We start from the raw sequence: 69,937 nt of genomic DNA on the forward strand, positions 1-69,937 counted from the left end.
AACAGTTCTCCATTTATACAGACAGAATACATTAAAATTCATCCCAAATACAGAAGTAAAATTTGTGAGTTAAAATCACTTTTTGGTGATGCATTTCAGTATTAGGTCTTGCATTCCTGTGCCCATTTTCCCTTGGATTCTTGAATTCTTAGAGGGGTTTTCCTAGAAGGAGTAATCATATTGATGGATTGCTTTTGTCCCAACCTGCCCTAATCTCCCTCTCTGTGTTTATGCCCTATGGCCCTGAACAGATGGTCAAGCACTGAAAGACCTTTAAATGTAAAGGGTTTATGATCTTACTTCAATTAGGTGTGTAGGAACATTTTCTTACACGAGTTGGTGGTTGGAGACAAGGTGACCTCAGAGCACAGTTTATAGTCTTAAAATCTTCATTTTATGCTGACATTTTCTACAACTGACAAAATTTGTTTGTCACAGCTTTGCAAGGAAAAGACTTCAGCAGCTCAAATCACTGTTCTCACTTAATTAAAATAATTGCATCATTTTTTTCCAGATGAGCCCAAGAGAACTAAAACCATGGCAGGAGGCAGAGTAATTGTCATTAAATTAGTGCTGTTGTTGCTAATGGGTCCCCATTCCACAAACACTCCTTGAAGTGAATGAAGTAATTTAAGGGATTTCACAACTGGTTCATTTTAATAATGGGACTTTCCAAACAGTTTTGGGGAGTTCATGGTTGTGGTTGCCTAAAGCAGCTGTGCCAGGGTTTGCCCACTGTGAACTCCAGCATGGAAAGGAGCACCAGGAAAATGTGATTTACAGCCTCTCCCAGTGGATGGATGCTGAAGAGAGGTGGATTTCAGACAAGCTAAATAACTTGCTGAATATGCAGTGCACAAATATTACACATGGAGGCCTGGTGGGTGAGGCACAGGGGCCATGGAATAACCTGAATTCCACTTGATCTGGGCAAGATGTGCAGTGTTAATCTCGAGGGGGGATTACTGTGCTTAGAGGTGCTGTCCAGATGGTCGGGCAGGCTCTGCCCGTGCCCATGGCAGAGGGTGGAGCTGGAACAGAATTAGGGAAAAGGCAGCTTATGCACAGTTGGGATAAGGTTGTGGCCCCAGAGCAGGTGCTCTGGCCTTTCTGAGCCAAAACCATCTGAAAGTGATTGATTCGGTCAATTCTTGATAGAACTAATACAGAAGTTTTTAGCTGAAAGACAAAAATAGAAAATGTAACCGTGAATGTCTTTTTTTCCATCAGCATCTGCTCCCCAAATCCCTCTTCTTGGGAAGAGCCCACACTAAAAGCAGTGGGCAGCTGTTGCATGCAGACACAGCTGTGAAAATGCAGAGTGCATTGGAAACACAAAGGCAAATGACTGCAGCTGAGAGAAGAGAAGCTGCAGCAGAGCTGGCTGGCCTGGCTGCCCAGTTCATGCTGCTTTAGCCCTCTGGAAAGCAGCATTTCTGGGGGAAAGGGAAGGAACATAAATCACGTGTTTAAGAGTAGTGAATGGGCATCATTCACCTTTGGTTTCTCAAGTCCAGTCATCTCCTGCTGCTTGTGTTTGTGCCCATGTATGTGGGGTTTTGACCCTTTACCATAACTGAGAGTGTTCCTGATTTGTATTTAGTGATGTTCACTTCAATGAGATGTTTTTGCTTTTGGCATTTCACAAACATCTTGGCATTTCGTGCTTCACAAGGTGGTAACAGGCTGGCTAACTCCTATGAAGATCTTGGCTGGGGTAGCTAAGATGTAGCTGTAAATGGAGTTTCTGCAGTTTTTATAGGGTATTTTGACTGGTGAAAGTGCAACAGGAAGGGTAAAAGTGAGAGAGAGGTGTGCCAGAAGGCACTGATATCTTCTGTTTCCTCCTTGTATTTTATGACTGTCTTGCTGTTAATAATTCTCTTGTGATTCCACAGCCATTAGGAGCGTGATTTCCCTGGGTGGGAAGTGGGGAATGGGAGCAGCTGCATCAAAGTTTTTGTGTGTATCACTAAAGCTGCCCATGAACAGCTCAGTGTTTCAGAATCAGCCTCCTGTGACCAGGTCAGTTTGTCAATCTGGTGAACTGGGTCTGTAGTGTGTCCATGCAAAGGCAAAGGGAGTGCAGGGCTGGGAAGGCACAGGTCTGCTCCTGGTGGATTTGCAGGTCAAACACACTGCCAGCTCTGTAACATTTCACGTATTTGGCAGTCAGGATATTGAAATTTCTAGGCTTGGCTTTTCTACTTTGAGGTCTGCAGCTGTTTCCTTTTGTATTACATAACTGTTCACACTTTTCCCACCCCTCAGCAGTCAAGTGAATCCCTCCATCCTGAAGGATTGCATTTGTGATAAACCCATTTGCCTCAGGAGGATCTCCATCCTGTTCCCTTTTCTCCCTCTCCCAAACCATATGTGTGTTGTGCTCCTGTGTCTTCCTCAAGATGTTCTTTCTGTGGGCTGGAGTCTGGCTCCTCTGGCACTCTCCAAGAGACTTTCTTCCTCTGCAAGACTCTGACATTCCAGCATTGTTCAAGTGCTCTGAGTTCCAATTTTAGCCTGGAGACTCAGACAATGTTGGTTTTAAAATCCATTTCGTGGCGTGAAGAGCCTTTGTTACACTCAGACAATAATAAGTTCCTGAAGTGCTGTGGAAAGAAGTCTTTAATCTCCCCGTTGGGTCAGGTGAGCAAGATTGCTCTGAGGATGTCAAGAGAGGCAAGAATAGAAACCCATTTCAGTAGGCTTAGATCCTAAGTCCTCAGCTCAGTGTGCTTAAGAGTTGGGAGAGGGATTGTGTCCAATTTAACCCTTCATTATTCCCTGTTGCTTTTCCAGTGTTATCCAGTATAACAAATGGAGGAGCCTTCTAAAAGATTTTATTTTCCGCAAGGATTTTCTTAGGAGGCCTGAAGGGGTGTATGGATAGTGAACTGAAATAATTTAAATTAACCTTCTCTGTGTGCTCTTAGGATTAAAAATCTAACTTTAACTTGAATATTGTAATAGTTCTTTTCCAGTGCTATAAATCACTGGCATTTCTCTCTACTCAAATAAAACCAAATCCATATTTGAAGCCCTGCATTTGCAGAATTCTAATTATGAACCATGAAACCAATATCTTGAGCAATGCTGCAATGGGAGTTACATTTCCCTCTTCTCCTCCCTTCCCCTTGTCCCCAGGTTGATAACACATAAATGGTGAATGCAGACTCTGGGATGTCCTGGCAGAGCTGATATTTGAATTTTGAAGGGAGAACCTTTAGCATTCTGTGCCTGCCACTGATTTTGTTGCATGCACAGCCTGGAAAACTGCAAGGAAACCTGATTAGTAGTGCAAGAGGGGGAAAAAAGGAGCTGAACAGCTGCAATACTTTTGGTTTATGCAGAAATTTGCCTTAACTCTGTCTCCTTGTAACTGAGAGCCTCTAAATTCTCTCTCCTTTCCTAGGAGGAAAGTGACATTCTCACCATTTAAAGTGGTGTTTCTAAAGCATGGACATTACACAAAGATGTTTATGGGTTTATTTGGGGAATTCAGAGAAGACAATGAAACTCACAGATCCCAGCTCTCATCCTGGCCCAGGCTTCACGTGAAGGAAGGATTAGGATCTCTAGAACAAAGTTCCCTTTGTTCTTCCCTTCAGGGCAGAGTTTTCTGTGGGATGCATACATCCTTCTGAGCATTTTGCAGGAGAAGTTGCTCTTTCCCTGATGACAGTTTGCAGTCATCTCACTAAATTGCTCCTGAAAGATGCCTTAGGAGGGTGGAAGGCTGTGGTTGAAATGTTTAAATAAATAGTGGCAAGAGTGTACATAGCAGCACTGCCTCCCGTGGTGCAGACCCAGTTTTATTCTAGTTTGGAATTAATCTGTGGTTAAACTCTGAGTCAAGCCCAGTATAAGAACTCTGGGCATTGGAGGTGAAATAAACAACTTGTAATTGAGAGTGAATCATCTCCAGAATTAACTACTCCAAAGCTTTTTTCAAACTGTGAAAGGAAGAGTAGGAAGCGCTTAATGAATGTGTTTTTAAATGGGCAATTTGTGTTTAGCTCATCAGGGTAGAAGCATATGAGGCTCCTTGTACAGATCACAGATGGCAAGAGAGATTGTCTATTGTACTTAAAACTTAATGTAGCTTAAGTGCTAACCTATGTGACAGATTTCTGTATTTGCAGCTCAATGGGTGCATTTCACATGGAATGAGGTAGTGACTTAGTGCTCTTTAAAAATTCATCCTCACCTGCTTTTATCTGTCAGTTCTGGAGCCCCCTCAGTGCTCCTGGTTCTGTTCCAGCAGCTCTGGGCACAGGAACTGCCTGGTTGTGCCCTGAGCAAGATCCTCTGTGGCTGTAAAGACATCCCTAAATAGAGGGTGACATGGAAAGATACTGGGGAGGAAGGAGAAGAAGGAAGAGGAGGAGAAGATGAAGAAGAGAAGCAGAAAAAGAATGCAATTATTTGAAACTTTTTTTTTTTTTCCAGTTGTAACATGTCACCTAAATCCCTTGACTGGATAGGGCAGGAGCACAGCTTTAGGATTAGTGCCTGTGATGGATTTAGGATTTGAAGCAAACATGTGTTGCTGTGTTTCCATCGTATCTAGTTTTTGCCGCCTAGAGAGAAATATTCTTTCTTTTATCAGAAATGCCCATTAAAATAGTGAGGAGAACCTTCAGAGAAGAGAAGAAGATTGGCACAATGATATTTTGAGGAGCTGTATGAGAAGAAAATGTGATTATTCTTTTTTTTTCCAGCCCTGGAAAGAGACTGAAGAGCTTATGCACCTGGGCAGATCCACAGTGAGAGGCAAGGGTGGCTCAGGAGGGCAGAGAGGGGAATGGATTGTGCTGTTAACTGTGCATTATTTACTGCAGGGGATGTTGTTGGCTGGTTTTGAAGAGCAGGTAGAGCCCCAGAAAGAGTGGAAACTGCAAATCTGTTTGTGACCAAAGAAAGGAAAGGGTTTTCTCCTTGTGGGAATCACTGTCAGGAGGAGGAAGTGGTGGAGGAGCCAACAACTATAAATTGCTGTAATGTCTTGATGATGCCAAGCAGTTGGGAAAGTACCAAAGGAAAAAGAAAATCAGCAGGAGGAAAAGAATATCATCAGGAGGCCTTGCTGTCCAGAAATGGTTTCATCTACATGCCAAATTGCCTCATGCTCCATCATGTGTCTTCTTTAAAATCTTGAACTGAAGCCCACTCAGGCCTCCAAAGTAGTCACAGGTAGATCACAATAAAAAGGATTTTATTGGGATTTTAATGTTCTAAATCTGGATTGTGAAAGAGGCTTAATTTAGCTAAGAAACTTTTCTGAAACAACCTGGAAAATACCTGAAAAACACCACTGGATTTTGGAAATCAATGGCTATTTTCTATTTTTCTGATAACATTTTTATTCTGCTACATGGAGAATGTGTACTATAAAATTTTGATACCTCCCAAGGCCATCAGTGCTTGTTTCCAGTCCAGCTCAGAGATGGATATCTCCAAATCTCCCTTGCTTCAGAATAAGTTCTCAGTGGCTCGTCTGGCTGAAGACTTTTTCTGGGTTGGTGGCAGCATCGTCGCCTCTCCGAGATGGAAAATTGGCCATTTTGGTAAGATGCTGAACCCCTGCATTCCCTGAAATGGTGACACCTTTAAATCTTTCATGCTGAAATCTTAGTTAGTGGCACCTTTGTGTAGCAGCAGCGTGGGGAGCAGAAAAGAAGGAAGGAGGAGGCAGCCCTGGTCTGATGTGAGTGCAGTTCTTTTTGTCTTCAGCAAGCCCCCACTTATAATTTCATTATTGATTTATGTTCCTCAGGACAAGCTAGAGAAAGTTGTACATTTTGAAACTTGCTGACCCTTTTAAATATTCTGTTGCATAGACTCTGTCTCCTTCTCCTTACCCACAGCACAACAGTTTTGCTATCTGCCAAGTACTGTACACCTCTTAACTCTTTCATTTTATTTGTAGTTAAGAGCTTTAAAAATGAGCATTTGGCAGTATCTGTGCTGTCTTGATCCACACCTCCTGCACTGTTTAGAAGCTGTTTTCTGAATACAGACACACAAAACTCTCAAGCTTCACTGGCTCTGTGAGAAGGATCCCCTTTGGGCGCTCACAGCAGCCTTTCATTTAAATAGCTAATAAACCCAGCAAACCTAATTAGAGATGGCCAGAGAAAACAGCTGTTCTAGTAAAAGCACTTTAATAACAATCTTCTTGGGCCACTTCTGCATGGCCAGTGAGGAAATCTGCAGCCTGACCAGAGCCACCCATTCCTTGGAGCACTTTTTTGTCCTGTTTGTCTGCCAGCTTCATCGATCAAAGATTTTGTTTTAGCAAGAAAGTTGGACACATAGATAGCTCAGCAAGCACTGGGAATTTTTGCAGAGGAGAAGCACCATCCTACTCTGCTTCTGCATTTCCCTGGGTGCTGGTGGCTGATGGAGGGATGGAGAGCTGACAGCCTGACCTCAAATCAAGCCCCTAATTTCCACAGGATTAAGAACATCTCCCATTAACACCTCATTTATTAGTGGTGTGTTTTAAAGATGGGTTCAGTCTTACATCATCTCTTGACATAGTAAACATTGTCCCAACCATTGCTGGCAGAATCATAGAGAAATGTTCTTTTCCAAAGACACTTCCAGATTTTTTGGCCAATGAGCAGAACAGGAAAAGTCCTGGACTTCAGTGAAGCTTGAGCCACTGAGCCAACAAGGGGGACAAAGCTGTGCTGGGAATGAGATGGTTGGTTTAAAAGGTGAGAGGGACCTGTTCATTAGGCTGGAGGGATGTAAAATGAAACAAATGAAGATTAATGAGTTTGGATGTGATGTGGTTTTTAACTGGATCCAATGTAGTGATGTGAGTGAGCCTGGTGTGCCTGGGCCAGGAGCTCCACAACCAGTTCTTAGGCAGGACTGGCAAAATATCTTCTGGACAGAATTCCCAACACACTCTGCTGGATATGTACTTGGGTACATTACATATTTTATATCATTATATTGATATATTGATTTTTAAAAAGATTTTATGCCTCCTGTCTGGAAAGCAAGTGATATTCCTGGCAGGAATAGCTGGAGCCAGCTCTTTGGTTTACATATCGATGAGCCACTTATAGCTGTGCAACCATTTCCAGTGAGACTTTAAAAAAATGGGGCAGTCATTATGTCTTCAATGGATTGGCAGTGCTGAATGTGTGACAAGTGTGGGAGTCCTCTGGCTGTGTGTGGGAAGGCTGTTTTGGTTTGGTGGTGATATTTTAAGGGGATATTTTCTTGCCCTTCTGGTGCACGTGTACTGGGGGGTTTCTCTGGGCTCACAAACATCTCCTGGACAGAAATGAGCTGCTGGCATCTGCTCTCCTCTCCTGATGTTGTTGAGGTGAGGCACACAATTGGGATTCACCCCTCCAGGATCTGTTCTGGGGCAGAGGGGTTTGATGCTCCCTGCTCCCTGTCCCTAAGCCTGCCTGGGGCAAAGGTGTGACACAACCTGGGGCTGCCTCGAGCCCAGGGATGGGAATATTTGACAAAGCTGGTCCATGTACAAAAATAATCAATGACTCAATCTCCTGACTTCTTTTCATCCCCACATGCTAAAATACTCCCACTCCTTCACATATTTATATCAAACTCAGAGACTCCTAAAAGACAATAATGCTACTGAACCATAAATAATTAATTTGCAGACACTAGAACATCTTGCTAACAATAGGAGTGATATCAGTCTCCTTTTCCCCCCTTGTTTCAGGACAAATTGTAGGGTTTGTAGTTTGTTTAGTTTTGCTATTTATTGTTACTTTAACACTTTGTGTAGTAAATATAAATGTTATTAAGAAGCATGAGAAATCACTGGGAGTCTTTTTGCTGCATCAGTCCCGTGTGGAACTGGGTGTTCCACGTTTCTATTCCCTGCTCCTCTCTGCTCTGGCAGTGCTCTGTGCTGCAGTATACAGAGATCCATCTTCTCTCCACAATTTTTTTTGTTCTGATGCAAATTGAGGCAACTCATTAGATCAGAAGAGAGCTGAACATAAGCTGAATTCTGAAAAAAAAAAAAGGAACTAATGAAGTGAAAAACAGAAAAGCGGTAATTCAGCCTTAATTGAAGATAGTTAAGAGCCATTTCTTCAAAAACCTGATTCATTGCAAGACTGGGGGATTTTTATCTGAAGTATAGGAATGAATCCTTAAAGAAGGAATGTGAACAATGGCAAGGAGAAGCAGTTCTACTTCTCAGCAGTGTGCCCTTTTCACTTACATGCTGCGAAAGACTTCAGGGAAAAAACCATATCATTTTCTGTTTGATAGAAGTACCACTAGGATTTCTTTTTTCTTTTTTTATTTTTTTCTTTCTCCCAGTCTCTGTAGTGCTCTAAACTTTCAGTCCCCAGAAGGGACAGGTGTGGAAATGTCCCTGCTCCATCTCCTGGCCCTTGCAAACACCTCTGCATTCCCTTTGGGGTTTTCCTTCCACAAAATCTGCTCTCACACAGAAGGGAGGGATTTCGTGTGCCCTCCTTTCCCTGTGTCACCATCCCCAAAAACTGAACAACCCTGAAATATTGGGGCTGGCCATGGATCACCCAAGCTCAGTCCAGATGAGCTGGAAACGCAGCAGGCAGCTGTGAGGTGCTCAGGGTGGTTTGGGGGAGAAATCCTGCAGCAAAATAAACAGCACCATGGAAAAAGCACTCTAAGGATGCTTATTAAAATTTTAACAGCAGAGAACATGTTCCTGCTTCATGCAAAAACAAAGTAAATGGGTGTTGCAGAAAGTGGTTTTATTTTGTTGCTTCTTCATTATCTTCTGCTTTGTAACAGGTGTGATCTTTGATACTTTTCCCATTTCTACTCTTCTGGTTTCTTCCAATAAGATTATTTACTGCCATAATTCCCAAAGAGAAAGTTGGAAATTTAATGTGATTTGAAGTGTGTGTGATTACTGTTCAGAGAAATTCTTTTATTAGCTATTTTGACTGATTTTTTTTTTTCAAAAACCCTATGAGCCTTGTGAAATAAAAATAAGTTCAAGCTTCCCATAATTATTATTTCAGTAAATCTGAGAAACATTTCTCTTCTTCTGAATCAGAATGAAAGCAGATATTGAAAAGATTGAGTGTCGGGAGAGGGTTGGGCTGAGTTTGGATCTGATGTTGCAGTGGATGTTTCTGGCACAGCTCTTGCCTTTATGGTGATACCTGCTGAACATTGATTTTCTCTAAAGGTATCTGTGCCTGAAGACAAGGGTCCAGCTTTAAGAAGTAAAATGTTACACCAGGGATTATCTTGCTCTCAATTCCACACCTTCCCTCCATGAATATTTTATTAACATGGACAATGAACTCTACAGAATTGTGCCTGCAAATTAAAATTTTCTTGTACCATAGAGGTCTGCTTTCAAATGAGTCTATTTTGCTGAACCTTTTCCAGAGTGAATTAATTGACTTTATCTGAACATGAGCTCTAAAGCACAGGGACATCAAAGCCTTTTCCCATTTCTTTTTACCTACCTTGCTTTTGCCTTTGCCTGAGAGGTGGACTTGAATCACCCAAGTTGTTGTGTTGGTGTTCATGCATTTTGGAACACGTGAAATCAGTGTTTTCATCTGGACACTGTTTCATCTTTTATCTTGATGGCAGAAGATTGATAAAAGAAAGCTGACCTCAGAATCTTCTTGCATTTATTTCTGAATTAGAATGTGTACTGCATGTATTAATTTTCATTCTTCGATCCAGGATCTCAGCAGTAATTTTCACTTCTCATCTCTAGGGCTGAAAAAAAAAAAAGAATGTTGAACACAGTAATAGTTTTAATTTTACTTAAACGGATCAGGCAGAAAGTCAGAGGAAAATCAGGTCACAGGCTCTGCTCTGTCATCAGGGGAAATAAATGGGAGACTTGGCAGAAAATGTGAGTCTGCATTTATTGCTGGGACAGAGCCAGCCACTCACAGTTGGATGGAAGTTGTTGAGCTCAGTCCTTGCAGCAGCTGGATTCCAGAAAGGCCCAGCCTGGCTCCCAGGAAAGGGCAGGGTCCCTGCAGGGGCAGAGCAGACCCTTGCAGGGAGCTTCTCCCAACACTCGTGGCTTTTAAGGCTGCACTGTCTGGGATTCTGCCAAACCCTCAGGAATGGAACGGGTCCTGAGGCCCAGAGGCAAAGTACAGCACAGGTGAGAAACCTCCTGCTTGGAAAATGGGGGTTTGGGGGATTTGGGAGATGAAAAGTTTGTGAGGTTCTTGCTAAGCAAATCTAGATGATCAGTGACTTAATCCATAGAAGCAGTGGGACCTTGCTGGCCAAGGATTCCAGTTTCCAGGTGAAATTTCACCCTGTGTCCAGCACAAGGTTTACATGTTGTAGGAGCTCAGATTTGAGATGGTCTTGAGAAAGGCACATACCTTTTGCTGGTCCCAACATATGATCATTTCCTATAAATCATTATGGGAATGAAAACTTTCACACTTACAGGTAAGTCCACAGCCACCAAGAATCTTTCTGGCTTTTTGATCTTAACACCTGACCTCTTACTACAGGAACCCTTCTCCTTTGACTTGAGCTGTTCGCTTGGCAGCTGCTTGATGTGTTTTCATCCTGTAAAGGCAATTCCAGAGGAGCAAGGTCTGGCTCACTGCTCTCTCTTCATTCCCCTCTCAGTGGAAAGATGTATGAGCTCCATGCAGGCGGGCACCCAGATGATCAAACTCCGAGGAGGCTCCAAGGGGCTCGTCCGCTTCTACTACTTGGATGACCACAGGTCCTGCATTCGCTGGAGACCCTCTCGGAAGAATGAGAAAGCCAAAAGTGAGTGTCAGCCACAGAAACCCCCCTCTGACCCCTCCTGGGGCCTTGTAAACAAAGGAGAATGAAGGGTCTGGCTCCGTGAGAGGTGTTGTGTGGCAGTGTGGGGTTTTGATGGTGGATGGTGTTGCCTATTTCACAATGAGCATCTCCTGTGGAAAACCTTAGTGGGAAATAGGTAACACCATCCACTATCTTGGGTAAGCATTCAGGGAAAGCAGTCAAGTCCACCCACCACGCTCACCATAACTAGCTCAGCAAAGAGAAGCAGAAGAGTCCTTTGAATGATAAATTCCAGTGAAGGTTCGCTCCACCCTGCTGAAGGGAAATCAGGGACAAAAGACAGGAGCATGTGCTGTGCACAGACTTAAGTATGGGGTCAGTGGCCAATGACCTGAGGGAAAAGGGGCTGGGCAAAGGGCAGCAACCTGTAGGGGCATTGAGGGATGAATAATTGGGGTGGGCAGGGTCATCTGGCCAATGGGGGAAGCAATCTACATTAGATTGGCAATAGTGCTGCAGAGCACCATGGGCTGAGTCCTCTCTTTCAGCCTAGGTGGGGAAAACTCCATCTATGGTACCTTCTTCCAAGGCAAGGCCCTGGGGGTTTGCCTGAAGGGTTCAAAGGATTCCACAGTGTTGTAGTTGACTTTAGAGGGCAGTAAATGATTTAATGATGGGTTGTTTATGAAGCTGAAGGTGCTGGGGTTGGCTGTGCAGGTTCCAGGGGTGTAGGGTGCTGTAAATGAGTCAGAGCCAACCCCTGTATGAACTGGGGCCTTGCAGGGTGGGGTTTGGGCTCTCCCTCCCTGGGATGTCTCTGGGCCTGCTCCCAGCCACTGCTGTCCCTGCAGTTTCCATCGACTCCATCCAGGAGGTGTGTGAGGGGAAGCAGTCGGAGATCTTCCAGCGCTACGCCGACGGCAGCTTCGACCCCAACTGCTGCTTCAGCATCTACTACGGGGACCACATGGAGTCCCTGGACCTGGTGTCCTCCAGCGCCGAGGAGGCACGCACCTGGATCACAGGGCTGAAGTACCTGATGGCAGGCATCAGTGACGAGGACAGCCTCTCCAAACGCCAAAGGACCAGAGACCAATATCCTTCCTGTGCTGCCTGGGACAAGCTCAGGATTCCTTACAGTGTTTGCTTTGCTACAAGTAAGCACTAGGCTCAGAGCTTCAGAGCAGTTCCCACTGTATTCCCTGGTTCCAGAGACAGAGTTCCTGAAGAGGATTGCTCTGGAGATGGAGATGACTGAGTGCAGTGGACTGAAAAAGACACAGCTACATTCTTCAGTCTCATTCCCAGTGTAAAACCATCCATTTAATTTGGTGATGTAGTGTAGCCATGATATTTTCTGAAAAATTCTTTCCTTAAGATTTTTTTCTCCTGAGAAGCCTCAGGAACAACATGCAAACAATGGTTATCTGCTGCTGTGGAATGCAACAGGTGGATCTGTGATTGGTCTTATGTGGTTGTTTCCAATTAATGGCCAATCACAGTCAGCTGGCACAGACAGAGAGTTCGAGCCACAAGCTTTTGTTATCATTCCATTTTTTTTTCTATTCTTAGCTAGCCTTCTGATGAAATCCTTTCTTCTATTCTTTTAGTATAGTTTTACTATAATATATATCATAAAATAATAAATCAGCCTTCTGAAACATAGAATCAAATCCTCATCTCTTCCCTCATCCTGAGACCCCTGCAAACACCATCACAATGTAACGCTGAGATTCACTCAGAAATTTTTCTTCTGTGTTGTCAAATAGGCACAGAGCACATGTGGCATGTTGAGCACAGCAAGCCTAGAAGCTCTTACTGAACTAACATGAGGAGAGTTAGATATTAGCTTGACCTTTCATTCCCAGTCTCATTTGCAGGGTTTCCTAATGTGAAAAAGAATCATATATCCATGATGTTCAGTAATATCCTTCAATATATCCATGATGTTCAGTAATATCCTTCAATATTCCATGCTGTTCCTTAACTCCTGTTCAATGTGGTTGAAGCAGACATTTGATGAGGCAGATAAAAATGGGGATGGCAGTCTGAGTATTAGTGAAGTGCTCCAACTCATGCACAAACTGAATGTGAACCTACCCCGACAGAAAGTCAAGCAAATGTTTAAGGTAAGAATTATGTTTTTTCCTGAAAAAGTAAGGATTTAACACGAAATCCAGTAGGAGAGATAGCAAATACTTCAGCAGCTGGTTTGTTTCCACTCTACTGAGAGATACTACACAGTCCATTTGGTAAATTGGAAAGAGGTCCAGAAACACGTCACAGATAAATTGTTATGCACAGAAAAAGGCAACACACCAGGTACCTTCTGGTGTTACATAACGTGAAGCACACAGTTCCAAGATTGCCCTTTTGCTAGACTTTTTAGGTCAGAAACCCAGTCATGTTTCCTCCTCCAATAATGTTCTCTCTAAAATTATTATCAAATAAAGCATCCAATATCCTCTGGTAGCTGGTACTAATAAAATACCCAGCATGCAAACTTCTGTATCAGTCAGATTTTTGCACTGCTGAGAGCTGTTTGTTTGACATTGCGTTCTGCTGACCTTGGCCCAATTTAGTGAGCAACAATGGAGATGTGTAGCTTTTGTTATCACAAAGTCCCTGCAGGGACCAGCAAGCCTTTATGTGAAATCCCTGATGATTTTTTTCTTTGCTTGCAAAATTAGTATTCTTCCAGATCTTACTAGTTTATGGCCATGGATTTTACAGATATCCTCTCAAATCCTGGATATAAAATTAATTTCAAGATGACTTGGGCTCCAATGATATTCTGAAGATGTGAGTGGGTAATTCTGCCAGACACACACATATTGTTGGAGGGGAACTTGCCTTCACTTAATTGCCATAGACAGAAGAAATCCTTCAGCAGTTCCCTGTGGAACAATTAAAACCTTCAATGTTGTTTTTGGCATGGATGTGTCCATGGGAGAGGTTCAAAGCTGTGCAGGGGATTCCTGTGACAAGGTTTATAGATCAGTCAGTCCCAGCAGCCACATCGTGCAGCTTCAACCTGCATTTAATTCCAGTGCTTCACTCGCATGCAGGGGTTTGTTTATTTATCTAAAATTGGTGCGGGCAGTTGGGCTGTGACTGTGTGGTTGCTGTGTGCTGCAGGAGGCTGACACAGATGACAACCAGGGCACGCTGGACTTCGAGGAGTTCTGTGCCTTCTACAAGATGATGTCGACGCGGCGCGATCTGTACCTGCTGATGCTCACCTACAGCAACCACAAGGACTACCTGGACACAGATGACCTGAAACGCTTCTTGGAGACTGAGCAGAAGGTAGGCCCAAGTCAGGAGCAGGATTCCAGCTGCAGGCCTGCTGCTTGCCACTGGGAATTAATTTAAAAAGGGGTGGGGACTTCGATACTGTTCATGTGAAAAAGAGACAGATGTGTCTTGAGTTTCATCTAAGACTATTTCTTGAATTTTCTGGCTTTCACTACCTTTTTGCCCTGTAGGCTCTTTTAGTGTGCTTCTAAATATAATCTCTAGAATTGCTTTTTTTTTTTCATGTGTTCCCCTTGAACAATCCCATCAGCATCTGTCTGTTCCCAGTATTCAGTACCTTGGAGCAAAGCTGGTGTTCCTGGCTCTGCTTGTGACACAGCGCACAGCCCATGATGAAACTCTGAATTACTTTGTCACACTATCTCAGTGTGTAAACTGGAAGATTATCTTTCAAGGAGCAGTTGAAAGGATGATTAATGTATAGGAGAGTTTTTGAAACACATTGCAGTACCTAAGGAATTTTCTCAGAGTGATTTAAGTCCAGTGCTGCAGGAACAAATGTTTTGACTTTTCTTTGCCCTTTTCCTCTCATGGTCTCCTCTGGAGCTTCATGCCTGTAAGCCATAAATGTCCATGATTTTCAGTCATTGTCCATGAAAGGAATGAATAAAAAATCCACCTCTCTGGCAGTTATCTTCTTAGATAAGTGGGCTGTGTTTCCATGTCATTGGTCAATTGATCCTCCAGATGCTGAGGGGAAAATGAACACTCACCACAGGACAGAAATCAACTCAGCTAATTACTGACATGGCCAAATCCTGCCTGGGGGAATTCTCTCCCTTGCCACCTTTTCTCATGAACAGGGAAAACACCCTTACTCCATTCCAGGCAAACCTGGTGTTCCAGAGCTTCATCTTTTGAACCCAGGATCATCGATGTACAAATCCAGAGTTAGAGGTTTTTGTCTTCTTCTTTTACTTTTATTTAGTAGGTTTTAAATTACCCCCAGAAAAGGCATTGATCTTGCTGCAGATGTGCTGGTGGTTTCATTTTCCCCCAGGCAAAGATTCTGTGTTGCCAGATTGACGGTCACTTTATTGCACTCTGATGACAAGGGCTGTGTTTTCATGTACAGCATCTAATAGAAAGGATTTGCTGGAGCATTCAGGACAGGAATGTTAAATAATGGCAGGATAATAGAGAATACATCAACAGTTAATAGCAGGAGTATTAATTGTGTTAAAATTAAGTTACTAAAACACTGCATTATGTAAAGAAAGTTACAGCTCAGCATTAATGACCCTGGTTTCATAAATGACAACCTTTACAGACAAATATTTCCCTTTGTACTCTTTTCTTTTTCAGTTGAGAATGCAGAGCAACCTTGAAGTTAGCAGATTCCCTGAGAACATTATGTCCTGTTTCTCTGTTTCCCTGCTTCTAACAGATTTTTCTGTCTGCTGCATAAAGATGAGACATTTTCTTGTTTTATTTTAAAGGGAAAAAAAACCTTTGATAATGCAAACTAATCCTCTAATCCTACAAGAGAAGAGATCCCATTGGTTTGTGGCAAAGCTCGTTCTGTTTGGATGCTCTGTGGTGCCTAACAACAGATCTGACCTACAAAGCAGAACTCTGGCATCAGGCAGCTGCCAATAGCACAGAAACTTTTCACAGAGAGCTCCCCTTCTGATCTGACCTGACACTGATTGACAGGAGTGAGAATCCCTCTGGGGAGCTGGAAATCCTCAGTCCCACCGTGGATTATCTGCCCAGTTGTTGGATGGAGATGGAGAGAGCTCAGAGGAGCTGTGATTAATGGTTAACACTGCATTTCTGCTGCTTTTCCAGATGACAAATGTGACTAAAGAACATTGCTTGGAAATCATCAGCAAGTTTGAGCCATGCCCAGAGAACAAGAAGGAGGGAGCCCTGGGAATTGATGGTAAGCTGGCTGGTGCAGCTTTTGTGGGGAAAAGGGAACTGGCTCAATGCTCAGGAGAATATTGCTGCTGCTTGCAGAATATAGAGATGTAGAATTTTGTCATGTTGTATAAAGTATGTTTCCAGCCTTTTTGCTTTAAAAAAAAAAAATCTACCATTTACTGAGCAACCTAAAAAAACCAGATCTCTTTGGAGGAGTTTTGAAAGGTACATATCAGGATGAAGCAGCAGTCATTGAAAGTCAGCTGGAACTGGAGATGTCTCTATTTGTGCTTTTGGAAAATACAGTTGAATTTAGTTGCATCATTCCTGCAGGTATTTTTGGAAATCAAATCAATTTGAAAATCAAATTAAGTCTTAATATAAGAGGAGTGATGTGATCCAGAGTAAATGTCTGAGTGGGATGATAGATGAAATTGGTCCTGCCTTCCTGACCTTTGCTGCTGAAGCCTTCTCTCTAAATATACCAATGCTGCACCACCAGGGTGGTAGCTGTTATTTTGGGGGCTGGCTGTAAGTCCTTTCCCCTAAATAGTAAATCTTCAGCCAGATTTATTGGCCCCAAGAAGGGAGCTCTTTCCTGAGGAATTAGGTTCTGTGCAAAAGTTCTTGGACGTTTAGAAAATCAGCCTTGTCCGTTCCTGTGGGTGTGTTGTCATCCTGAAAAGTGGCAGAACAGAAGTTGTTTGGTTTCCTGCAGGAAGAAGTGGGTAGTTTCTGGTACAATGTGTAAGGTGGTTGCTTAGGATGGGTCAAGGTCTGTTCTACTTCCAGACTAAATTTTCAATTTATTTTAAAGCTTATGCTAATGCCAGTGAGGGAGCAGATGACATTCTTTTCATTTTCTGGTCTTTACAGACAGTTGCAGTCACATAAATAATGAATAAGCAAGTTCATTGTCTTGCTTTCCTCATACCTAAAAAAGTAAAGAGTAGGCTTTTCAAAGTATTGTAAGTTTCCATAGAGAAAACCAATAACAACAACAAAATCTGTACACTTTCTTTGCCTCAGAATGGGTGATAAAACATTAGAGAATTTATGGGTTAAGGTAAGAGAGAGTCCAGCATGGTGATATTGTGCTGGTGTCTGCTCCTGATCAGGGGGAAGGAGAAGGTGAGGTCATTTGGAGACAACTGGAAAAGGCTTTGTGACCTTAACCCCTCCAGTAACTTGCTGCAAGTGCATCAGAACAGAACAGACCTTATCTAGAGCTTAATTAATGCAAGACATTTCTGGTAACACCCAAACAGAGGCGACTGAGGAGCTGACAGGGGCTCACTGCTGGGCTGTGCTGATAAAGGAGGAAGAGCTGCTTAAAAATCATAAATCTGTGCAGGTACATCATGTATGAACATGTGTGCACACACACACACAGAGGAGTTATTCCTCTCTTGTTTTTGTGTGGAGTTGAGACTTGAGATGTCTCCTGTCTCCTGGAAAACAAGTCCAGAGCTGCCCTGGGGACAGAAATGCAGCAGCCATGGAAGCTGAATCTGCCTGATTATTCCTCAGATTGGTGCAGCCCAGACAGGAGCATCCTGCCTGCACCTCAATAGTAGTGAGATAACAGAACAGTGCTCTTTGTCCTTTCCTGTTCATTCCCGTGCCTGCCCTCAGCTGTGCTGGCTTTTGTCATGGAGCACCTTGGACTAGCCTGTGACCATGGGCTCATTCACAGCCTCTAAAGAAACCCTTTACCTTTGTGTGCTGATCAAAGTGCCACCGTGCACTTCCCTGAGTGCAGTCCTATGGGGCTCACTGCCACCAGCACCTTCCTCCATTCCTGTTTCTTCTTTGTAGGACTGATAAATCCAGCCAGTGCACCTTCCCTGCGTGTCACCACTGCAGTCCTGTGGGACTCAGCTTCCTTGTTTCCTCTTTCTTCCTTGTAGGGCTGATAAATCCAGTCAGTGTGAACTCATTGCAACATCATATTTTACCAAGAGTGCTTAAAGCAAACAATGGTGCTGCTGCAGCACCTGCCCTCCCGGTGCTGGGTGGAATTAACCTTGCAGCAGCTGAATGGTTTGCAGGAAGAGCTGATTGCCTGCCACCAGTGCTGGCTGTGTGTTTGCTGACACACTCTGTGCTCTGTCCATTTGCCACAGTGGCTGCTCTGCCTTGGTTCATCTTTTGTTTTCACCCTGACTCTATCACTGATGTGCTCATTGATCATTGGTGCTCCAAAAGACTTCAATATTCAGCTGGGCTGGGTTGAATTCCCTGCCACTGTGTCCCAGTGTGCTGCTCAAAATGTTTTGGCTGCTGTTTGTGTTTATCAGCTCTTTTCCTTCAATAAAACTTTCATCAACACCAAATGTGTAGCCCAGAAGGACCATCATAAAGGTGACATTTTCTCTTGTCACAGTCAAAGTGTGTCAAGACCTTTGGAAGCCTGGCAGGATTTTTACAGGGGCACTGATTCATTTATGGAATGAGTGAAATGTCAGGATAATTTGAAGTCTTGAAGCAGAAACCTACTAACCAAAGGCATCAGCACTGTCAGCAAAGCCAGGGTGTGAATGGGAGTCTGAGTCTTTTCCTTGGTGGTGAAAGAAAAACCTTTGGGGGAGATTTGAAGTGGAAGTTACAGTGTTTTGTGTCAGTCTGAATTGTGAAAGTGGCTGTGATATGTGCACAAATGTCTGCTGCAGGTCTGAGAGCAGCAATTTCACACAAAGATTAAATCATAACTTGCTAAAACTTTGCTCCTGAACAAGAGTACTGATTGCAATACACAGAGGGCCCAGGTGATGATGCCTGCGGGATTTACAAGCTCTGGAAAATAAATTCTTCTGATAGCATCACTGAAAGCCCCACAGATAATTGATATTTCAGTGCCAATTCTGGAGTGACATGAGTGCAGCACTGCAGAGCTCCCCACTCCACAGGCAGGTTTGTGGTGTCATTTCCAAATTAGAGAGTGTAGCTTGTACAATCCAATGTGTACTGTCATTATTTTGGTTTGTTTTTTGGAAAATACTGCAAGAGGAGAGGAGAGGAGAGGAGAGTATCTTCTTTTGGGCCATCAAAAACTGTCTCAATGCATCCCAATACTGTAGATCCTACAAGATTTCATGAGGAGCAGCTCCAGGATATGCCTGCAGATCTCTGGAGGCTTTTATATGCCATGTGACCCAATGTCCTAGCAGAATCTTTTGACACAAATTGTAAGTTATTTGGATTAAATAGACATACTTTTCTCAGGAAAGGCAGAGCAGGAAAATGTACAAAGCAATGAGAAAAGCAATAATTGCACTTGGTCATGGTGACAGTTTGGGTGTAGTGATGCTATTTATTTATCTTAAACATGCAGGTGAATATAGGGATGCATTTTAGGCTGGTTTTAGGAAGGTTACAGCAACAAAAAGGATGAAACTGTGAAACATTAATGAAACCTTATTTAAAGTGTTGATTGTTGACAGGTTTCACCAATTACATGCGGAGTCCATCGGGGGACATCTTCAACCCAGAGCATTACCAAGTGAACCAGGACATGAGCTACCCTCTGAGTCACTACTTCATTACCTCTTCACACAACACCTACCTCATGGGAGATCAGCTGATGTCCCAGTCCAGGGTGGACATGTATGCATGGGTGCTACAGTCTGGCTGTCGCTGTGTGGAAGGTAAAGAGCAAAAAGGAGCTGCCAGTGAGCTCTGTAATTTTGTTTCTCCTCAATGAAGAAAGATTTATGACTTTTGCAGAAGGCATGGTAGCTGGGGAGAGGAAAAAGCCTGGGAAAATGGTGTTTTCCTTTCATAAAGAACAACAAAATAATGTTGTGATAGAATGGACAAATTTTCTTGAGACAGACATTTGAGGAGTGGTATTGTTGTAGTGAGGAAAAAACCTATAAAACTCCTGTTATAGAGAGGATGCTGATGTTGGGCAGAGTGCACTGGTGCTTGTGCTGCCTGGCCAAGTGTGTGACAGCCAGACTGGCAAATATGGCAGAGTTCCTGGCACACCTGAGAGGAAAGTGGGTATTTCTGCTCAGGGAAGTATTCTGTGAAATGGTGACAGTATCTGCAGTGAACAGGAGACCTTTTTGTGCAATCCCTACTTGTGCTGCCTTTCTGAGACATTGCCTCTTTCATAATTGTCCTTAATGTTCTCACCATCAAAGTGTTTGCAGTTTTTCAGAAGGCAGATATGGTTTGTTTTAGGTTGGATTGTGGATGTGCCATTGGGTGCTTCAGAGGAGTAAAACATTCCATGGAAATATGATAATAGACAAGTATTATAGAAAAAGTCAGGCAAAATCCAGGCTGGGCTGGGGATGGGCAGGTCTTGGCTTGGCCTGAGGTGTGAGAAGCCTGGCTGAGAGTCTCTGCTTTCCTTTTCAGGTTCAGCAGGAGCACAATGACAGCAATGCTTCTCTCTGTCACCTCTCTCCTGTCATAAAGCCCTCAGCAATTTTTAAGAGAGTTTCTTTGCTTGGGGCTCTCTCAGACAGTGGGAACAGTCACCTGGTCCCAGCACGAGGTCTAGTTCAGAAATTCCTTCCCAGGAAGGATGTTCAGCACAGAGAGGAGGGAGTGCAGGGTGGGAATGGACCTGGCTGGGCTGCTGGAGGGAATTTCAGGGTTTTATTGTCCCCACAGAGGCTGGCCCAGCTGTTCCTGCTCTGATGGTGTCTCTGTTTCTGTCCTACAGTTGACTGCTGGGACGGGCCGGACGGGGAACCAATTGTCCACCATGGATACACCCTGACTTCCAAAATCCTCTTCAAAGACGTGATTGAAACTATCAACAAATATGCCTTTATCAAGAATGAGTATGTATCCAGCCTGCCAACCTCTGAGTCTCAGGGCTAGGAATGGGATCCTTGTACATCCCTGACCAGAATTCCCGTCAGAATTTGGAGTTGTTTTCTGGGGAAAATCCTTCAGATCCTTCAGAAAGAAACAGCAAGGCAAAGCTGAGTAGGGACACTCTGCACAGAGCCGTGGAGCTGGATTTATTGAGCTTGTACAACACCTGAGGAACAGCAGGTTTTGCCAGTGAATGTTTTTAGTGGCAGTTAAACCACTTTGTCTCTCTGGATGTGCACTCTGGTGCTGCCCAGGCTACACCTGGGTACTCCAGGGATAGGAAACAAGTCAGGGAATAAAGGAGCCAAAGAGAGAGTAGCCTGATTGTGGACAAAGCAGAGTGTTCATCAGAAAGAGGTTATTTTCCCTACAGGTACATTGCTCAGAAAATCAGCATTATTCATGGGAAGTTTCATATACCTTGGCAGCTGCTGTTCTCCTCCTCCACACAATCAAAATGTGTGTGGCAACCTTTGGTTTTTTTAAAATAGAAATTACTTTATCACTGTAAAAATTTTCCAGTAGCTTCCCCAAAGCAGCCCATCTGCCTTTACAAATAGAAAATAAGCTTGCACTAAATTTTCAGACCGGGTAAACTTCTTGTGAGCCTGATACTTTTTGCAGTTTGCCTGAAGTCATGGTAAACAAATCAAAGGCAGTCCTTCTGAAATTGCTCCGTTTTTAAACCTTTGCAAAAAGGATAAGTGGGACCATAGAATCAACTGGGAAAGTTTGGTCCTGGTGTGGCTCAAATCCTCATGAGGAGCTAATGAAGGCCAGATGTCAGGTTAGAAATAATTGATTTTTAATGAATGAATCCCTGATAATTTGATCCTGCAAAACTCCTTTATAGACTGGCTGTTGTGCTGATCTTAAAAAAGCATCATCTCTAAAGAGAAATCCACCATCAGTGTAGTTTTACTGGCACTGACCACACTGGAGGAGATGCTCCACAAGTCTTATCTTCAACCAGGCATTGTTGTTCCTTGGCCTTGGTCTGGATAATCAACAATAAATGAGAAAAGTGAAATTAAAACTAGAAACAACACTTGCTGTCTTTGTAGAAGAGGCTTTGTCTGCAGGTTTATCTGTATGACCCTGCTCTGCTGTTAGTGTCATGGTGTAAAAGCCAAATTTGCAGCTGGTGCTTTCTGCAGGTACCCAGTGATCCTGTCAATTGAGAACCACTGCAGCATCGTGCAGCAGAAGAAGATGGCTCAGTATCTTACAGAAATCCTGGGAGACAAACTGGATCTGTCTTCTGTGCACAACGATGACTCCACAAAGCTCCCCTCACCAGCAAGTCTTAAAGGGAAGATCCTGGTTAAGGTAAACTCCTGCTTCGTTCCTTTCCCTCCTCTTGTTTGTGGTGATGATTTCTGCCTGGTTATCACTGTACCCTAACTTAAATCACTTCACAAAAAGCAGACCTTAGGAAACTGCTACTTAAGGTTCAGAAAAAATATCTTCTCAGCCAGGAGAACCTGGAAATAACATGCTTTGAATAATTTGGGGTTTTTTTTAGAATATGACATAGCAAGAGCTGCATGCTCCCCTGCCTCTGTAATAAATTTGTCTTCTAGGGCAAGAAACTTCCAGCCAACATCAGTGAGGATGCAGAGGAAGGAGAAGTTTCTGATGAGGACAGTGCTGATGAGATTGATGATGACTGTAAACTAATGAATGGAGATGTAAGTGAAGTGAATGTAAATGTCTGTCAAGGCTTCCCATCCCAGTGAGAGGAAACCTTGGGCGAGATCTCTGGATTTTGGGTGTGATCTGATCTTTGGGGTTCATCAAAACTGGTTCAGGTTCTAAATCTTCATGGGGGCAGATTGACAAAAGGGCACAGGAAGCAGCACGTGCTCTAGGGTTTATGTTTCAACTTTAGAATATTAAAGTTTAGAGTATTAATATCTCATGATTCTTCAGTGCATCACATTGTGCTTCCCCTGAAATACAAAAAAACCCAAAAGAAAATATTCTATTTACATCAAATTGTGGTCATTTTTACAGAGCATCCCTTTGCTTTGCTGAATGCTGAGCTTGATTGATTTTTACTGTAAGAAGAATCTCTGCTGGCTTCAATCTGAAAATCCCTTGTTTCTTCATCCTTTTTTAAAAGGTCTATTTTTTTGTCACTTTAATCTTTTGGCAAATTCCACTACACCTTGCAGAAACAATACAAAACACAGCAAAACTATTTAATGACATAAACCAAATTGCCTTGGAGAGAGTTTGCATTCTCATTCTCTCTCCCTCAGGCTATTTCCTCGTTTTGTATTATGGATCTGATCTAAAAGAGAAACTTCTCTGTGAATAAGACTACCAAAGGAGAAAAATAATTTCTTTGCTTCTTGGAAGTTATTACACGTTAGCATATCACTTTTCAGTATTTTACAGCACCATCTTTGTTATTAACAGTTCACTTTGCTGAGATTTACTGATGCTTTGAATCTGAGGTTTCCTACACCTGGTTTGCTTTCCAAAATGAAATTTTGAAGAGTTCAGAAAATCAGAGCTTGTTTCATGACAAATGGAACTGGGAATTCTTGGGGTCTACAGAGAGAACACAATCTGTCACCCCTTAAAAGACCTGAGTGGAAAAGAAAACCCTTCATTTTTATTTTTAATTTTATTTCTCCACTTCCCCACATGGGCCGTGGTGCACACAGAGCAGGGAACAGGAGTTCTCTGGCATCTGCTAAAAGAGGATTCTAAAGCATCTCCCATCAATTCCACCCAATAGATCTTGCACCTATTGCAGCTGCAGAATCAGCCTGGACATGGCATGGAATTCACATGATGCTTTCTTCATCACTGCCTTGCTTAATGGTTCAATGTTTTGTTTGCAGGCATCTGCTAACAGGAAAAGAGTGGAGAATATAGCAAAGAAGAAACTTGACTCACTGATAAAAGAATCCAAAATCCGTGACTGTGAAGATCCAAACAATTTTACAGTTTCCACTCTCCCATCCTCAGGAAAGGCTGGGCTGAAGTCTGATAGTAAGAAGGTGAATTTGTGTTTAATTGTATTTGTGTTTCATTGTTTACTAAATATATCTTGTATTGACTTCAGCTTCATAGCTGAATTCATGCAGTTAATGATGATGCCAGGTGAACATCACTGTCAGATACACAAACTATTTATCTTGCTCACACAGCAATTGGAGCATGAAATGTACTCTGAAATGACTTTTCAACAGAAAGATTTTGATTTTCCGTTATAAAAAAACTGCTTTTGAATGTTGGGCTCTTTTTGTTCCTCAGTTCTCTATGTTCTATGCATTTTCAGTATATTTTAATTTTATATTAACTCTAATTTATAAAAATGTACTCAGCCCACAGACTACACTTCATGAGGCATTTTCATTTTAGTCTTTGTAATAAGCCACAAAAACTTTGGGAAGATTGTTCCATGCAAATCAAAAAAGCAGTGGAGATCTGCCAACAATAAGCAGGTGTAATAACCAGGGATTAAAACTAAATTAGGGATGAGAGCTAAAAATCAGCTTCCCAAAGCATTCTGTGGGGTGAGTTTGGATGTATTTTAAACCCAATGCTTGACATGATGTATCAGAGAGTTCTTGTGAGAGCAACTACAAGGCCAAGGCTTGCCAGACCCTTTAGCAGAGATGTTACCCAGAACAGTCAGTGCTAAAATCCCTCCTGTTTGTGCTGATATCCAGAGACTGCCTGAGCACTCTGTCTGAGCTCCTGTGTTATTTTTCCTCTCTTTGGTTGCTTCAGAGTAAACTGGAGGATGATGCAGAATCCGGGGAAGATTTCAGTGCCAGCAAGAGGCACAGCAGGTCCCTCATGGGCAGCTTCTCCAAACGCAAGGTGAGCCCCTGCCAAGGTGAGGGCTGCACCACAGCCTGGATTCTTGGAGGGATTTTTATTTTTGCATGCAGTGGAGAGGAATTTCCTAACTGCAACATCTGCAGCACCTCACTGTGAGGCTGTTCAGTGAACAAACAGGCTGGGGAGCTGCTTATCACTGTGCATAACAACACAGATTCAATCTCCATGAAGGTCTGAGGGCATCCAAGATCTAACTGAGAACCACAGAAATTAATTTACACCTTTTATCTGAGGATTTGTGCTTCCTTTGTAACAAGGTTCAGACCTTGGGCTGAGTTTTCCCCATGTGCAGATTTTGCTGCAGAGCTGAGTGTTACGAAAGCTGTCATTTTCCATTTTCTCTAAGTAACACACTCATTGGCATAACAAAGCAGAATTGTAGCCAGCTGCTCAAACTTTGATCACACACTTATGATATTATGGTTTTATTTCCTTCTGGCACAGAAAAAAGGAAGCAAATTGAAAAAGGCATCAAGCCTGGAAGAGGGTGAAGATGATTCGGATTCTCAAGGGAATTTAGCCAGGAGCTCTGTACATTACAGCAGGTTTGTTAAATGATTTGTTGCTAAAATATGCCTGCATAAATGCACTGACTAAGTAGGTTTGCTTCTGGTCTAGATGCCAGTTTGTTGATGGCTGCAGTGGGGAGATGTCAATGTCTGCCACAAAATCACCAGAATGATCTCTTGGTGCTGTTCAGATTCATTAGCCAAGCACATTGAACCTTTTATGCATTTTGACCTCTTACTGCCTCATCCATTTCTTTACCCTGATTTATTTTTAAATATGAAAGATTACATTTACCCCTGAATTGGTGGGAAGTTAATTTGTTCTGTTAATTTGTGACCTTCCTAGGGTAAGCCGACAGAAGAAGACAATGAAGCTGTCCAGGGCCCTGTCTGACCTGGTGAAATACACAAAGTCTGTTGGCATCCATGATGTTGAAACTGAAAGTAAGTTGAACTAAAAGTTTGGTGAAAATAGTTGCTGCACAAAGAAATGGAACGGTTCATGTTCTTAAATATCTTTTCATTAAAAGAAGAGTTCTTAATGAAGAATGAGGTCATCATCGTATTCAGCTTCACTTTCCCAACCATAACTGCCCCAATAAGCAGGGTGTCAGCTGTAATTTAGGGAAAACAGAGTTCCCTCTGAGTGGCGTGCACTGAAATGATGCTTGATAGCTAAAAAGGAACTAATGCTATGTACTTTTGAAAGCTTTATCTAGATAATAAATAAATAAATAAGGAGATTACCTCTAATCTCCTCTGCAGTCTCTTCCAGCTGGCAGGTTTCATCTTTCAGTGAAACCAAAGCCCACCAGATCCTGCAGCAGAAGCCGGCCCAGTACCTGCGCTTCAACCAGCACCAGCTGTCCCGCATCTACCCCTCCTCCTACAGGGTGGACTCCAGCAACTACAACCCCCAACCCTTCTGGAATGCTGGCTGCCAGCTTGGTCAGCTCAAACTTCTCTGTTTGTTGGGTTTGTTTTGGGAGGGATGCTGTGGGAAATGGATTTGTAGAGGATTCTGTCCGCGGAATAGGAGACATGTTGTTGGGAGAGAAATGGAACCAGAAAGAAGTTTCAAAGGATGGCCTTGCAAATAAGACTGGATACTTTGGAGAAATAGAACTGTGAAAGATGCATTGTAGTAAGGCTTACAAGGGGTAATTTTAGATGATTTGCTTTAAAACATTTACAGCATAGTGTAACACAAGCTGATAGGCCAAGGAATGCTTATAGGGTACTGTAATTAGGAAATAGTTAACTCCTGATTGTGATGGTGTGAATTATAACATCTGTATGGTCTCACCCTTCACATGAGACTGAAAATGGAATAAAAGTTTTTGAAACACCTCTCAGCTGCCCCATCTCTGGGTCAAAAAAGAGCTTAATCCCAGGGCATGTTTGAATAGGAGCACTGGAATCACCCCTTAGGACCTCTGAGTCCTCTGCTTATCCAGCTTTGCTGACCATGGAGTCCTCCTTGGTACTATCCTTGCATTGATTACCTTGAACATGTGTCTTACAGGCAGGGAGTTGTCTGGTAAATGGAAATAAATGAACTTCTCAAATGCAAGAGGGCTTCAGAGTTCAGCTCTTCTGGAGAGCTTCTCTCCCTGAAGCTGTATTATACGAGAATAATGTTCCGTAGAATTTCTAAATTTTTTTTGCATCTAAGAAGTCAAATTGGAATCTGATTTTTTTTTTTTTAATAGTTGCACTAAACTACCAGTCAGAGGGGAGAATGCTGCAACTGAACCGGGCCAAATTCAGTGCCAATGGGAACTGTGGCTATGTCCTCAAACCCAACTGCATGTGTCAAGGTAAGGAAAACCAGCAAAACAGTGGAACACTGATTGCAGGACAGGACTGAGTGTGAGGATTGGTACAGTTTCTTTAAAGATTCATTTCTGATGCCAGAAGCAAAAGAGCCAGAAGGTATCTGTAATTAAAGTCATGCTGCACTTTCACATTATGGGATTCTCTATTCTTACAGGTGTCTTTAACCCAAATTCTGAAGACCCACTGCCTGGTCAGTTGAAGAAACAGCTGGTTCTAAGAATTATCAGTGGTCAACAACTCCCCAAACCACGTGATTCCATGCTGGGAGACAGAGGAGAGGTATGGGATAGCTGTGGTTGTTACTTTGTGGTGCACAAGGTTTATTTCCATTCTGACTGGGCTAAGGATGAGGAATTCACACCCTGCAGTTACTTGTCAGGAGACACAGACCATGAATAAATTAGGTCATGAATATCCTACGTCTTCAGGTGATTTTTTTTTACTTTTAAGCATCACAGCAGTGCTTTGATGGTTTTCCTCAATCGCCAACACAGTCCTTCCAGTAGAAGCAAAAAAAAAAGAGAGAGATCTTGTCAGTTTAATAATTCACTCCATAAGGCTCAGAATCAATAATTACCCAGACATTCATGTCCAGTGCCCATATTGTAAAAGCCATTTGCTTGGATTCCACTTTTGTCACGCTTTCTTTACAATATTTGTTGCTTTTTGTTTTTCAGATCATAGATCCATTTGTTGAAGTAGAAGTTATAGGCTTACCTGTTGATTGCTTCAAAGAACAAACCAGAGTAGTTGATGATAATGGTAAGAAAATCTGAGATTTTTATGGCTGAAATATCCTCTTTCAGGCAGGTTTTTTCATAAAATTAAGAGTAGATAATATTTGGTGCCTATTATGCCAAAGCACGGAAAATTGGATTTCAGCATTTTAATGTTAATTAGACTTGGAATTTGACTTGTTTGGTTGAGTTGGTATAAATATGCTGCAGGTCTTGGTATGAAACAAAACATTTGTTTTCTCATTATGTGTGAGAGAAGGGTGTTTTGACCTTGCCATGGTCAAAAGGCAGGGCCAAATTTAGGCAAGACCCAGCTCTGTTCCTTGTGGGGATATTGGATTTTCCAAGAACAATCAATCTGTCAGGAAAACCAGAATGACACCACAGCTTAGGCAGCCTTGTTGTTTGCTGTGAATGCGATTCCTGAAGCTGATTCCCCCTTTGGAAGGTTTTAACCCCATGTGGGAGGAGACCTTGGTGTTCACAGTGCACATGCCAGAGATCGCCCTGATCCGGTTCCTGGTGTGGGACCACGACCCCATCGGGAGGGATTTCATCGGCCAGAGGACAATTGCCTTCAGCAGCATGATGCCAGGTGAGAGAAAGAGTCATCCCAAATTAATGGGCTGGGATTTTCCTGGGAAAAATCAAAATTAATGTATCTGCTGCAGAAATTTCTAGTTAGAACAAGAGGCTGGAGTTTGGGCCCTGAGTTCTCTGTCTGAGTCAGCTCCTGATTGATATGGTCATGAAGACTAAATCAATTAACTCCAGACTTTTGGGACTAGATTTTGATAAAATGGGTAAGAATGCTAAGCAGGGTGGGCAAATACTGTGGGTTTTAAATACTTTACTCCTTTAGTGCTTTGTCCTCTCTTTCTTCGCACCAGTTTCTGAAAAAACTCTAGAATTTTCCTTGGTTTTGTGACTATGAGTAGTAGTTTAACACAGAACAGAAAGTTACCTGTTCTAATGATGGGATCCAGGCCATTAAATGCCATTTTCCGACAATTTCCTCTTTCTGTTTTCATTTCAGTCTTCCTTCACATTAAAACTTCTTGTGTGTGTATTTTTCTTTCCTTTCAAAGTCAAGAAAAAAGTTTCTCTTTAAGATTAAAAAAACCCATCTAGTCTCACTAAACTGACCTTGGATGAAAGGTTTGCAGTCTAAATAATGAACTAAAAGTCCAGAGGAGAGAATGTGGTCAAGTTTAAATCATGGCTTGACAGCAGCAATAACAGAGCCTGGATGAAACAGGACACGGCTGTTTTATGAGATCCTGACAAAAAATGGGGGTGAAATTTGCAGGTGTTGTGGCTCAGGTGCACCTGAGTGTGGCAAGGTGATGGATCCTCACTGTGAGGAGGAACTGGGAGAATCCTCCTTGATCTCTTCTGCTGCTGACAAAAGGAAAATCTCCAGCTGCTCCTCCTGTCCCAGCCCTGTTCCAGCTCTGCTCCCTCTGTTTCAGGTTACAGACACGTGTACCTGGAGGGCATAGAAGAGGCTTCCATCTTTGTGCATGTGGCAATAAATGACATCTGTGGTAAGGTGAGTGTCTCTGTGGTGTGCAGGTGTGCAGGAGCTGCCAGCACCTTGTATCACACCAGGGAAGCTCAGGGGGTGAAGGGCCAGGCTGACATTTTTGTTCATTTGGAGTAAAATTGATCTCTGTGCTTGTCATGGTAGCCTGAGATCTTTCTGAATATCCATGGAGATAAAGGCAAATCACAGGAAAAGTGATAAAAGAGATTCTTGCAGTGCCTTTTTGAGGAAGCCATAGGGGAAGGTTATTTCCTCACAGCACACATTTTTATATAAATAATGTGATTATGAGTGCACCTTGCTGAACCAAAGGTGACACATCTTAACCTTGAACACTTGTTCCTTGCAAAGCTGATGCTTTAAAGGCTTTGCCTGATGTTTCAGCATTTTATATTTAATTAAATTCCACAAGCTTATTTGCTTTGGGTTTGTTTTTTTTTTTTTGCCATAATAACTCTTAAAATGCAGAGGAAGGGTGATGCTGGTAATAGCTGGACATATTTACACTCCTTGAGTGTTCTTAGGGGTGTGATTTCTTCACACACAGGAAATAACCAACTCTCAGTGTGCCACATCTCAATTTCCACGAAAGTAAAGCCCTAATTTCAGACTTGTTCTAGGCCAGATAAAAAGGAGGCAGCTCCTGTCCTCTGAGTGCAGTGATCTGTGCTGTTAATGCCAAGGAAATCAGGTACAGAGCTCCTTGCAGAATCCCAGTTTGTCCCGCAGCAGTGAAATGCAATTTCAGCATCAGGACAGCAGGAGGAGGCATCCAGCGGGCTGGGAATGCCCAGCTCCTCCTCCAGAGGGAAATTCGAGCAATCCTGAACAGGAAAACAGCTTTTTTAGACTTTAATCATCACTTAGTTACTCAACTCAGCTTCCAAGTCACTGCCCTTGCCAGCAGTGTTTAATGGAAGGGCCAATGTTCCTCCTCTTCATCACTGAAGTGTTTTCAATTCAAACCTCCTCTGGCAAATTCTCTCTGTTTAGCCTTAATTTCCTAAGCCTTTCATAATTATTTGTTCTTACTAACTTCTTCATGAGTGACTGGCTGTGATAGTTTGCAGAAGGGTAAATGCCCATTGAAACTTTGGCAGTTTTTTGGGGACACAGATTTTTCTTGGTGTTCCCTGAGTGCTTCTCATTGTCACTGCCCAGTCTCTCTGGGCTTGCTGGTGTTAGGAAGTGATTCTGTGCACTGACAAAATACAAGGATTTGGAAGGAAAATCTGTGTTGTGGTTTTGTTTTGTTTTTAAATTTATAATTTTTAATAAAAACTACTGAAAATGCGGAACAAACATTACACGTCCCTTTCTGGTTTGGTCTACCTGAATCACTTTTTGCTTTGATTTTTGTTTAACAGACTGCTGTCCAAATTAGAATTTTTTCTTTTCTCGTCTCTTAATTATGGACAGAAAAATCACCCCAGTTATCAGCCTGGTTTGGTTTTTACCCATTCTTTATTAATTGGTTTTACCCATTCTTTATTAATCCAGGGATTCTAATGCAAACATTTACATTCTGGGACTTTGTATAAATGGCTGTAGCTTGGTATTACTAAAACAGTCTTAGGTGAAAAAAAATAATCTTAACTTATGTGTGAAATCTCTTTCAGATTGCTTTGTTTCCTGGAAAGGCTTTTCTTGGTTTCTGTCTCTTCTGTGGTCTGCTGATGTAGTGCAGAATTTCTTGTGGTTTTTCTAGATGTGCCTATCTCTGAGCTCCTCCCTCACTGTTACTCTGCCTTTACTCTGTCTGTTTGTGATTTCAGTGGGCTTCTCTATGTCACAAAAGTCTCCTTTTAGAAGCAGAGCGTTTTTAGACGCCTTGAAGGTACCCCTCCTGTGCCAGGGAGGTGCAGACACCACCACACACCTGCATGCCTTGAGCTGGTGGCTTCATTAGCATCAACCTCTCCCTGGTAGCATCTTTGAGCTCTCCAACTCATGGGACGTGAGCTGTGACATTTGGCTGGGTCACCCCTGTGGGGTCACTGACAGCCACAGAGTGAAGCAGATCCAGGATAAAATTCCTGCCACTCTCCCCCTTCTCTGAGCCTCTCCCTCTCCTGCCCTTTCTCTGGAGGGCTGCAATTCAAACCCTTTCTTTCACACAGAAAACAACATTGACAGTGAAAAATTTGCTAATCTGGGGGAAAGCCTCTTGTGCTGTTTTTCAAGTCTGCTTTCCAAAGTGAAACAGCCCTGTAAAAGCTGGGCTGGAAGCTGAAAGCACAGTGTCCTGGATCTCCCTCAAAACTGCTCTCTTTTATTTTTTTCCTTCTTTTAAAACTTTTTTCCCCCCGTAAGTTAATCAAATCTGCCTTTGTGTTCTTGAATCACTCCATTGATTCAAGCAACAGTGTCCAGCTTAATAAAGCTGCAGCAAACAAGCCAGAATGACACCTTGGGCCCTGCACTGCGTGCCACCCATTCCATCAGTGCTTCCCTTTTATTTTTGGTGGATATTATTTGTCTGTGTTGTTTGTATGACAATTTTTTCTGGGTTTTGCAAATATTTATATTGTCTGATTTTTATAGCAATAAATTCATGTACTTGCCAACTTGTCTCCCAGTAATCCAAGCAGACTGTTCAATAGTCTGGCTATCAAAGAAGATTTTCCAATATTTAATATTTGCCTTGCATGGGAAAAATCAAACCCCACTATCTTTTATCTTATCTTAAAGGTAATTTTTGATAATGTCCTACTCACACTGGAAATTGGCACATGATAACTAAACTTCAGTCAATTATAATTGACTAAATATTGTATAAAAAATAATATTATAAACACTTTTACTGTTTCTTGTGTCAGCCAAATAAACCTTGGTCCCACATGGCAGCTTGGGGTAGAATCAGCTCTTAGCCCGGGCTCAGTGCACAGGGCAGCCAACATCTGCATTAAGTCCTGCACAGCAGGACTGGAAATGCTCAAGCAGGCACTCAAATATTTATTTTGGGCGAAAGACGATTGTAATTTAAAAGAGACCCTTCTGTGCCATTGTTTGGCACTGCAGAAATGTGACCTCATGTGGCATCACAGGGCAGAACTGGAACTGACAGCGAGTGTGGCTGCTGGTCAGGTTCTGTCACAGCCTTCCTAAAATGCACTTCAGTCATGATCCACCCTGGGTTTATTCATTCTTGATGCTACAGCTGCTCAAAAGTCTGATCCAGCTGGGAAATAAAGAGAGAGCAAAGGGGGAGAAGTAGATTGAAAGAGAAAATCCTTTCTGTGCCTGAAGTGATGTCAGTGCTCAGAGCAAACCAGCGCTGAGTCAGGCATCAGCCTGGGCTTGGGAGGTTGGCAAGTACACCTGGAATGTCTGCAGGAATGCTGGAACTCTGTCTCATTGAAATGTAAATCAGTTGTATGGTGGTGGGAGATTTATGAGGGTGAATTTGTGTGTTCAATGCTTAAATAACTACTGAAGGCTGTGGAGAACTGTGATGTGACACTGACTAACTTCCCTTGTTTGTAGTGTGTTTCCTCAGTGCTGAACACATACACCAGTGTCTTGGGATAAGTGTTGTATGGTAGGAAAAATTACCCCAAAATGTAATTACACAGGTAGAAAATGAAATACTCCATGATCTTTTGTGTGTGTATAGTTAACTGCTATTCATGACAGAGCTCAATTCAATTCAAGTGTAGATCTCCTTTATATTGAAAAAAATATTCTATTTTATGGTCAGTCTTTATTTCCCAACAGTTCCTAGAAAATGCTTTTACAGCAGGAATTTTAAATACATCTGCTTTGGGTGAAACTGAGAAACTCTTCAGCTTTCAGAATGAAAGCCTTGTAGACAGAAGTATTTCCTTTTTTTTTTTTGTTGTCTTTTCAATAGCTCTAATGTTTATGTAGATGTTGTAAGTAATTACATGCTAGAAAGGAAACGATGACAAATACAGAGATAAGTGTGGCTGCAAAATGTTATCTAAAAACATAGCTGAGAAAAAAAAAAAAAAAGAGATGTGTTATTTTGCAAGGCTGCTGTTAGTGATTTTTTTTTTTTTCATTTTTAATGCCTGTCCTATTTCTGGGTTAGTTCTCATGCTGATGTGAGGAATATATCAGGAAAGTGTGTGTGAGCGATATTTGTTCATGAGTTCCTGTGCTCAGAGGAAGAGCCTTGTATTTTTTTATGAGGGACCTTTATATATTTTTTTAAATTTTTTTTTAACTATATATATTTTTTTCTTATTTCTTTTGCAGGCCAAACAAGCTCTAGGTCTAAAAGGGCTGTTTCTCAGAAATCCAAAGCAGGCCTCTCTGGACAGTCATGCTGCTGGGCAGCTCCATCGCAAACATTCCTTTAGCAGCCACATCCTGAGACGGACGGCCAGTGCACCCACCAAGAGCCAGAAGAAGAACAAGAAGGGCTTTCCAGAAATTGCTTTTGACACAAAGGACAGCAGCTCTGCAGGGGCTGGAGAAGGGAGGGAAGTGGAAGCTGCCTCCCAGCCTCGCTTTGTGCAAGAGCCAGAAAGCGCTTCCCCGTCCCCAGCTCCCCGAGACGCTGCCGGTGGGGAGGCACCTGGCAAGGGCTTGAAAGGTAAGGCCCAGGGCTGTGCCCAGGGGCCAGGGCAGAGCTGTGCCCACCCCGGGGCTCCCTTCAGCGAGCCCTTGCCCAGGGCACACAGGGTGAGGCTGCAGGAGCCCCTGGGCGAGAAGCCGAGCGTCTTCGCCCGCTGTGCCATCAACAGCTCGGGCAGGATCGGAGTGGCCACCAACTGCATGAAATGCATGATTGGCTCCAAGGAGAGCCCTGACCCCGAGGGGCCGTGGAGTGACCACCCTGGCAGGCCCAGAGAGCCCCTGCAGGCCGGGCAGGGCAGCAGTGCAGAGGAGAGGGTAGAGCTGCACACCTGGGTGGTCAGGGGGCAGCCCAGGCCGCTGTCAGATTTGCAGCCTTGCAGCAGCCCTGGACCTGCAGGTGACCTGAGGAGGAGCAGCCAGGCCTTTGTGAGCCCAGGGAAGACGAGTGGTGACTCTAAGGGCCACGGGATAAAGGCTCAGCCCCGGCAGCGCTGGCAGTGCCACTCTGGGGGCAAGTATGGAAGCACTGTCAACCTGGTTGCAGCCAGCAATGGCTCTGTGTCCTCCAACTCCAGCAGTCTAGAAAGCCTTGGAAGCCCAGAGTTCCCCAGGCACTGGGCTGAACCTTCTCGAAGGCAAGTGGGCACCCTCCAGAGGGAAATGAACGCCTTGTTCGTTCAAAAATTGGAGGAAATTCGAAGTAAATCCCCTATATTCTTTACTGGTAAGACCAGATTTTCTTCACCCTTCTCCACTGTAGATCACATCATTGTCTCAGCTTCTGCGTAGCATCCTTACTTAGAAGCTCCTCCATGTTGTTTGGCTGTCAAGAGGTCTTTTTTTTTTTTTTAATTTTGGCAATGACAGAAGAAAAAAAATCTGCATAAATATTTTTATTTTCTTTTTTTTGTAGATGTGTCTGGTTTAGCTTAGTCCTTGCCATGCCTAGTTAACCATCTGCAGTAGTGGCACTGTCAGTAGTCCATAAATGTTGGGGTTGTTTGTTCAGGGCTTTTTGTTTCCTTGATTTTCTTAGTGATTGTGGTATGATACTAAGTAAATTTTAAGATCCAAACCAGAGCATTAAGTGAGATTGAATATGGAAAACCCACATCAACAAACAGTATTTCCATTTGTGTTCCACTGAGGAAAGATGTCTAATGTGCTCTCTGATAACATTAAACCTGCTCCCTCCTCAAAGATCTTGCAAAATCACAGCTGTCAGTCCAAGAATTACTGGATGGATTTCTCTGCTCTCTTCAGGAGATTTTATTTTATTTTATAAACACAGCAGCCCATTCTGCTTCTAAATGTGTGTGCAAACATTTCTGCTGTGCTGTGATGTTCCTGGCCTGAGGGCAGGGTGTGTGATCTGCTGCTCCCTGGCATCAGCCAGGCTGGGGCACTCCTGCCATTCCCCACTGCCACCCAAAATGTGCCCAAAACTTAGAGGAAAGTTCCTAAAGCTGCAGCATTTTGTGGTTGTTTCAAACTGGGGCTGTGTGGCTGCACCTGGACCATGGACTGGGGGTTTGTAGAGATGGGAAATCAAAGCAGAGGCAATCAAAGGATAGCTTTTAGTAAGAAAAATGGCATTTAACCTCCTGATTTGGCAGGAATGGGACAGAAGGAAAGAGATTTTGATAAGAATGTTCTGCTTCACAGAACTGTAAGGAGAAAGTAGGAAATGCAGCTTTTGGCTGTGACTGCAAGAGCTCCTCCTCAAAGGCCTCACCCTCCTTGTGAACTGTCCAAGAAATCTGGACCCTGATGATTACATTCTCAGTGACAGGGAAATGATTTTGGTGCTTTTCCTAAGAGACGTAATCCCTTTTTTAATTACAGATTCTGACTGCCCACCTGTAGTGGGCTTCTTTGAAAGCATCATACAGAAATTTGACATATTTTATTTATTTGACCAATTTTATCTGCTTGAGTGTCTGAAATTTACCTTCTATTTTTTTATACCATCTTTTTTTAAAACATATTTTTCCAGTATCTGCTTCAGGCTTTTAGGAAAATACCAGGACAATGGGAGGGGAGAAATTTGCTGGTTCCCGTGACTTGCAGTTAATCCAAAGCAGCAGAACTCTTTCTGTGCCTAAGTTATTGGCATTGGGCTTTTCACAAACTCTGAGGACTGTGACATATGAAACCATTTCCCATTATCAGTGCCAGCTCCCCTGCCAGCCCCCCAAGTCACAAAACAAATATTGTGATATGCTTGAAATTTGATTAAATCCATCTGACTTCCCAAGCATGGAATCAGCAAACCCTTAAAATGGTGAAATGGTGCCTTGGACTGGCTGCTGCTGGTCCAGTGACAGCCCCTCTGTTTGCACAAACAGCTCCCTTTCCCAAACTCCTGCAAGGCCATGCCTTGGGCCAGGAAACCAGGGAAACCAGCTCCAGGGCTGCACTTGGGAATTGGCATTCTGCTGGGGGAAGTGCCCTGGGATAGGGCAGGAAACTATAGCTGGCCCTTCATTATATATTAAATAAATACATTTAATAACCATTATCTATATAATATAAATATATAACAATAATTTAAATATATCTTATATATAAATATACAACATATAAATAAATATAAATATATAAATCTATATTTAAAAATAATATATAATATGAATATATTTAATAATATTTATTATTACTATAGTTGGCCCAAAATTACATTTTCCAGAGATTTCCCTTCCCAGTGTGCCCCAATCCATGCTGCTGGATGGGCAGAAGGAGAATTTATAAATCTGATCAGCTCTGGGCCCTTCCTGACACTCCTCCAGGCACTGAGAGTCTGGAATGTTGGATCTGGGTTATGGAATGTTGGATTTGGGTTATGAAATGTTGGATTTGGGTTATGGAATGTTGGATTTGGGTTATGGGCACAGGTGCCTGGTTCCCTTCCAGCACTCCCAGCTAATGCAGGGCAGAGCAGAGCTGCTCCCACCCCTGTGTTCTGCACTGGGCTGGAAATCCTGGTATTCCCTGGGCAGGTTCTGGGAGTGATGTTTCCCATTAGGAGAGGGCTTTGGAAGAGTTTAAATTCCTCTGAGCAGCCTGGAAGGTGTCCTTGCCTATGCCAGGGTACTTGAAACTTGATGATTTTAGGGTCCTTTCCATCACAAACCACTCTGTGATTCTGTGATTCCATTCCCCCATCCAGTGGAGTGTGTTCCTTCAATGCCAACAAATATTTTCATCCTTCTATGATTAAAAAAATTAAACTTAATATCTGTCCGTGTGCGGATTCCATTGAGTGCTCTGGTTGGTCAGAAATTCTTAGGATCCTACAACCACATGTGAATATTCCTGTATGTCTCCCATCCCTCCCTCAGCACTAATTTATCCTGTTATCTGCACCTGCCTTCCCTACATTAATTGGATTTTTCCTCTGTTCTGTCCTATTATTCTACATGCACACACTCTCTCTCTAGTTAAGAACTGAAAGGACAAGCAAGTCAAAGGTAATGTCTGCTGAGTGTCCCTGATTCCAGCACCTTGTTGCCTGTGCTCCTGGTTTTTCCCTGTTTGCTGCCCTATAATTACCTGCTCCTGTATCCTTGAGGTCGTGGTCTGGCTTGGTGGTGCTTTGTTAGTTCTGGGATGCATGTCTGCACTGTGCTTTGGAGATATGGGGAATCATCTTTTTGGCATGATTGCTTTGGCTCCTGGGGTGCAGGTGATAAACGCTGCAGAGAATGGAGCATTTTCTCCAGGTAATTGGTGGCTGCAGTGATTCTCCAGGGTTGCACTCACAGCCTGCTGTTCATGACCCATCTGTCTGCAGAGTTTTTTTTTTTTTTTTAATAGAAATTACCAAGTTTTTTTTAGGAAGAACAAAGTCTGTTTAAAGCTTTTGTTTTGTTTTTAAAAGTCCCATTGCCAACATTCCACTGTCTGCAGATCATTTGTAATCTGCTCCACAAGTCCTGTGCTGCTTCTCTTCTGAGTGGTTGGTCACTGGGATCACATCTGCTGGTCACACTGCTGTTTGATCATTGTACATGCTCTGGTTGTGCTCTGATACCCTGACCTGTCTGAGTGCTGGAAGGAAGGAAAACTGAAAATCAAGTGGTGCTGGATGGTGGAGGAAGAAAAGCTGGTTTACAAAAGGGGTCACAAAGGGCAGAACTTGCTGGGTACTGTTGTTGTTTGATAAGAAAACCAGAACAGTCACATGGTGCTGCTGTGCATGGACTGAGATTTCTTGAAGCAACAGGGCTTTGTGCAGCTAAAACTGAATGTGCAAAATGTCTTGATGCCTTTGGCCGGGCATTTGAAATCTCAAGTTATTTTTAAAAATAATGATTAACATGGACAACTTGTACCTTGAGAAGAAAATGGTAACGCATAAGGAATGAATCTTAGCTCAGCTGTAATTTGTAGGAGATAACTAACCCTGTATCTCTGTTTTTCTTGTTTCTTTCTTTTTCTTTTCATGCCTCCCGAGTAGAAGTCTGCCACTTCTCCATGCAGAGGTCAGTCACTTCTTTATGCAGCCTAGAAACGATCACAGAAGAGCCTGTTCTTGCCAATGAGGGCCATGACTGCAGCCTTCTCTTCCCCCTGCCCGTTGCCCCTTACAGTGACTCTGAGGGAGGATCTGGCTCTGACCATTCCACTGAAGCTCCATCAGAGGGAAGCAGAACACCCAACCAGCCTCAAGAGCCCCTACCCTCCAGGGAACAAGGAACCAATCTGGCTGCAGAAGACCAAGGGCAGGATGTCCCAAGAGCAGCTGACACAGGTTTAGTAGCCCCAGAGGATGAGAGGACAAGTATGGCAGGATGTCCCACAGAAGGAAATGGCTGGACACAGTGCAGTGAGGCTGAAGATCAGGGTGGATCAGCAGCACATCCCAAAAAAGCCAGGCTGGTGGAGGCAGCAGATCACGGTGCTGGCCAACCTGTAGGAAACTGCCAGAAGCAAAACCAACCAGGTCAGGTATCAGCAGACACAAAAAGCACCTCTGAATGCAAAGGGCAAAACCCGGGTGCAGCAGCTGTTCCACCCCAGCAAAGCAGTGTCAGTAACAGCCCCCAGGCAGATTCTCCCCAGAAAGCCTGGGCTGCACAGCCTCTCCCTGTCTCTGTTTCCCAGACAAGTTCTTACACATTGGCAAGAAGGGCAAAGAGTGAAGGACTGAAGACGTCAGACTCCTCAGCCTTAATAAAAACCACGAGCAGCCAGTCTCCAGCAGCTGAAGTGTACTTTGATGCCACTGTCAATGACCGGATCTGGAGCAAGCTGGACTGTGCCAGCCACCGTGACAGCATGTCCTCCTCGTCCAGCATGTCCTCCAACGACACCGTCATCGACCTCTCCCTGCCCAGCCTGGCCCGCAAGAGCCTCCCGGACCTGGGCATCCGCCAGGACAGCCTGGAGCCCCTGGCCATCAGGAAGGGCATGCGGCCCCGCTCCGCCACCACCTGCAGCAACGAGATGCCAATGGTCAGCAAGAGCAAGTCCAACCCCAACCTGAGGTCTGGCCAGCTGCCGGCCGATGAGCTGTGCCCCCGGCCCCTGGCCAGGAGCCCTCAGGACGCCTTCTCGTCCATCCCTAGAAGGCACACCTGGAGCAGGCTCTACATGGAGAGTCTCAGGCAGTCCTCTAACAAATCCAAAGCGCATGACACGGTCGGGAATAACCAGGCAAAGTCCAAAAGCCTCGGGGACCTCACCTCTGACGACATCGTGTGCACTTTTGAAAGCAAATACCGCAGCATCAGCAGGAGCTTCGTCACGCGCTCCATGCGGGAGCAGCGCCGCTCCGCCAGCCTGCGGCCCTCGGCCAAATCCCGGGACGAGCTGACGGAGCAGCTGAAGAAGCTGACGGCCTTCCAGCAGGAAAACGACATCACCTCCCCCATCAGCCTGGAGCCCAGCGAGTCGGAGGAGGAGGGCGAGAGCGTGGGGCTGCTGCGCCGCTCGTCCTCGCGCAGCCAGAGCCGCGTGCGCTACATCGCCAACAGGGCGCGGCAGGCCCAGGAGAGGCAGCGCCTGCAGGGCCGGGCACAGCTCGGGGGCAGCCCCATCGAGGAGAGGGGCAACCCTGAGGGCGCCTGCAGCGTGGGCAGGGCTGGCTGCACCGACTCCGCTGCCCACGCGGCCCTGGCGGCCTCGCCCAAGGCCCAGCCCGACTGCGCGGCCGACACCGAGGTGTTCTTCATGCTCAAACTGTGACCCTGGCAGCGAAACACAGCAAAACCTGAGAGGCCCAAAACATCCTGTGCTTCCTGGCGTTCCCCTGAGTCAAGGGTGCTTGATGTCACAACTCCAAAGGAACTGGCCCTGGCGGCCTCGCCCAAGGCCCAGCCTGACTGCACGGCCAACACCGAGGTGTTCTTCATGCTCAAACTGAGACCCTGGGCACTGCTGGTACTCCTGGCACAGCAAAACACCCCAAAACCTGAGAGGCCCAAAACATCCTGAGTTTCCTGGCCTTTCCTTGAGCCAAGGGTGCTTGAGATCACAACTCCAAAGGAGCTGGCCCTGGCTGGGCCCGACTGCATGGCCGACACCGAGGTGTTCTTCATGCTCAAACTGTGACCCTGGCAGCGCTGGGCACTGCTGGCACTCCTGGCACAGCAAAACCTGAGAGGCCCAAAACATCCTGTGCTTCCTGGCCTTCCCTTGAGCCAAGGGTGTTTGATATCACAACTCCAAAGGAACTGATGAGGATTCATTTTTAATTGAGCTTTGCCCAGCCTCCGATCGGGCCTCCTCTGTGTGTGAGCACTTCTTGCGTTTGCAGTTTGCTCTTGGTCTTTACTAATTTCAATAATTCTTCTGACAATAATAGCCTTGATGTGTAATAGCTAAATGTGATGCTAACGACAGCTAAGGTGAATTTTGCTCTTACAAATCATGGATCCATGTAAGGACGCTGGACTTAAAATCACATTTTATTTTCTGGAAGAGTTTGAGGCCTCTGAGGGTGTGAATTAATAATGCAGTAGATACATTCCATCTTCCATCATGGACCTGCTTATTTCAGTGAAAATCCATATTTTCTCTTTGAAGAAAAGCTCTCTTGTTCCAAAGCAATGCTTTTACAAACTCAGCCTGTTTATATATCTATATATATATATATAAAAATATCTATATATATACACCTGTGTGTATGCAAAGATATGTCTGCACATGTATGTACACATGCACACCCTGAACCTATACTGTGACTGCTCCTTGTCTCAAGGCATTGTCTGAGGGAATTGAGACAGGAGAGAGAAGGGAATGGCTAAAAATAGAAATATCTTCTGACTTTACTTCAGAAATGGCTACAAAGCATGTTAGTCTTTTCTTGAAACAGCACTGTCCCTTCTTATGGTATTTTAACAATGCTGCTGTACATAGCACTTTTTGGATAAATTTTACTATTTCTGTATTGCACTGCCATGCAAAATTTTCAATGATATGTTTAAAAAAAAAGAGATATTTAATTTTTTTAGATGGACATATTTAGAATTAAATAACAACCTAAACAGAGTAATAATTTTTCCTCTCCCCTTTTTTTTACTTTTTATTTTTAGGGATGTTGTCATGTGTCCCCCCCATCCCCAGTTATGATGTCATTTATTATAGATGTACATTTTATCAGTGATGGAGAAGAATGTTTACTGAGATGCATTTTAAAGAGAAACAGAGGTTTAATTTTATTTGAGGCTGCATAGAGTCCCTATTATTGAGAAGATATTTTGCCTTTGTAATGATTCTTTTGTGTATATTGCAAAATTTAAGAATTTGTTTGTAAAACCACCTTATACTATTAAAATAAACATATTTAACCTCCCAGCTGGCGACTCTTTAGCTGTAACACAACAATGGGGTCTGTGATACACAAACATGGTTCATTCTGTTTGCTTTGTTTTCCAGCTTCCTTTGTGGATAACATTTAATTTTACTTTTTCAGAGGGGCAGCCAGTGCAGACCCACTCAGATTTTCTCAGATCCTCCAGAATTTTTGCAAGAGACTGGCATTGTGTGGTGTGAGACACAGCACAGGGGCAGGATGAAAATTCTGGGGCAACTGGTGGAATTAGTAACCAAACAAACAGAAGGAGCTGATCCATCCTGGAGCAGCTGTACAAGTAACACAGATGGCCCTGTTTCATCACTGAGGGGGTTTAAAGTCTGCCTGAAAATGCTGCAGCTCAATTTTTGCTCTTCACCTGTCACTTGATTGAAAAATCACTTCTATTCCTGTCCCAGCAAAGTGCACAGTGAAAGTGCATTTTGCTTCCTTCACACTCCTCCTGGAAGGGTTGTCACTTGTGGAGCTGGGAAGAGGCTCTTGGTTCTAATTTTAGAATCACTTGGCCACAAGAATTTAAACTCTGAGCTACCAAAACAAAATTGAAACTCTGAGATACCAAAATGTAAGGCTGACTGTGTTATCGCCATAACACAGCAATGGGGCTGGAGGGGTTAAATTTCCTGATTAAATCTTTTCAAATTCCCTTCAGCATGAAAACATTCCCTCCGTTTTCCAGGCTGGCTCAGATCTGCCCAGCTTGTCTGCAGGATATGCAAAATTTTCAAACATATTTTTTAAAAAAAGAGATATTTAATTTTTTTAGATGGCCATATTTAGAATTAAATAACAACCTAAACAGAGTAATATTTTTTTTATTCCATTATCAGATCCCAGGGCAGCTTTGTGCAGCAGAATTTTGGGATGTGCACTGAGGTGACCCCACAGCATCACTGCAGGCTCTGAAGGGAGGGAGGTGAAGCTGCAGCAGAACGTGGGATCTGCCAAGAGGAGCCTCCCATTGTGTCCCAGCACAAAGCAAGTTTCATTAACATTCTCTGGATGAAAAAAATCATTCATGTAATACTTTAATTTCGGGCTGAAAAGCTGCAGGGAGTCGCTGCTTTTGTAACTTTAATGCTTTTGCAGCTTTAATGTCGAGTACATGCAACTTGACAGCTTTGGAAAGTTAATGTTTAAAAGGCCTATTTGTGTTTTCTCAAAGGCTGAGTCTCACAATCAGATTATTTTCATCTTTAATTGATTAAGCACTTGTTAAATTAATGCCCCTCACAGGAGGCAGCATCACTTTAAAACATTTACCTTCATTCAGAATTTTAACCAACAGTGTCTGGATTTAAATCATTAGGGTACAAGTGAAATTTGCCCTCTTGCTTCCAAATTAATAGCAACCACTTTTGCAGCTTGTTTTGTGACACTATGTAAGACTGACTATTCATCATGTATTTATTTATTCCTATAAGTGGAATTTATCCCAGCATCTAAGAATTATTTGGAATTTAAGTCAGCAGAAAGTCACAGTTTTGCTCTTCATTCTTCTGCTCTTCCTGTGCACCCTGAGACTCCAGGATGTGCATTTCAGTTCATTAAATGGTAAGATCTGAAATCCAGAGCCTCCAGATCACAAGCAGTGTACTGGCCATGGCTGGATGTGCATTTATAGTCTGACAATGAACATTCAATTGTGATAATGAGCATTCAATTGTGTCTCTCAAAGCTGATTTTGTCTCTGTGATCAACAGGCAGGAAAACGGGCACAGCTCCAAAGGGAGGAATTTTACAGCAGCTCCACAGGACAGAGAGAGAATTCCGTGAGTCCTGATGCAGCATCCAGCTGTGGGACCCAGCTGCTTCCAGAGCTCCTTTGGTGAGGTCTCCTCCTTCCCCCGAAGGTGTCCCCTGGTCCAGCTGGCACGTTTAGAGCCACTCCTCCTCCTCCTCCTCCTCCTCCTCCTCTCCCGGGTATTTAACCCAGCAAGGGATGCCCAAACCTGCAGGATCCTCACTCCTGTGCCGGGCATCCCGAACGGACGGACAGACAGACGGCCCCAGGGAGTCGCTGTAAGTGAGAAACCGTCTTCAGTTCGTGCTCTGCTTCTGGCAAGGGGCAAAGCCCGCTGCCACCAGCTCCTTCCTGGCTTTTTAACCCACATTTGTACCCTGTTTGTGCTTTTAGATAAGCAGCGTGTTTAACAACTTTCTGTGCGAGGTGATGCCAGCAGTACCAGCTCTGATAGTTTGGGGTTTTTTGGAGGAGCTCTGATCAGTTTGGGGTTTTTTTATAAGAGGCCACTTGAAACAGAAGTCAATTTTGTTGCATATACCAAATTGTAAGAGGAAAGGAACAGGAATTTAGAGGCTAAACCTACCAGGAAAAGCACAGCTCAGCCTGAAGACTGCTGCTTCTTTTCAATTTTTATATTTTTTTCCCCGTGGTTGAAGCTGCTCAGTTTTTGTGCTGCTGTGGCAACAGCCAAGAGCAGCAACTACTTTGTCTAAAAAGCAGTTGTAGGACAAAGTCAGTGTTTGTTGGTTTTCTCAGCTTTTACAGAGATGGGGCAGCTCAGAGGGGTTTTAAAAGTTTTCATTCCATTATCAGTCTCTTGTGAGACACAGGAGATGTAAAACTCAACGCCATTCCATCAGAAGCCAGCCCATTTCCTGGTCACAATGCAATGCATCTTTCACAGCTCTAATTCTCTAAAATATCTGGTCTTTTTGCAAGGCTGTATTTTGAAAGTTGTTGAAATTTATTTCTAGTTCAATCTCTCAACAATGTCATCTCTATTCCATTCCTAAATCAGCACACCTCATCTCAGTATTTGCATACAGATGTACAAGACTGTATAAGCTTTCTATCAGGTTTTGAGAATTCCTTACAAATCCATTTCCCACAGGTGTTGGCTGATGCCCAGCTCAGATCTCAGCTCTCTCCTCTGGGATCCTTTCACAAGGATCACCATTTTCCCATTTGGCAGAATATTTTAACAGCAGCAACAACAAAATCAGCATTGAAATTTAACCTGGAGAGAACCTCCTGTGGAGGTTTGAGTTATTTCTCTCATTAGGGGAGATGAATGAGGGAAAGTGCTGAGCTGTAATGCTGAGTTTTCATGGGATGCAGGATTGGGAAATTTCCTAAAAGCTGATGAGGTAAGATCCCTAAATCCAGTGTTTGCCAGTAATGCCACATGTAGTATATTTTTGCCTACACACTCTGATAAATGTTTTCTTGAGCATTTTAAATTTATATTTTATAATTTCTGGTGTAACGGTGTCCTGTATCTTGTTGGACAACAAATACCATTAAAATATTGCTGCTGCTTCCTCTTCTGCCCTTTCCCTGGGGGAAAACCCACAGGGAGAGAACCACCAGTGGGTGAATGCCCTTTTTTTAGGTTTGTCACATCCTTTTTGCTGCAGTGGGGACTTCACCAGAGCCTTTCTTTAGTGTTTGTTCTGGCTGAGCTCAGCAGTGACTGTTTTCAGCTGGAGACTTGATTTGGAATTGTGGCTCCACAGAAAAAGGAGCAGAAAATCCAGCACAAAGTGCTCTCAGCCAGTGATGGGGAACTGTAGAACCAGGTTTAACTGCTTGCCTTTCACCTCCAGCAGGAATTTCTGCTCCCATGGATAAATCACTTCACATCACAATCTGTGTGCTCACAGCCCTGCTGCTCCTGAGGGAATCAAGCCAGGCAGGTGAGGAAAAGCATCCAGAAGTGTTGCCTGCACCCAAACCTGCTTTTATTTTTCTTTAAATCATTAATTCCTTCAGTTTTTACCTGCAAGTGCTTGCAGGATTTTGTCCTAATCTCAGAATTTGCTTTTAAAATGGGTTATTAAGAAATTCCCCAGGGCTCGCCTGGTGGCTGGGACTTTGTGAGTGCCACCAAGTGTCTTTGATGTCCCCAAGTGTCTTTGCTGCTAAAAGATGGCAGAGATGGGGGAAGATGAAAAAAGCCAAGGAAAATGGGTGGGTTTAGGTGTGGTTGTTGTGGTTAAAGCTGCATTTCTGTGAGTTTATGGTCCCTTAGCTGCAGCAAGGTGTGCTGAGGATGGGGGAGAAAACTGAGGGGAGGTGGCCAGTCCTGAGCAGTGCCAGGAGCTTTTTGCCCAGGAATCCAGCAGGAGCCTCCCTTTGGGAAGGCTGGCAAGAAAGAAAAAGCTGATTTTTTACAGCCACAGTCTCTTCCTACAACCAATGGGGAAGGGAGGGATGAACCTTTCCCTTATCCTGTGCTGCTGCAGCCTCCCAGGAGGATTCCAGGAGGAATCCCAGGATTTCCAGGGGGATTCCCAGCAGAATCCTCGATGCTGGGCTCTGTCCCTGCCATGACCTGGGGTTGGTGCTGCAGCCCCATCGCCCCTGGGCCTTTCAGGAGGGCTCACAAAGGGGCTTTGAGCTGGGAGCTGGAGCCCTCAGAAGGCCCTGCTGCCTTCCAAGGAACCCCACGGGGCCTCCAAAAGCTGCTGCTGGCTTTAAAGGGTTTCTAAAGGGAGACAAGAGAAGTCCTTTGTGGAGATTTCCAGCCCCCATGGAGAAGTGTAGTGGAGAGGGAAAAAACAGGTTTTGTTTTACAATAATGTGGAGTTCAGCGCAAGGCCAGAAAATTCAACACCAAAGAAGGAGAAATAAATACATAATGAATGAATATGCTGTTATATTTAGAGAAAAACTCACAGCTTTTGCTGGAAAGAGTGAAAACATCCTGCATTTTTAAATTTGTCTTGAGGGACTTTTGTGCTGTGAATTCTCTGAGTCCAGGGAGCAATGCTAAGCAGATTCTGGAAAAATCATCCTGGGCAATTAATGAGCAATATATTGACAAAATTGTGGTTTTAATTCTGCATCTCAGATGCAAAACCTGCCGGCAGCAGGGGAAAGGAAGAGTAAGAAAAATCAGTGGGTGGTGAGGAACTTTTGGCTTTTCCTCAGGGGAAGATGGGGCTTGGCAGGAAAGGAGGAAGGTCTGGGCTGTGTGAGGAAGAGGAGCTGGTGCTGCCCCTCCTCAGGGGTGGACTGGCTGTGCAGGACTCCCTCAGAGGCTGAGGGACATCAATGACACCATTAAGTGACACCAGAACCTCCTGAGCCCCTCTCTGCTGTCTCTGCCTTCTTTTGTGCCCTGGGGGAGGAAGCAAAGGGAGTTTGGGAGTTGGGGGTGATTGTTCTGATTATTTCAGTGCGCTGTGGAATGAGGAGCTGTGAATACAAACCCCACACAAATCTGATTTTGTTGTGTTTTTCCAGGAGCTGGGAGGAATGATGATGCTATGAGTAAGGTATGTCTGAGTTCATTAGTGCAGAGCCACTAACGAAGGCGTGGGGCTGATGATTTTACATATTTAATTCAGAAATAGTGATCAGAATGTAAAATATTTTCATCTTTGAAGAGTTATTATTTTAAGTACACTGTTCATGGCTGGCTGTGTCTCTGTGCTGTTTTCCTTTGTTTGTTTTTGTGGGGGTTTTTTTTTTGGCTGAATTTTTTGTACAGAGCTCAGAATTCAGTTGTGCCCCAGGGAAGAACCTGCCAGCAGCCCTTGTCTTCATGGCTGGTAGAGTTGGGGAACTTGTGATCACAGCTTTCCACTCAAAGCTCGTCCCTCAAACCCTTCCATTGCACAGAGAGAATTAAACAAGATCCTTTGGAAGGACTGAGTTTTCTTTTGCACGTTTTGTACTGCATATTTATATATTTATATATTCACACACACATATATACTATATACATCCTCTCTCTGTCTAGAAAAATCACCCTGTAATTTCCAATAAGCAGACACATTTAAGACCAACAAACCTCACAAAATCTGACACTTCACTACAAAAAGCTACAACTGCCCTGCAGTGCCTTTGATGAGGAATCCTCTGGAGTGAATGTAAAATTGGAAGATGCATCTTTAACTCACACAAACGAAGCCACTTTTCCTTTCCTCCTCCTCCTCCTCTCAGGTTTCCAACTGTTCTGTGTCTCCTGGAATTGCTCTCTAATGAGACCTTAATTGGCTGCTAATTCTTTTGTCTGCAGCAGGAATTGGTCTCTTGGGGAGGCTGCACGCACCATCCGAAGATGTGCAGCAGCATTTGCAGCGATTTTTGTTTGCAGCAGGCAATGAAGTGAAACGCTGTGATTTATTAATTAGGAAACAGCAGCAGCCCCTGCAGGTTTAGGGCTGGTTTAACCCCCCTGCACCTCCCAGGTCACCCTAAAATAACTTTGAAAAACCTTGAAACCCATGAGTTCCTCAATTTCTGCTTTGCAGGGCACGGACCCTCGGGGAACAGGAGAGGGACTTCCAACCCTGACTGTCACAACCATCCTGGTAAGGCCTTGACAGGGCAGGGAGCAGCTTTTTTTGGGCTAATTCTCCTTTTCCCACGCAAAACCGTGTCAGGAGCCTAATTTCACTAAAGGGGGGGGGGTGGGGAATTTTTGGGAATTCCCAGAATTTTGAGAATTCTGGAATTTTCTTTGGAGAGGGCCTGTGATGAGAACCCCCTGGTTCGAGGCAACCCTGGGAATTTCCATGGATTTCGCATCTCAAAAATCCCCAATACCCAAAAAATCCTTCTGGAATTCTGGGAAACTTTAGGAATTTGAGAATTTTGAGGGGGAAAATATCTTGGAAAATGATGATATCAATTAAAAAAAAAAGAAAAGTAAAAGTAAAGGGGGGGGGAGTCAAAAATTTTTGGGAATTTTAGAAATTCTAGAATGTAAAACATTCTGGAATGTAAAACATGGGGAGGGCTGTGATGAGAACCCCCTGGTTCAGGGCCAACAGGAATTTCCATGGATTTCGCATCTTAAAAATCCCCAAAATAAAAAAAAATCCTCCCGGAATTGCGGGAAACTTTAGGAATTTGAGAATTTTGAGGGGGAAAAGATCTTGGAAAATGTTGACATCAATAAAATAAAATAAAAAGTAAAAAAAAGGGAAAAAAAAGGGGAAAAAAAGAGGAAAAAATATTTAAAAATAGAAAAGTGGAGAGGAATATCGAGGCAGTTTTACCAAGGCCGGGTTGAACCCCCCTGGGCTGACCTGGCTGTGTGTCCGTCCCTCCATCCCAGGAGGATCCCTACGTGATGGTGCGGGGAGCAGAGCTGGAGGGGTACTGCATGGAGCTGCTGGCGGCCCTGGCGGGGATGCTGCGCTTCCAGTACCGGGTCAGGGTGGTGGGCGACGGCCAGTACGGGGCCGTGGCGGCCGGGGGCAACTGGAGCGGCATGATCGGCGAGATCCTCCGCAGGGTAAGGGAGCCTGTCCCAGGAACCTGCAGGGGTGGGGTATTCAATATAAGGGTGTTGGGCTAGTACCCGTGTCCAACTGTGGTTTATTCAAAATAGGGATGCTGATCTAGTACCCATATCCACCTGTGGTTTATTCAAAATAGGGGTGTTGGGCTAGCACCCATATCCAACTGTGGTTTATTGAAAATAGGGATGCTGATCTAGTACCCATATCCAACTGTGGTTTATTGAAAATATGGGTGTTGATCTAGTACCCATGTCCAACCATTTATTCAAAATAGGGGTGTTGGTCTAGTACTCATGTCCAACTGTGGTTTATTCAAAATAGGGGTGTTGGGCTAGTACCCATATCCAACTGTGGTTTATTGAAAATATGGGTGTTGATCTAGTACCCATGTCCAACCATTTATTCAAAATAGGGGTGTTGGTCTAGTACCCATGTCCAACTGTGGTTTATTGAAAATAGGGATGCTGATCTAGTACCCATATCCAACTGTGGTTTATTGAAAATAGGGGTGTTGGGCTAGTACCCATATCCAACTGTGGTTTATTGAAAATAGGGATGCTGATCTAGTATCCATATCCAACTGTGGTTTATTGAAAATATTGATGCTGATCTAGTACCCATATCCAACCATTTATTCAAAATAGGGATGCTGATCTAGTACCCATATCAAACTGTGGTTTATTCAAAATAGGGATGCTGATCTAGTACCCATATCCAACTGTGGTTTATTGAAAATATGGGTGTTGATCTAGTACCCATATCCAACTGTGGTTTATTCAAAATAGGGGTGTTGGGCTAGTACCTCTATCCAGCTGTGGTTTATTGAAAATATGGGTATTGATCTAGTACCCATATCCAACCATTTATTCAAAATAGGGGTGTTGGTCTAGTACCCATGTCCAACTGTGGTTTATTGAAAATAGGGATGCTGATCTAGTGCCCATATCCAACTGTGGTTTATTCAAAATATGGGTGTTGATCTAGTACCCATGTCCAACTGTGGTTTATTCAAAATAGGGATGCTGATCTAGTACCCATATCCAACTGTGGTTTATTCAAAATAGGGGTGTTGGGCTAGTACCTCTATCCAGCTGTGGTTTATTGAAAATATGGGTATTGATCTAGTACCCATATCCAACCATTTATTCAAAATAGGGGTGTTGGTCTAGTACCCATGTCCAACTGTGGTTTATTGAAAATAGGGATGCTGATCTAGTGCCCATATCCAACTGTGATTTATTGAAAATATGGATGTTGATCTAGTACCAATATCCAACTGTGATTTATTCAAAATATGGGTGTTGTTTTAGTACCCATATCCAACTGTGAGAGATGAAACCTCTCTAACAGTTTAAAGTTAGAAAGTGTATGTTTATTGTGGGATAGCTCCCAAATACACACTGCAATTTACAGGTGATTACAGAGTCCTTTTATCTATACAAATATTGAATACATAAAATATAAATACATATTCATAACTTTGGTACATTCCATTCCCAATATGGATATTGATCTAGTACCAATATCCAAAAACTCTCTGAGAGTTTAAAGTTAGAAAGTGTGTGTTTATTGTGAGATAATTCCCAAATACACACTGCAATTTACAGGTGATTACAGAGTCCTTTTATCTATAAGTATGTAAGAGTATTGAATACCTAAAAATATAAATACACATTCATGGGAAACATGTCCTATTCCTTGGGGGTCACATCCCAAGGCTGTTGACCTGGTGATGTGATGCCATTTCTGTGAGAATCTTTAAAATGAGAGGGTTTTGGGAAAGCTGCAAAAGGCAGGCTTTAGAGCCAGTAGAACTATGATTAGAGCTAAGCTGTAACTGTAAGATTTGTCAGTAGAAAACATTTATAAGAAATTGAAAAGTAAGAACAAATAGAATAATGGTTTGTGTATTAATGCTTGTCTAAAATACTTGTCTCTAAGTAACAAAAAAGTATATCTAGTAAAATATTAGGAAGTTCTAAGTTTAATAATGGAGCTCTGTAATAATGGAGCACCTGCCTACGCAGCCAGGGGAGCACCTGCTTGAGGGACAGAAATGTTTAAAGGGGCAGAAATGATTGAGGGACAGAAATGATTGAGGGACAGAAGTGTTCCCTGGGCTGGTGGCTGACTGTTTTTGTCTCCTTGGCAGGAAGCTGACATTGCAGTGGCTCCCCTGACTGTCACCTCAGCCAGGGAGGAGGTGGTGTCCTTCACCACCCCCTTCCTGCAGACCGGCATCGGGATCCTGCTCCGCAAGGACACGGCCTCCCAGGACATGTCCTTCTTCCACTTCCTGTCCCCTTTCAGCAAGGAGACCTGGACAGCTCTTTTGTTTGCTTACTTGCTCACCTGCTTCTGCCTCTTCCTTGTTGCCAGGTACAAATGCATTTCTTTCACAGGTTGTGTTCAAGTCAGTGCCTTTCTTACCTATGAACAGCTCAGATAATCCCAGGAGTTTTGCTTTTTTTTCCCTTTTGCTCTGAGGAAACCTCCTGTGCCGCTCTAGTACAAGGGCTAAGAATTCTTAAACCCTGTCAGATTAAGCCAGCATTATGAGTGGGATCTCCCTGTGAGGAGGACTAGATCTCTTGATGGGGATTATTTTTATTTTTTTCCCTCTGAATGTCTGGTTTTACCCTGTCATTTTCCCACAGACTGAGCCCCTGTGAGTGGAACGAGCCAAAGAATGAAGAGAACCACTTCACCTTCCTGAACAGTCTCTGGTTTGGAGCAGGAGCACTGGCCCTGCAGGGTGAGCTGGGAGGATGATGATGGTGCACCCAGCTCCTTCTGTGACACTGGGGTGAAAAGGTGTCCTAGCAGGGACACTTGGAGCAGTAAAGCAGGCTGGGAAGGTGTGAGCACAGACTGCTGGGCTTTTACAGGTGATTGATTCTGGTTGGGGAATATCTTCTGCTCAGGGCAACCATTGCTTGGGGCAATGCCCAGCTGAGCATGGCATGGCTGCTTTGTCCAAAGGAGAATTTTTGTGCAGCTTTGTGCCACTGCTGCTGCTCCAGCCCTGCCCCGAGCAGCACAGAGGGACCCTCCAGGCTCAGGCTCTGCGTAGCTGCAGGGCAGATTTGCAATTTGCCTTTATTTCAAGTGAACTCTAACTGAGGCTGGTGTATCTGCAGTTCGTGGTGTATCTCTGGCTCCACATCCCCTCCTGTGTGGTTTATGTGATTTTTTGGCTCCCTGTGGTGCAGGTGCCACCCCCAGGCCCCAGGCACTGTCGGTGAGGGTCATTGCTGTGGTCTGGTGGCTCTTCACCCTGGCCCTGCTGGCCGCCTACATCGCCAACTTCACGGCCCTGCTGAGCTCCGGCAGCGAGCAGCTCCCCATCCAGACCTTCGAGGACCTGGTCAAGCAGAGGAACCTGGAGTTTGGGACCTTGGAGGGCTCCTCCACCTTCTACTACTTCAAGGTGCAGAGAAATCTCCTTGTGCCCACACACAGGGGCTGTAGGACTGCAGGGCTGGGGCTGTCTCACAGCTCAGGCCTTGTAACCCCTACAGCACCCTCGCCACTGCTGACTCCCTCAGTTTTCCTGGCATACTTCAAATAATATTGTTCATTATTGTTGATTATTATTGATTATTGTTCTGTTCAGCCCTTCCTCCACCTCTTCTCACAGGAAAGCAGGCACAGAATTCTTATTTTTATTCTGAATTCTCCTTTGAAAATCTCTCTACCCTTCAGGGGCTGCCCTTGTGTACCTTAGTGCCATCTGTGACACTTGTGCCCCTGGTGATGCTTGTCCCCAGTGTTAGGGACAATCTGTTCTTGCAAGGGTTCACAAATGGTTTAAATGCTCTTCTTCTCCAAACTGTTTTACAACCCTTGCACATACAGGCAGATTTTAATTTGTTTGGTGGTTGTCTCACCCTTGAGTTTGACACTTGGATTTTTTGACACTTGGGCTTGATGTTTGAGTTTGACACTTGGATTTTTGTGCTGCAGAACTCCAAGAACCCCATCCACCAGATGATCTACGAGTACATGGAGAAGAGGAGGGAGCACGTGCTGGTCAAGACCTACCAGGAGGCCGTGCAGCGCGTGATGGACTCCAACTACGCCTTCATCGGCGAGTCCATCTCGCAGGACCTGGCGGCCGCGCGCCACTGCAACCTCATCAGGGCCCCCGAGGTCATCGGGGCCCGTGGCTTTGGCATTGCCACCACCCAGGGTGAGTCCTGTCCCCTCTGTTCTCTGGGATACCCAACAGGGAGAGCCAGCACCGCTGTCAGGGTGACCAGACTGAGAACGCTGCGTGGCGGGGTCACTGCTCTGTGGGGAGTTACACTGGCTCTTAGTTTGGACTCTAATCCACAAATATTCCATCTCCTGGTGGCCTTGGCCCCAGGAATGCAGAGCAGGGGACAGTCTGCTCATGTTCTTCCCAAAGCACTTTGCTCTGCCCCTATCCCACAGGTGGATAGGGCAGGGTCTGTGGCCAGGGCAGGATCATTGTTAGCCAGGAGAAGCCTTTGGCAGGCGGGGCTGCGTTCAGTGACACCTCTGCCCCCTTTAGCAATGTTTAACTAAACCATGGCTGGGGGCTCTGCCATCCTCCTCTCTCTCCTCTCTCCCCAAGCATCCCCCTGGACCAAGCCCCTGTCCATCGCCGTGCTCAAGCTGCGCGAGTCGGGCGACCTGGACTACCTGAGGAACAAATGGTGGGAGAGCAGCTGCCTGCGCCAGAGCCGGGAGCGCTGGGGGCCCCTGGAGCCGCCGGCCCTGGGGGGGCTCTTCCTCACGCTCGGCATCGGCCTCGCCCTCGGCATCCTCGCCGCCCTGGCCGAGCTCTCCAGCAGCAGCCGCCGCGCGGCCGCGCACGCCAAGGTGGGCCCTGCACCTTTCCTGTGCTCCTCTATCCCTCCTTCCACCAAAATGAGCCCTGGCTCCTGCTTCAGGTCCTATCCTGCATCCCTGTGTCCCCCCTTCCACCAAGGTGGGCCCTGGCTCCTGCTCTGAGCCCCGTCCTGTGTCCCTCCTTTCTCCAAGGTGGGCCCTACACCTTGTCCTGTCTCCCCATGTCCCTCCTTTCTCCAAGGTGGGCCCTGAACCTCATCCTGCCTCCCTGTGTCCCCCCTTCCACCAAGGTGGGCCCTGCACCTTTCTATCCCTCCTTCCACCAAAATGAGCCCTGGCTCCTGCTACAGGTCCTTTCCTGCATCCCCGTGTCCCTTCTTTCTCCAAGGTGGGCCTTGCACCTTGTCCTACCTCCCCATGTCTCTCCTTCCATCGAGGTGGGCCCTGTACCTTGTCCTATGTTCCTATTTCCTTCCTTCCACCAAGGTGGGCCCTGGCTCCTGCTCCAGGTCCTGTCCTGCCTTCTGTGTCCCCCCTTCCTCCAAGGTGGGCCCTGGCTCCTGTCCTGCCTCCCCACGTCCCTCCTGCACCAGCATTTCCATTCCAACCTTCGTTTTCTAAGGAAAGCTGTGCAAGGGGTGAGGGGAGGCTGTGCAGTTACTCCTTAAAAGTGCTAAAATTTCACAGCTTGGGCTGTGGGACGGGCTTGTGGCCTGAACAGCATAAATGTAATATATAGAAATAAAATAAACCCTTAGGACCCCTTTCCTCCCCCCCCCCCCCCCCAAAAAAATGATTAAGGAACATTCCCCTGAATTCTCAAGGCATTGCACTGCCCTGGGTGTTAGGGAGGACAGTAAATGATCCTTAATGAGTTTATCCCAGGGGTGGCTGTTCTTTAGTCATTAGACAAGGAAAACACATGCACAGTGAAACTGCACCAGTGCCCCTTGGTGCTCCTGCTCTCCAGCCCTCCCAACGTGCACATGGAATGGATGGATCCACAGAACAACCACCCACAGCCTTCTCTCTCCCATTTCTCTTTCAGAAATCTTGTTGCTCTGTTTTCACAGAAGAAATCTGCACTCGTCTACGCATAAAAGGAGCTGCCAGACAAAGCCAGGACACGCCAGGGAAGGCAAATGCTTGAGGAGTTTTTGCTGTGTTAGGGTTGTGCCACGTCCTAGGAGCTGTATCAGTGTAGGAAGATGTTTTTCTGCTAGCCTAGAGTGTTAGTTTGCTAATTACAGACACACACAGCACTTCTGGAGTGGTGGTGGAGCTGCAGACACAGGAAATTAAGTGGCTTGGAAGAAATTACATTACTTAGGGGTAGAGTGGAGCTGTGAATGGATAAACCGGAGCAGAGCTGGCCAGGATGGTGGATCCATGTTTAGGTTTGAAGTTCACCCTGTAAGTCCATGAAGGCCTGGAGGAGGAAGTGACTGGGGACAGGGTAATGTGAAGCCTCTGCTACTAATTCCTGTGTGAGGAACAGTCGTGGAACATTAAAGCTCTTGTCTGTCTCATAATCAGGAACAGCAGCTTAAGCACTGCAGCTCTAAACAGCCTCACCCTGCCCTGCCTGAGCAGCAGGGGCTGGTCCCTGGAAGGCAATTCCTGGATCAGAACTGACAGGGCTGCTGTGTAACCCCAAACAGGCCCTGCCTGCACCCCAAAACGGGAGCCCCTGCCACCAAGGTGGCATCTGAGCTAAGAAATGCCAGGCATGGCTTGTCCTTTGACTCTTCCCAGCAGAGGAGTGACAATGTTTTGTTCTTGTTGCCCAAGAGTTGAGGATTGACAGTGGAAATCCATCAGTACCAGAGCAGGGAAGGAATGTGGGGATGAGTCAAACACAGCAGAGCCCCAGCTCCCCTGCAAGGGGAGATGTGAGGGTGTTTTGCATCACTCTCCTGCTCTCAAACAATGCTGAAGTTCAGGGGAACAGTTGTCTCAGCTGCATGTTAAACACCTTCCTCATTAAGCTGCTTTCCCTTTCAGAGCTGGGATGACTGAGGCATTTAAGTGTTAGGGCAAATTGGTGGTGAAATCACTCCATTTATCAACTGCACAGCTGAAGGAGGGAAAAAACAAATTGGGTTCTTTGAGAATGGCTGTAATTGCACTGCAGGAACAAAACCACCAATCCTTGTCAGTCCTAGGAGGGAAAACTGAAGGGAAGAGAAACCGGGGGAGTTAAGGATGGGGAGTTATGGGTGATCCTGAACCCAGCACTGCTCATTCCCTGGGAGGGAATTCAGTGAGACTCAGCTTCAGCTGCTGTGAAGGAATTCAGTGCAGCTGCAGGACTCCCTCATCCCTCCAGGACTCCCTCCCTCATCCCTCCTGCCAATGGGAACAAACAAGGGGTTTGGAATTCCAGGTGTTGGGAAACCAGGGCTGGTCCTTAACTCAGACTGCAACAGCCCTGGCTCAGTCACAGCCTGAGCAGTGTTTGTGGGGTGAGAAGGTGGATCAGCCCTTCCATCAGCTGAGCTGCACAGAGCAGGAGGGATTTAGGTAAGTGTAAAAGCTGAAAATGCAACATCAGGAAATGCAACAACAGGTTCACTTAGCAGTTAAAAACGATGTGGTAGGTGCTGTGTCACTGCTGGCAGAGTAGGCAGAGATGTATAAAAAAAGGTTTCATTGACATTTAAATATATTTCTATATGAATGTCTCACAGAACAAAAAAATAAAGTCTTTTCATCACAAATACTGCAGCATTAAAATAAACACTTACCAAAATAAACAATGAGTGATATACATATATATATTTGAGTGTGTAGACTATAGAGTGAATCATATTGTCGCTTTTTAAGTCACAAAAGCACAATATAAATACGGAATTTCCTGTGAACTCTTGTCCCTGTTGTAATAAAAATACATTCTTTACAGTTAAAGTAAAACTAGTGCAAGTCCGTGGGCCGTGCCAGCTCCATCATTTACAGGGCACTTCGTACTTGAAGATGACGCTGAAGATTTTGCCCCCGAGGCGGTCGGCGAGCCACGAGTTCTTGATGACGGCCAGCTTGAGGCTCTCACACCTGAGCACGGCGTAGTAGTTGGTGTGGATGGCCCTGCCCATGCCCTCGATGACCACCAGGTCTGTCTGCCGCTCCCGCACCAGCACGGCCAGGCCCTGGTCCAGGCGGCTGCAACGCAGAGCGGCCACAGTAAGGGCACGTCACAGCCACACCACGGCCACACTGCGGCCACACCACAGCCACCACTGCGGCCACACCACAGCCACACTGCGGCCACACCACGGCCACCACTGCGGCCACACCACGGCCACACTGCGGCCACACCACAGCCACCACTGCGGCCACACCACGGCCACCACTGCGGCCACACCACGGCCTCACTGCGGCCACACCACGGCCACCACTGTGGTCAGACCACGGCCACACCGTGGCCATCCTTCAGCCACCACTGCAGCCACACCACAGCCACACCGTGGCCATCCTTCAGCCACCACTGCAGCCACACTTCCGTCACACCTTGGCCACCCCTGCAGCCACATCTCGGCCACATCCCAGCACCACCTGCAGCCACACCACGGCCTCATTGCAGCCACCCCTCAGCCACCAGTGTGGCCACACCATGGCCACACCTTAGTTCCACCTGCAGCCACACCACAGCCACACCTTCGCCCAACCTGCAGCCACACCATGGCCACACCTCAGCTCCATTTGCAGCCACACCACAGCCACACTGCAGCCATCCTTTGGCCACCACTGCAGTCACACTTTGGTCACACTTCAGCCACACCTGCAGCCACACCTTAGCTCCATCTGCAGCCTCACCACGGCCATACCTCAGCCACAACTGCAGCCACACTTTGGTCACACCCCAGCTCCACCTGCAGCCACACCACGGTCACATTGTGGCCACCCCTCAGCCACGACTTTGGCCACACCTGCAGCCACATCCCAGCTCCACCTTCAGCCACACTGCAGCCACACCATGGCCACCAATGCAGCCACACTTTGATCACACCTTGGCCACACCTTGGCCACACCCCAGAGCTGCCCCGAGCTGCCCACTGGGACTCTCCATGGAGTTTCTGGTGCCCACAAACAGCAGCCCCTGAAAGCCAAGGGGATTGACTGAAATGTTGTTTAAATGCACCCAAGCTTGGATTTTGATACAGGTAAATTCTGTCTCCAATAGAGGAACTGATCAGAAAAGGTTAAACAGGGTGAAATGGTGCTTCTGTCCCGGGGGGTTTGGCCACCTGCAGTATCTGGCACCAGCCATAACCACAGCTCCCGACCCAGCTGTGTCCTGCACACAGACACCTCACCAAGGGCTGTAAGGCCTGAGCAGTGTCACAGCTCTGTAAACCCACACTAAGCACCTCCTGATGGGTGTGCAGAAGTGATTCCCAGTGGGAAGGGTGCCTGGGATGCTCCACAGCCAAACCTCTGACCATCCTGCAGCTGAGGGACACCAATCACACAGTGGGGCTTTGCCCACGTACCTCAGATCCAGGCACGGAGAACTGGAGCCCGTCTGAACCAACAGCAGCTTCTCATCCCTCAGTGCAGAGCTGTTAAAAAAGACAAAAATATTAAACAGCTGCTTCAGCAGGTCCTTGCACATCTGGGAATAAGCCAGAGGAGCAGGAATATCAAACCCTCTTTTGCAGAGGCTTCCTTTGCTGCAGGGACTTCACCAGGAAACACAATGTTTCCTTGAGCATCCTCTCCTGGGGACACTCTGTGTGTGACAAACATGGATTTGCCTCTATTAACACAGAAAATTCCTGGTAGAGCAGCTGCAGTGCTTGTCAGGGGAAGACACAAAAAGAAATGTAACTACAGGCGCGCCAGAAAGACCCAATTTCTAAATTTTTCACTTTAACGAAAGCAAAAGCTCTGCCTTGGGCTGAGGCTGGAGTTAGAGATGAAGAGAGAAATGCAAAGCCAGGCTGGGCTGTCCCCAGGGAGGGTGACAGGGACAGGGGTGCTGCTTACTGGATCACGGGGTCCATGGCCGCGATGCGCTCGGTCACGATCAGGGACTCGCTGTAGGTGACGTCGTTGAGGGCAGGGCCAGAGTTACAGGCCAGAATCACCTGGGGGAGGTCACACAGTCAGGCTCTGGCATTCCAGGTGCTTGGATCACTCCCAGTTTGGCAGAGGAGTGTCCTGCTGGTGGGCAGTGATACCTGCCAGCAGTTACCAAAACTCCAGAGGAATGGCAGGGAGAAGCACTCACCTCTGTCCCTCTAGAAAGGAGCTCTCGGACAAAAGGAAAGACTCCTAAAATTATGTCTATCCCACTGTTATCTGCGAAAATTAAGGCACATTTATGAGGGGGACCCTCCTGCAAGAGAAAACCAATGCATTCAGGATGGAGCACCACTCACCTCAGGGCAGTTTGTTATTCACAGCTACTCCTCCCACATTTTACAGCCTCAAACACCTGAGCCTTGGGGTCTGGATTGCAGCAAGCCCCCAGCACACAAACAGGAGGAATGGGGCTCCCTGATGGTGCCTTTGCACAGGGGTTTAAACAGCTCCTGTTTTAAAACACCCCTCAAGCTCCTGTGCTGTGTTTGAGACAGGGCTCTCAAACTCCAGCAGTAAAACCTCCACCTGCCAACTCAAGCCAGGCCTAACTCCAGAGCCAGGCTTTGATCCTGAACGTGCTGGGTGCCAGCTGGACCTACCTTGGAGGGTGTTTTAAGCCAGCCTGGTGCTGGCTGCACAGCATTCCCTTCTGCCAGGAAAGGGCAGCATGGACTGTGGGGGCAGTGACATCCTAAAATGAAAAGATATTGCCTATTCTCCATTAACCTCTTCATTTGTTCTCAACCTGGTGTTATGAAACTTAGTTCACTCCAGTTCATACCAGCAGAAGAACTGAAAAATGCTGAATTCCTAATAAAACCTGACAGGACAGTGCCTGTAGTTCCCTAATTATCCCTGTTACACAAGATTAGCTGGTGCTTTGTTTTAGGATGGAGCATGTAATGATTTGCTATAGTCTGCTCATCCCCAACCTTTAAGCTGCCATTTTCAACTGAGAGATTTACACAGAGACACAAAAGCTTTTTAATTAATCTTAATTAAATGGTAAAAGAGATCACATGGGAAAAAAAGAAAAAAAAAACTTTCCTAATTGGTAAGTTCATTGCTTCCAGCAAGCTCCTACATTCATGCCAGGTTTAGCTTGGCTACTCAGGGGGAGGAACAGCTCAAACACTACATTTGGCCCCAGGGGTTTAAATTCAGGGCTCTGGGTATGGAAATAGGAGCCCTGATGAGGAGGGGAGGCTCTGGAGCAGCTGGGCTCCAGTGGGAATTCAGGGAAGCAGCACTTTAAACCAATTCCTTTATTCCTTTCTTTATGGTGAATTACTGGGATTTGTTTTGGGCTGTCTGAACAGAGTCTGCTCAAACCCCACAATTCCCAAGGTGGTTTGATGATTAAGGGGGTTAATTAGTGGCTTTAGGGCCACCCAGGGTCGTACCTTCAGTCGCTCCAGCCACTGGCTGTAGGAATCTTCCAACCAGGGACGTTCTGTGGCACAGACAGAGCAGTGTCAGCATTTCTTATCAGCAGCCACTCACTCTTATCAGCAGTCACTCTGCACATGGTACAAGCAGGAGGCTCATGCTGCACTCCCTGAAGCATTGAAACATTTGAGCTCAGGTTTCCAAAGTTAAATGTGAAGGCTGGCAGAGTTCCTGAGCTCTGTTATGGGAATGGCTCCATGACAGGAGGCCTGAAGTGGAATTTTCACACTAAAGCTCTGTGTGAGTGCTGTGAGCTGGGTGTGAACCCCCAGGACTCTGTTCCCTGCCAGGGACACAGCAGTGAGTGACCATTTCTGAGTTTAAGGAGAGAGTCTGAAGGTTTAATTAAAACTCTGCATTTATATAACCCTAACAAGCCCTAATGATTTTTGAACCCCACTCCATTCCCTCATTAACACCCAACCACCAGCAGGGATCTCCCCTTACCTTGGAGCTTTGACTTGGCTTCTTCAAACCCAAACTGTGGCTCAGACTCCAGAACACTGGGACAGGAGAGAGACAAAGGGCACAGCTCAACACCTCCACCTCACACCAGTGGAATTCAAACATTTCTTTAGCTGGGGCCCAGCAATTTTACTGCACTGCTTGTACTGGGGGTGTCTGTGGGTCCCAAAACTGGGAAATGTATTTCGTGATCAAGTTAAAAACAAAAGGCTCGTCAGGAATTAAATCAGAGTTCTGATGCTAGAAGAAAACAGCCTCAGCAATGTACAGATGTTTGCAGGCAGAAGGGTACAGGCAAAAAAACCATTTTGGGGTCTGCAAACCACCATGAAATGTAATGACTTAAACCAGCTGCAGGCTGTAACAGTGGTGATGGGGAGATTGAGGAACTTTTGAGGAATTTTTTACATTCTGTAGTTTAAAGGGTGCTGTTAAAGGATGTAACACCTACTCTGAGACTGCCTTTGCTCCCCAGTCAAAGACATTCCCTGCCAGGAGTCCTTTCACCAGTGCAAACTGCCTCTCCTCCCAGCCCAGGGAGTCCAGGGACTCGATCACACTCTGGAAACACTTCAAGGCTATTCCATTTTCTTTCTGCTTTACCTGTAAGACAGACAGAAAACACTGGATTTACAGACCAACATTTCTTACCCAGCTTTGGCTGTCTCAGTCCCAAGGCCACTTTTAAGCATCTCCTCTGTGTTCATGGACCAACCAATTATTGTCAGTGTACTTAGGAGCAAGGAAAAACTTTCCTGGATTCTCACAAAAAGTGTCATGAGTGCCAGATATGATCTATAGCCCAAGAACTGCTTTTCTTAGCAAGTTAGAGGTGCAACAGACCTTGAGCAGATTGGGAAATGGCTCTTGGGCAAGAATGGGAGAGTAGACACACAAAACCCTTGTGGCAGTAAAATGATGCATCAACTCTAGGAAACCATCACCAGCAGTCCCACAAAATCTGAAGGGTGTTTATTTTTTCTTTTGCATCATCCCAAATTCTCAGCAGCTCTGAGGTTTTTTTCCCTTCTCTGTCTCCAGTGAGATCAGTGTTACAGGGTGAGATTTCTTAGAAAATTTAAAATGATTCTGGGTACCAAAGTCTTGTCCTGGCAGTAAACTTGTCTGAATTACAAGAAGCCAACAGAAGCAAAAGCCACCTCCCTTTTATCCCTTTCTCAGAGTGAAGGTAGCACTTGACAGTGCAGCCAGGGAGAACTTTCTCTGTATTTTGCAGAAATATGTCAAAGTCAGGAAAAGAGTCTTGGATCAGCCACCAGCACTGTTGTTATTTATATGTCACATAAACAAGTGGTGAGGAATGGACATAGAGAAAGTTGTTTTTTGAGAAATAATGACTTGAATGTCCTTTCCCCAATCATTTCATGTCACAGAACAAAACACAGAGAGAAAACAGCTGCATAGGGGTAATGAATGGAAAAGTGTCTTGAACTCACCTTGGAATAGGGGTCTGGAAAACTGAACTCATTCAAACAGTGTTCCCTTGTATCCAAGAGACTTCTGACTGTTAAGGTACCATATGCACTTTAAAAAGGGAGAAGGGGGGGAAAACAAATCAATTACTTCAAACAGAAAAAGTTATTTTTCCCTCTGTTTCCACTGTAAGTCACAGCCCCTCACATGAAGCTGAAAGTCCCAGGTGCTAAATCCTGGTTTCACCATAAGATTATTGAATCTACAATTAAGATCATTTATTGTAGATTCAGTAATCTTAAATTCGAAAATCTACAATAAGATTATTTAAATACAATGAGGGAAAATGTTCAGAATTGACTTGCTGCTATTTTTAATAACCACATACAAATTTTTAATAACAATTTTTCTGCCAAGATGGAGTTGAGCAGAGAAATTCTAAGACATGAAATCCAAAATCCCTGTGCAGAGGATGTTTGGCACATCTGAGCCTTCAGCCTGCTTGGCTTTGTTTGCTCTGCTTCACAACCTGGTTAGCTTTTGGTGGGCTTTCAGTGCTCAAAAGAAGCAGCAAGTGATGCAGAAGGGAAAATAAAAACTTACAAGGGCTGCTGCCTGAGTGTCTGGAGCTTATTCCAGTATTTCTGGCGGAATTTCTCAGCTCTCTCCTGTGCATCCACAGAGTCTGGCTGGCTGGCTGCAGCTCGCTTTGCCACCTGGCAGAGGAGAGAGGCAACACTTTTGGAGTTACCAAATTAACTCTTCTTCCTGGAATTGATGTGAAGTTCAGTCTGAGCAATAACCCCTCCATCTGCCTGCCTGTTCTGTGCCTGCTCCCTCCCACACAGCACCTCCCAGACTCCCTTCATTCCAAACAGTAAATAACATTTTAATGGCTCTTTTCATCCCAAAAGAGTTAAAGTTTGTTTTCCAGACTGTACTGTCAGAAATTAAGCACAAGTTCTAACTACTTAGAGGAGGGGAAAAAAGGTAACAATGCTCATCCACTAAAGGAGAAACAGAAGCAGAAATTTAATGGTGCACATCGACCCCTTGTGTTCCCTTTTTGTTTACTCCAGTGAACTGCCTGAATCAGCTTCAGAGCAGGAAAAAATAATTTATAATTTGTGCCTGGTTCAATTGTGCCCTTCCCATGGAAAAGTGTCTGTGAGGCAGCAGGACTGCTCCCAGAGGAGGAACAACCCAAGGATCTGTGGCCTTTGGTTGTGTAACTGTCCTGCTTCAGCTCTGTACAGAGAGGTCCAAGTGCCATTGAAGAGAGAAATGCTTTGAAAACACCTTTCAGGAGCTAAAAAAAAGCACCACAAAAGAACATTTCTGCCTTTGAAGGGGTCAAGCCCTTCTTTAAGAGACTGGGACAATTTCCCTCTGCCACAGGGAAAGAGGGGCTGGCCTTCCAGAGGGGTGCCACAGCAGGAACATTGTCCAGGACAAACACAGGACAAACATGCTGCTCCATAGAAGATTTATTTCTTAAATGTCTGTGTCACTCACACAGGTCTGTTCTGTGACTCTTACCCCATCCAGTGCCTCCTCAAAGCAGGTGAGCCAGTATTTTCTGGCCATGGCATCATCTGTGAGGTCAACAGTGTCTGGGATATAGGTGGAGGGGTCTTTCAGCAGTGGCAGGTTAACAAGTGGTCTCTCCAATCTGTCCATTTCCAGCATGTCAAACTAGGGGAGAAATGAAAGAGATGGATGAGAACTCACTCAGAAATTAATTTACAACGAATTAAATTAGCACAAGGGCTACAGAACTCCAGCCACTGTTAAGACTGACAGATTTGCAGACAATTATAGGTCATCATAAATAATCCAGTTCCCTCTGTGGATTATTTTATCCATGCCCACCCTAGAGACAGAAGTTGTCCAGTGTGAAAATAATCCACTGTGGAATCAGAATTGCTGCACTGTCAGTGACTTTAAGAGATGACTGGGCTTGTGCCCTTCTGTCCAATCTTGTATTTTTCTTCTCACAGGAAGCAAATTAACACTGCTTCAAGAGGGCTGAACATGACATTCCAAATTCTGAGCTATTTCAGCTGCAGCAAAATCCAGCTGAGAGACAAGCATTCCCCCAACTTTGGTGAAGAGAACAAGACAAAGTAGCAGCCAGACTGTTTTATGAAATGTTCCATTCAGCACTACACAGGACAGGAGACAACACCACACCAACAGCACACTGGGCACTTCTCTGGGAAGCAGGAGAATGATCAGCCATGTCCAGGTGAGCAGTGCTGAGAGAACACACACAGGGCAAGGAAAGACAGCACATACTGTACCACTGCGTGTTCTCTGCAAGGGGGAAACATCAGGGGATGTGCTCATGAGCCCAGAACTCCCAGCATAATTCTCTCCCCAGCTGTACTGGTTTGGATCTAGAAAAGAGAAAGACACAGACACACATAATCTGAAAATAAAACTGAGAATAGTGCTGTGAGTGAGTCTAGAGCCAGCATCCCTCTGAGCAGCTGCTGCACTACACAAGCCAGCTCCCCTTGTCTTTAAAAGCAAACAGAATTTTTCCCTCTAACCCCCAAGAGATGTTTCAACCACTCAATGAATTACCTGCTCCAAGGAGCTTCAACCTGAATGAGACAAGAGACAATTTAAGTTCTAAAATCATTATTTTAACCCCATTTCCTTGTCATTAATCAGCATGCCTTCAAAGCACTATCACTGAGCATTTATTTCTAAATCTAGATCCATTATTAACAAAATAGTATTACAGAACTCCCAAAGCACAATGTAAGCTTCAGAGAAACACTAAAGTTATTTCCAGATTGGCTTTATTTGAGGAAAGTTTAATGAGCTCAGATGTGCAGTTCATGCTGCAGAAGCAATGTCTTTAATTCCTCAGTAGCTGCTTCCTTGCCCATCTCTATCAAATGGGCAGGAAAAGAATTCCACATCCATTTTTTGGAGGTGTGTTTGATATTTGCTGAGCTAAGGAAAATCAGCAGCTGTGCCACTGGAACCAATGTACTGCCTGCCTTGCCAGTACACCCACAGGGGAAAAGGAAAACTGAACAGGCAGAATTCCACCAAAGCAGCCTGAATCCAAGGGATCTGGACAGAAGGGTCTCCTCTGGGAGGCTTTTCACTCTCAGACAAACAGTTTGGAGATACTGGTCTTCCTCAGCACATTAAAGGAACTCAGAAGTGGCCGCTTAAAGAGGGGGAGGTTCTCCAAACCCACATTTCTCCAGCTGGATTTAGAGCTGTGGCTGCTCTTTGTAGGAGTGCAGAGAAGAGAAAGGCCCAGTCCTGCTGTCCTCTCAAAGGTGAGCAGGAAATCCAGTGAGAAATTGAGATGTCCCTGCCAGAATGTATCAAACCAAAGCCCAGCATCTGTGTTTATTAGTGCCAAATGGATTTATTTAGGCAACAGCTTACATGCAGCCTCTCAAGAGAAACTTGGACAGTACACTGACATTTCAGAACACAGCATATACAGAACAGAGCAGTGCTGTACTTACTGTCTTGTTCAGCTCCTTTTAAAAATGCCCCAATGGCTCCCAGGTAGCCTTCATGTCTCAGGAACAATGCCTGAACCTCTCCCTGCCACAATATGAAACATTGCAATTGGATGGTCCCTGAGGGCTAACAGGCACTTCTTTGTCACTAGTTTCACACTTTAATTTAATAGAAACAACCAGAAGATGGTAATAGTCATTTGTGCTACATTCTCACACATTCAGCAACTTTTAATGGTGCTTCTGGAGCAGCTCAGGGAGGAACTGCTCACACACCTCATCCCCCAGTTATCACCCAGCTGGAAAACACCCATGCACCTGTGGTGTGAGGTCTATGGCCTTCCCAGGAACATCATTCCATGAATATTCAACTCCTCTTGCTTCAAACAGGCTGGAAATGGGATTGCCAAGGTGAGTGTGTGCCACTGCAGCCAACACCACCTTTGGGACGCTGCTCCTCGTGTTTATTTTATTGCACTGCTCTTCAACACCACACAGACACTGGGCATTACCCACAGGCAAGCATCCCCCCATCAAATAATCCAATTATTAATGCAAAATACAGGAATGCTGGGGAGGAGAAGCCTCACCCAGGCTGGGTGAGACATGGCCTCTTCCAAGGAATTCCTTTTCCAAGGAATTCAGCAGTGACTGGGAAACAGCAGCTCCAGCTCACAGGGAGATCTGGATTTCAATCCCTGGCAAAGTGTCTCTTACAACAACCTAAAGCTGCAGTTTTGCAATGGCTTTCTTGGAACAGAAAGGGCCAACAATGGTGAAATAAAGAGGGGAAAAGGCAGCACACAGGAGTCTCTTGCATAAAGCACTGAGATGAGAAAAAATTGGTGTCCTCTTCTCTATAAATTCCCAAAGTTCAGGACTAATCTACCTGTAACAACCATTAACAAGCTTGTGGATTGGACCTTTCTCCTAGCCAAAAATCTTCAGTATTTTCCACAGCTTCAAAACCTGCAAAGAACTTCAGCTTGGTTGGTTTGAGGTTCGATTTTCTTTTTAGTAACAAAACCCCACTGATGCCAAGTGCCTCAGCACAACAACCCCACACTGCATGGCCTGGGGGTGGAAAGATGAAATCAGCAAGAGGAATTGAATAATGATGGTGACTATCTAAGAACACAGTGGAAACTCATTACTTGGAGCTACAAGACAGATTGTCAATCAAAAAATAATAATAAAAAGAGAGAGAGGGAGGTAGGGAGAGAGGAAAAAGGGCCAGACACAACTCCCAGACATTTCACACTGATTTCACCCCTCCCACAACACATCCCTGCCTTACCTACCTAAGGAGCAGCATTCTAAGCTTACTTCATGTACAAATTCATTTATTAAGGTATCCCAACAGCCTAGAAAAACACCTAAAATGTGACTTTGCTGTGGGGAAGCCTGTGTTTTCCTTACCTTGGAGAAGAAGTTGATGCTGTAGGTGATTGTGCGCATGGTGACGGGGTGGCCCCGGATAAAAAACCCTCCAAAATAAATTTTATCCAGGTTGTGCAGTTTGGCATGCAGGCAGGCCAGCTGGCCAATGTCATTGCTGATCATGTGCAGCAAACTTTTGGCCATATCTTCTTTGGAAAACTCTGGAAGGCAAGGGAGAGTAAAGCAAACGGCACACAAAGTGAGGAAGCTGCAGTGGACTGTGCTTTTCTAACTGAACCTGCAGCTGGGGAAAGAAAAATCCAGGGTTGGAGCAGTTTTCTTTATGTGGGGAGAAGAAAATAAAAATCTCACATATATAATGTACTTCTAACAAGGAGGAGTGTGATTTGATTTTAAAAAAGCCCTCACTAAGCCTATGTGACATATTTCTTGAAAAGAAACTTCTGGATGGCATGAATTCATTTCTTCTCTCTAGGAACCAGGGGTGAGGGTTCATCCATCCCTCCTGGCCTGAAATCACTGCAAGTGATTTCATTAAGATAATGCAAATTGTAATAAATCATTGCCAAAGGGCCTTTCTGCAGCCCAGAAAGCCACATCTATTTCCCACAGGAATGGATTAACCCCAGGCTAACCAGACAGCTATTTTTTAATTTTCCCTTGGCTTAGGCAATCCCAAACTGAAAATATAAATATCTGCTTTTAAAGCAGTACTGAATAATATTTTAAATCAATATTGTGCAGGCAAACCACAAGATCATGAAAGAAGCTGGTGATTATTTTCAGCTCTATTTGTTAGATCAGGATAAAGTTAATTCCCAAGAGCCAGAGGAGATGTTTGGGGAGATCTTTTTGATCCCAGTACCTTTGTCTGCTGTGGTGGACTTCCCAAAGCTGCTGGCAATGAGATTCCCACTGAGCCCCAGGGTCTGGTAGGCACCTCCATACACATCCTTCACCAGCATGTCCACGTTGGTGTGCTGGCCCTTTGAGGCCAGCTGCAGCAGTTCATCAAATTTCTGAGGGTGAGAAGCACAGGCAAATGTACAGGAAAATCTCTGACCTGAACCAGAGCTCTGCAGCATCCTCACTGCCCAAAACCAGTGTTAGAATGAACCCTGCCAGCCAAAGACAGGCTGGTCCTAATTACAAGGATGTATCCACAGTGATCAAACACACAGATCTCAAGTGGAGTTCCTTTAAAAATCACAATCAACCCTTGTTATCTGCAGATATTTTGTTGAATTTCTCTTGAAAATTAGGGTGGGTCAGCACATATAAAACAGTCAGAAGCCTCATGGCATCCCTTATCTTGGAATTCAGAAACACAGGAACTAAGAGGAAACAGAATTTTGTCTTGCTGAAGCACAATAAAAGAGAAGTTTGAGAAAAAAGTCTCAGTGTGCCTTCACTGCCCCTGAAATTAAACTTGCAGGCAAGCTCCATTATGCCAATACTTAATTTATAACCCTGTTAACTTGAATTTCTTCTACAAAACCAAGAGAGAACGGAGAGCAGGCACTGCCATGGTTTAAGATCTCTTCTTCAGGAGCATCAACCCAAAAGCCCAGCCCAGGCTGTGCCCTCCCTTTGACATTTTCCTATCTGGTGCATTTGTAACTCAAGCTTTTCCCACACTGCTGACATTTAGGACACTCAATTAAGCCACGTGGCTCTTTGGGAAGCCCAGCATGATGTCAGAGCAGGACTAAGTCAGGCCTTGATCGTCAGCCCAGGATTTAAATTTGAATTGGCAACCAAAGAACCAACCATGAGGCAAAATTTCTCCTCTCAGCTCCCAGACATTTTGCAGCAATTCTGTGCACCCTGCTTTCTTCTGCAGACAGTGCTGCAGGAACTGGGCTGGTGTTTTAAGTTGAAAAGAGAATAAAAAATTACTTTGAGGAGGCTCTTGTCCATCATTTGTCCTTGATTGCTTTTGGTCACAATAAGCATCTTCTAATTCTTGTCCCTATATTCCACCAGTATCTTCTTTTCATGTAAAACTTCCTTTTATGCATCAGAAGTGTCAAAAATATAAACACAAGCCCAGGACTCAGCCTTCTTACCTAACAATTAAGCATTTCAGGTTTCCTCCCAGCATTTAATTTAATCCCACCCCATTAAAAGAGACACTTGGGTACCTTTGTTTTGGTGAGCAGAGCTCCCAGACCCCAGAAGGTTCCACCTCCAATTGAGCTGCCCCCAATCCATTCAAATTTGTCTTCTGATTCTACCTGTGAGTCAAACAGGGCAGATTTATTCAGAAAGTCCTTTTATAATGTTGAACACATTTAAATGTCAGAGTGTGCAGAGTTTTGGAGGAGTGGAATCAGTGGAGATGGAATCCTTCCACTGTGGAAGGGGCAGGTGAGAAGGGAATGTTGCACACACACCACAAGCAGTTTTGGAAATCTTTGTGTTTTATTCTTGGCAAATAATGCTAAATATAGACATTAAACTTGGTCTCTTCAACAAACAAAAATCACTTTGATCTGACAGCCTTTGTCCTCATTGAGTAATCACTTCTCTAAACATCATATTAAATGTAATTTTAAAAATATAGTGAATAGAAAAGCATTCAAAACTCTGCAATTAATAGAAATAACTCAATAAACTTTAAAAAGGGCAAAATTTTATTTTTAAACCTTGCATTACCCAGGAACAAATCTGAACCAGGGAGAGGTTTCAGATCACCTTTATCAAATCTCCAGCAGAGCATTTTGGGCACCACTCACCTTGACTATGGAGACCCCTGAGCCAATGTTGACCAGCAAATAAGGGAAAATGTTGGGGTGGTTGGTCTGGAAGCGGAATTCTGTGTCTGAGTCCTTCTGGTAAGCAAACACCTCGTGGGGGATGTTCCTCAGCACAAAGTTGCACCCCTTAATTAGGCAGGTCATTACATCTTCCTT

General features: G+C 44.8%; 3 protein-coding genes across 3 annotated transcripts in view; 2 read left to right on the forward strand and 1 right to left on the reverse strand.

Annotated features, from left to right (window-relative positions):
* The first annotated feature begins 5,374 nt into the window (after nt 1-5,374).
* PLCH2 (phospholipase C eta 2) lies at nt 5,375-41,585 on the forward strand. The gene is made up of 22 exons (XM_059487404.1): nt 5,375-5,567; nt 10,624-10,770; nt 11,622-11,865; nt 12,770-12,899; nt 13,909-14,079; nt 15,880-15,973; nt 19,398-19,601; nt 20,633-20,753; nt 21,948-22,119; nt 22,374-22,481; nt 23,646-23,804; nt 24,541-24,633; nt 25,099-25,199; nt 25,510-25,607; nt 25,929-26,111; nt 26,876-26,983; nt 27,157-27,281; nt 27,680-27,764; nt 28,188-28,334; nt 29,212-29,291; nt 33,507-34,554; nt 38,290-41,585. The coding sequence occupies exons 1-22, from the start codon at nt 5,375-5,377 to the stop codon at nt 40,017-40,019; spliced, it is 5,541 nt and encodes a 1,846-aa protein (XP_059343387.1). The 3' UTR covers nt 40,020-41,585.
* Nucleotides 41,586-43,639: 2,054 nt separating this feature from the next.
* Nucleotides 43,640-56,247, forward strand: LOC132083093 (probable glutamate receptor). The gene is made up of 11 exons (XM_059487626.1): nt 43,640-43,671; nt 45,223-45,312; nt 46,865-46,896; nt 47,878-47,937; nt 48,687-48,866; nt 51,026-51,252; nt 51,531-51,628; nt 52,086-52,303; nt 52,840-53,065; nt 53,474-53,721; nt 54,740-56,247. Exons 2-11 carry the CDS (start codon nt 45,240-45,242, stop codon nt 54,839-54,841), a joined length of 1,464 nt encoding a protein of 487 aa, XP_059343609.1. The 5' UTR covers nt 43,640-43,671; nt 45,223-45,239; the 3' UTR covers nt 54,842-56,247.
* A 202-nt stretch (nt 56,248-56,449) lies between these two features.
* PANK4 (pantothenate kinase 4 (inactive)) overlaps nt 56,450-69,937 on the reverse strand; it is an 18,427-nt gene continuing 4,939 nt past the window's right edge. The window contains exons 4-19 of the mRNA XM_059487625.1: nt 69,761-69,937; nt 69,167-69,259; nt 67,888-68,041; nt 67,041-67,222; nt 65,625-65,706; nt 64,423-64,523; nt 63,664-63,819; nt 62,728-62,840; nt 62,148-62,235; nt 61,142-61,293; nt 60,673-60,728; nt 60,180-60,229; nt 58,922-59,029; nt 58,678-58,778; nt 58,182-58,250; nt 56,450-56,850 (exon numbers count right to left, since the gene is read on the reverse strand). The exon at nt 69,761-69,937 is cut by the window's right edge and continues 7 nt beyond it. Coding sequence (XP_059343608.1) covers nt 56,637-56,850; nt 58,182-58,250; nt 58,678-58,778; nt 58,922-59,029; nt 60,180-60,229; nt 60,673-60,728; nt 61,142-61,293; nt 62,148-62,235; nt 62,728-62,840; nt 63,664-63,819; nt 64,423-64,523; nt 65,625-65,706; nt 67,041-67,222; nt 67,888-68,041; nt 69,167-69,259; nt 69,761-69,937 — 1,896 coding nt within the window. The 3' untranslated portion in view covers nt 56,450-56,636. The remainder of the gene's footprint in view (nt 56,851-58,181; nt 58,251-58,677; nt 58,779-58,921; nt 59,030-60,179; nt 60,230-60,672; nt 60,729-61,141; nt 61,294-62,147; nt 62,236-62,727; nt 62,841-63,663; nt 63,820-64,422; nt 64,524-65,624; nt 65,707-67,040; nt 67,223-67,887; nt 68,042-69,166; nt 69,260-69,760) is intronic.

This window comes from Ammospiza nelsoni, chromosome 22 (genome assembly GCF_027579445.1).
Source record: "Ammospiza nelsoni isolate bAmmNel1 chromosome 22, bAmmNel1.pri, whole genome shotgun sequence".
NCBI lineage: Eukaryota > Metazoa > Chordata > Aves > Passeriformes > Passerellidae > Ammospiza > Ammospiza nelsoni.

What these genes read in the sequence shown, in the direction of transcription:
- LOC132083093 (XM_059487626.1), top strand. Translation starts at nt 45,240, where the DNA reads ATGGATAAATCACTTCACATCACAATCTGTGTGCTCACAGCCCTGCTG. An exon ending in ATGATGATGCTATGAGTAAG is followed by an intron (nt 46,897 to 47,877) that starts GTATGTCTGAGT and finishes TCTGCTTTGCAG; the next exon opens with GGCACGGACCCTCGGGGAAC. An exon ending in GCGCGGCCGCGCACGCCAAG is followed by an intron (nt 53,722 to 54,739) that starts GTGGGCCCTGCA and finishes TTTCTCTTTCAG; the next exon opens with AAATCTTGTTGCTCTGTTTT.
- PLCH2 (XM_059487404.1), top strand. Translation starts at nt 5,375, where the DNA reads ATGGAGAATGTGTACTATAAAATTTTGATACCTCCCAAGGCCATCAGT. An exon ending in CCATGATGTTGAAACTGAAA is followed by an intron (nt 25,608 to 25,928) that starts GTAAGTTGAACT and finishes TCTCCTCTGCAG; the next exon opens with TCTCTTCCAGCTGGCAGGTT. An exon ending in ACCCAACTGCATGTGTCAAG is followed by an intron (nt 26,984 to 27,156) that starts GTAAGGAAAACC and finishes CTATTCTTACAG; the next exon opens with GTGTCTTTAACCCAAATTCT.